The following is a 71,596-nucleotide window of genomic DNA, read 5'->3' as shown; positions in this document are numbered from 1 at the left end:
TAAATCCACGTTCAGAACGCCTTGTGCTTCTGATGCTTGGCCGTTGAAGTCGTTCAATGTGACGTTGGTCTTCATCAGGTCTGCACTAGACCGTCCCAAATGACGTAGCATGGAGTATGGCATTATATTGACTGCTGCTCCCATGTCGACCAACATCTTGTTGACAGGCTGCCCATTGATATAACCTCTCAAGTACAGGGCCTTCAGATGCATGTAGCTCCTTTCTCGTGGTTTCTCAAAGATCACTGGCCGTGGGCCACAGTCGAGCTGAGCTATAGGTGCCTCTTCTATTCCTGGAGCACAAAACTCCGATGGAAGGATGAACACCATGTTCGTGCCAGCCGATGTCGTATCATCGGCTTTCTTTGGTTTGGGGCGCCACTCTTTCTTCTGTGGACGACCCTCCTCGTCCAGAGTTTGCTGAATTTTCGCGGCCAGATCAGGCCGCGCTTTCCTTAACGCGTGTAGGTATCGTCTCTCGGCTTCCTCTACGCTACGTAGTCGCTGAACCCTACGCTTTTGAGAATGACTGAGTCCGTCAGGGCACCACCTTGGCCGGTGGTATCTATCTTCTTCTTCATCGTCATCCTCTAACTCCTTGAGATCTTCTACCCGAGAGGACTCAGCTTGCTTGTTCCGAGATGGGAGAGGCCCTAGACGCTTGAACACTGACACATCTCCTGTGCCCCTCTTCTTCTGTCTACACTCTGGGCAGTTGCCGATTGTAGGCAATCGGCTCATCCCTGAATCCCAGCAATGTTTGAAGAAAGGACAATCCCAGTGTCTGTCAACGTCGTCTTGCTCTCTTGACTTTTCCTTGACGCGGCGCTCATATCTTTTGTCGTCTCGATCGTACCGACGATATTTCCTGTGATCCACGCTAGACCGACGATCTTTCTCGTCGTCGCTGTCGTATCGCCGGCGCTGGTCGTACTGACGCTCATATTTGTTGAGGAGGTGCTCGGAGAGAGGTCGCTGGTATCGCACGTTCCTCACTTCCTCTTCTGTGATGTAGCGCTTGTCAGTACGTTGGGGCCGGTCACGTGGAACGGCCTCTTCCTTGTCCTTGCTACGAGAGTGGCTGCTCTCGCCTTTGTCCTTACCAGGGTGGTACACATGTCCTACCATGTTGATGTTGAACGAGAAACCTGGCTGGCACCTCCCAGGGTAAGTGCACTCTACCATGTTAACGACAGGGAAGGGGTGCGTGTCAACTTTCATGGCGTACTGGCTGAAAATTAGACGGCCTTGTTCTATCGCCATTTGGATCTGCTGACGCCACACCCTGCAGTCGCTGGTGGTATGGGTGAACGTGTTATGCCATTTGCAGTATGGCCTTCCGTTCATCTCTTGCACCGTAGGGATTTTATGGCCTTCGGGCAACTTCAGCTGCTTCTCCTTGAGTAAGAGATCGAAAATCTGTTCAGCTTTGCTTACGTCGAAGTCAAACCCTTTTGTAGGACCTTGTGGTTTAACCCATTTGCAGGACACGGGGTTTGCCCCCCGAGTCCATTCAGCCACGGCTACCTCCTGCTCTCCCGCAGAGTCTTCATCTTCTTGCGTCTCCACCAGGACTACCGCGCGCTTGAACTTGTCCTGGTACAACTCTGGGTGGCGCTGTTCATATAACGATAATTTCTGAACCATGTGCGCCAGTGAAGTGTACTCTGCTTGGGAAGCCATATCCTTGATCGGCGATGCAAGACCCACCACTGCCAGATCGACTGCCTCTTTTTCATTCATACGAGCCGAATAACATCGGTTCCTGACGGCCCTGAAGCGCTGAATGTATTCAGATACCGTTTCTCCGCGCTTCTGTCGTACTTGTGCTAGATCGGCAATGCCAGCCTCGGAACTTTCTGAGTGATATTGCATGTGGAACTGTTCTTCCATTTGCTTCCAAGTCTGGATCGAATCTGGTGGCAGCTAGGTGTACCACCCGAAAGCCGATCCTGGAGAGATTGTGCGAAAAACCTCACACGTAAAGCGTCTGATGCTGAGATCATGCCCAGCTGCGCCAAATATCGGCTCACATGCTCAACTGAACTAGAGCCTTCCGATCCACTAAATTTGGAGAATTCAGGGAGCCGATATTTGGGTGGTAGTGGGATCAAATCGTACTCGTTGGGGTACGGCTTGGAGTAGCTCATTGCCCTCCTCTTCGGCACCATGCCGAATTGGTCCCTCAAGATTGCACTGATCTGATCCGCGGTGCTAGCTGCAGGAGTTGAGCTTTGATGATTCGTGGGAGTGGCATACTTAGCTAGCCACGCCTGCTTCTCAGGATCTGGTCCAGAAGTCCCTCCTGCTGCTGCAGAAACCCCTACTGTTGCAACCTGGTTCGTGCGCGCCCAGTTATTGCAGTCTGGCACATACGTGCACATGTATCCGTGCGGGATCTCCTTAGGTGGTTCATACAAGAACTGGTAATCACTAGGATCGCCACCGATCTTGTAGACAACGTATGCCGGTGAACTCGGCACTTCTGGTGCTGCTAGCGCGAACGGCAGCGGCGGTCGGGTCTGGAACTGTTTCTCTCCTTGGTGAGTCCCTAGAGCAGGTCCTGACGGAGAGTACTGATGCTTCATGATTTCCTGGACCACGCGCAGCGCAACACGCTCTAAAGCGTTCACGAGGCTCTCAGAATGGCGGTGCAGCGAGTGCGCTACCATGTGATTAACCTCCTGACGTAGAGACCTGGTGCGTTCTTCTGAAGGAGTAGACAGATCCACTCCATCGAGAGCGCCTTCAGCTGAGAACCCTTTCCACCTGATGCCGTGTGAGCGGGTCCTCTGGAAAGAGCCGATGAGGTCGGTTTCAAAGAGAGCTTTGATCTCGTCGTACTTCTTCTTGTACTCCTCAGACAGCTCCTCGTACTTGACTGGATCTTCCGCCATATCTGATGCAGATGTTGATGCAGTTGTTGTAGAAGAAGGTCCCACCGGGCGTGCCAGAATGTGTTGACCACCAAAACCCACCGACGAGTAGCGACGGGCAACACGAAGAGCCGAGAGGCTCCCAGGACTGCTGGAGGGCCCTGGTCCCTCGAGATCGACGGCCCGCAAAGCTCCGGCACGCACGTCCGATGCTGGTGCAAGGGCGTGCCACCTGACCTATACCTGGTCAGGAAGGTGATGGATTGCTTCGCTTAGTTTCCTGCATGGCATACACGTAAACATTAAATACGAGCCTCGATCGGCTCTCAGGTTGTCCCGTGGATCGGCTCAAGGAGCCGATCCACCCATGATTCGTATGAGATCTACGATAACATGGTGGTCCTGCTTGATCAAAATTAGGTTAAAACGATCTACGACGATCTAGGGTTTTCACCACATAACCGGAACGTCCTATACGTGATTGAGCCTGGCAGACACGGAAGGTGATAATAAATTAGCTCTAGACAAGGCCTAAAAACCAACGCGGAGTTGATTCCCGGAACATCTTATTTAGGGCTAGCAAACTATACCTTACGTGCTACTGGATCCTTCAACCCATTTATAAGGCCTAACTATGCAGATATTAAACGAAACCTTGATGATCAAGGATCAATCTGATCGTATCTAATATACTAAACCCTGACTAAGCAAGGTGCCACCCTTGCACCTGAGATCGGTACAAGGGTGGCTAGATATCCAGGAGTAGCATGACTAATCATATACATCGAGAAAGTATCGATGCTAACCCTAACATATCCATGATAACGGTGTTGCTCGCCATCAAAAAGGCTTCAGTACGAGCAACACATGAACAACAGATAAACAAGATTCTGCCTAGATCGCAAGATGCGATCTAGGCAGCATAGCGCTTACCCGGAAGAAACCCTCGAAACAAGGGGTGGCGATGCGCCTAGATTGGTTTTGTTGTGAACGTGATTGTCCTCTTTCTCAATAACCCTGGATACATATTTATAGTCCGTAGACTCTCTAACGTGGGAATAATCCCAACCGTGCACGAGCTAAACTCCTTTAACCCTAACCGACACGTATCCTACTATATTTACAGATACACGGGCAATTTAGCCCAAACTCTTGTACAAGGACGATTCATGCATATTTCCCGTGTATATTCTCCAAGCCCATCTTAATCACGGCCCACCTCTGATCCGGTTAAATTCTGGTGATAACAGAAACTAAGGGGCGAAAAAGAGCCCTGTTGGAAAGAGAAAACTAAATACTATCCGTCCGCTTTAAACAAGAGGAGGGTTCTTCTTATCTTCTAGTTTGTCTGTCGCGTCAGCGATTTTGGAAGCGTCGTTGATTTCGCCAGGGGTCCCGGCGGTGATCGCCAGTGTCTTGTTTTCTTCTATGACTGTTGTGCCATCAACTGCCGAAGCTTTTACTGTCGAAACTTCTAGGGCAAGATCGGCTGGCTTCTTCTTCGTCTTCCTGACGCGTTCATCTTCCTTATTATCGTGTGCCGATGACTTGGAAGGGAGATCGATGATTTCCTGTTTTATCCCAAACTTCGCAGCGATCCTCTGAAAGTCGCGATCACAATTGTCCGAGCGTGAGAAACTTCCATAGACTGTGATGTTTGTCCCATTGATCCCAGGCATTTTCAGCTTGAGGTATGCGTAATGCGGCACAACCATGAACTTGGCATAAGCTGGTTTTCTGAGTATAGCGTGGTACTGCGATTCCCAGTTCACGACTTCAAACTCGATCTTTTCCTTCCTGAAGTTGTCGGGTTTGCCAAAGACGATATTCAGGTAAACTTTGCCAAGGGAGTACCCCGGTGAAGTGGGGAGAATCCCATGGAAACAGGTGTCTGTCTCTTCTAGCATCCTCATAGTGATCCCCATACTTCTGATTGTGTCGACGAATATCAGGTTTAGTCCACTTCCGCCATCCATGAAGACTTTGCTCATCTTGAACCTTCCAATTTGCGCCTCAACTACTAAGGCAGCGTGTCCTGGTTTCGGGATTGTCATCGGGTGATCAGCTCTGCTAAACGTAATGCTCTGAGATGACCACTCGACATACTCAGGGATGTTGGTCATGATGCTTTCTGCCAGATTAATTTCTCGGGTGAGCTTCTTCATTTCCCTTCTTGAAACACATGTCATGTGGATCATGCTCATTTGCCCACGTGGTGGTGGAAACGACTCGTTGGGGTTATGAGGCTGAGCCTGCTAGACCTGGTGCTGAGGTGGAGGTGGCGGTGGTGTTGGCTGTTGCTGCTGCTGGATGAGCTTCTGCATTTCGATGAACTGCTGACAATCCCTAAGCAGGTGACTTGACTTCGTCTTGTTGTCTTTAGAGTCGACGTACGAGTGCAGGTAGCAGGGAGCGTTTATTTGTTCAGCAAAGAGTTGCTCGGGAGTCCTCTGTGGTCGTGGTTTGTAATTGCCACGATTTCCAGAGTTGTTCCGGTTGCCGTCCTGTCGATCGTCTCGTCTGTTGTCGTACCGATCGTCCTGTCGATCGGAATATCCCGCAGCTACCAGGTTACTGTCGTCGTAACTACGGTCTTTTCTTTTCTTACGGTGATCCTTTCGTCCACCCGAGTCATGCTTCGGTTGATCGTCGTCTTCGTCGTGACTGCGCTGTCGTGGCCTTCGTACATTGTCCTCGCCATCAGTCCAGCTGTTGGCGATTTCCATTAACTTGGTTATAGTTTTCGGCTTCTTGCGCCCGAGTTCCTCTATGTAGGTTTCACGTCGGATGCCATCGCTGAAGGCATCAATTTCTCTGCCGACAGAAACATCTTCGACAACGTTTAGGAGCTTGGTGAATCTCCCGATGTATGCGCGCATCGACTCCTTCTGCTTCTGTTGGCAATGCCGTAATTCCTCAATCCTGACGGGCCTTTTGTATGTCGCTTGGAAATTCGCAACGAAAGCGTCCACTAGGTCATCCCATGATTTGATGGAACCTTTTGGCAGGCCTCTCAACCAAGCTCGTGCTGAATCCTTCAGGTAAAGCTGCAAGCACTGCATTGCTGCTATCTAATTTCCCTTGTGTAGGATCACAGTCTGTAAATAATCGTCTATCCAAGACCTCGGCTCCTGCTGTCCATCGTACTTGGCGGCGTCAGTGTGGGTGGGTTTGAACTTTTTGGGCGGCATCGCCTCACGGATCTTGTAGCTTAAGCAATCGGCCCCACTTAGCTCGCCGTCGTTCTCTTGGCTTTCGTCCGAGGTGTCACTGTCGTATTCCTCTCTGGCGGCGCGTCGTCGCCTTGCTTTATCGATTCTACTCTGGGTGATTTCATCTTGAGCATCCCTCGAGCGATGCTTTGAGCCATTGGCCTGTAACGTGGTCATTTCCTTCCGTGGGACCAAGTTGTCTCCTAATATTACGAGACTTTCTAGGGCGCCCCGGTGAGCTTGAGCCCTAGGACCTTCAGGTCGTTGATTGATGAGGTACGCTGCGAGGTTGGCAGTTGCTACCTCGACGGTTTTTGACCGTAGCATGCCCGTGGTGTCCGTGGTCATGAAGGACTTGGTCAGATTCGACGTGATTTCTCTAGCATCATCTTCCGAAAGCCTGGATCGGTGCTTGCCTATGCCTTGACTGGTTCGGGAGGCGCTTCCTCGCGAGCCCCTCCGTCGCTCGCTAGATTGTTCTGCAGCGGATAGGCGTCTCTCGAGGGTGGCTTGCTCTTTTGATAAGCGCTCCCGGTTTTTCTCCAATATAGAGCGATAGGTGTTGAGGGTTCCAACCGAGGTTCCTGCGGGGAGCGATGTGTTATTGAGCACGGCTGCCCTGGCTGCTGCCCACTCTTCCTCTGCGATGGTGTAATCACTGTTGTTGTTACTGGCGCTGTTTTCAAAACTTATCCATCTGCTGGATCGGGGAGTGTGATCTCCATCTCCCCTATTTCTTGTGTTTCCTGTGTTATTGGCGGCATAAACTTGGTGGCGCGCTGCTTTCCAGGTGGCCTTCTTGGCGACGCTGCCAACGCTGTCCTCTCCCGACGAATACTGGGCGCTGCAGATGAACGGTGTGTCGCTTGATCCCAACCCGTGCCTAGTGTCGCAGTTTAAACAGTAGTATGAGGTCATCTCTGAAGACACGAGATTATCAGATCCAACCTACATTGAAGACGTCGACCGAGGGGTTGATGACGAGGATGAGTTCGTCGAGTTGGCCAGGCCAGCCGAAAGGTCGACTGATGATGACAGGCTCGGTCTTGCGGCCGGTGGTGGTGATTTCCTTGCTGACCTGGGGGTTGATACGTCCAAAACGTATCTACTTTCCCGAACACTTTTGCTATTGTTTTGCCTCTAATTTGTGTATTTTGGATGCAACTAACACGGACTAACGCTGTTTTCAGCAGAACCGCTCTGGTGTCTCGTTTTTGTGTAGAAATCCAACTTTCGGGAAAATCCTCGGAATTTATGCAGAAGGCCCTATTTTCCCAGAGAACTAACGGAGCCAGAAGGACAAACCAGGTGGAGGCCCGAGGGCCCCACACCATAGGGCGGCGCGGCCCAGGGGGGGCCCGCGCGGCCCTGTGGTGTGGCCCCCTCGGCCGGCCTCCGACGCCCTCCTTCGGACTATTTATCGGCCTCGACCTAAAAACGCATGGAGAGAAGTCGAAGTCGCCAGAAACCCTCCAGAACGCCGCCACATCGCGAAACTCCGTCGCGGGAGCCAGAAGTCTCCGTTCTGGCACTCCGCCGGGATGGGGAATTGGAGGAGATCATCGCCGCCATCACCGCCAACGCCTCTACATCAACCAGCCATGTTTCCCCCATCCATGTGTGAGTAATTCCCCCGCTGTAGGCCGAAGGGGATGGTAGGGATTGGATGAGATTGGTCATGTAATAGCATAAGATTGTTAGGGCATAGTGCCTAGTGTCCGTAATTGGTACTTTGATGATATTGTTGCAACTTGTTATGCTTAATGCTTGTCACTAGGGCCCGAGTGCCATGATCTCAGATCTGAACATGTTATTGTTTCATCATGATATTCATTGTTTATGGTCTTACCTATAAGTTGTATACACATGTCGCTGTCCGGAACCGATGGCCCCGAAGTGACAGAAATCGGGACAACCGGAGGGAATGGTAGTGATGTGAGGATCACATGTGTTCACGGAGTGTTAATGCTTTGCTCCGGTACTCTATTAAAAGGAGTACCTTAATATCCAGTAGTTTCCCTTGAGGCCCGGCTGCCACCGGCTGGTAGGACAAAAGATGTTGTGCAAGTTTCTCATTGCGAGCACGCACGACTATATATGGAACACATGCCTATTGATTTCTTTGTACTTGGACACCGTTTTATTATTATCTGCAAATGCCCTGCTATGATTGTTACATGAGTTTCTCTCATCCATGCAACGCCCGTTCATCCGTCCCCGTGCCTACAGTATTTTAATCCTGCTGTTTACTAAAATCACTACTACTGTCTTTGTTACTCTGCTGCTGTTATTTCACTATCAACTCTTTGCTATAAAACTGTTACTACTGATAAACTCTTGCGAGCAAGTCTGTTTCCAGGTGCAGCTGAATTGACAACTCCGCTGTTAAGGCTTCCAAGTGTTCTTTGTCTCCCCTTGTGTCGAATCAATAAATTGGGTTTTACTTCCCTCGAAGACTGTTGCGATCCCCTATACTTGTGGGTCATCAGGGGTGTATGGTTCTAGCAGTCGAAGGAATCCTTCTGCGTTGACGTTGTAGTGGACGCTGCCGAACGTCATGTCCATGTTTCCTTGTAGATCTGAGAAAGTCGAGCGCGAGGAGTCACTGTGCGGGGTGAATTTGTAGGAGCCAAATCGAATCGGACTTCCTAGGCTTGGTGATGATGACGATGATGGTGTCGACGAAGCTACCGACGACATGACTGGATCTGCCGATGTCGGATCTTGTGCCGACAGGTTTCCCACAGACGGCGCCAATTGTCGAGGGTACTCCTCGGCAATGCCCTCCGATTGGGGCTTAGGGTTGATGGAATCCTGTAGGCTGACACGAGACATCGGTGAACAGACAAGCGAGGAGAGCAATTTACCCAGGTTCGGGGCCCTCGATGAGGTAAAACCCTTACGTCCTGCCTGTCTGATCTTGATTATGAGAATATTGGGTTACAATGGGGTGCCAAAGGTTTCGGTTGTGATCTCGTCGAGAGGCTAAGTGTTGCGGCGACCTAGCTCTAGACTTCTGGTGGCTAAAGTTACTAAGATTGATTCCGTCCCTCGGCAGTCCCTCTCCTAGCCTTTATATAGGAGGCCAGGTCTCAAGAGATCTGTCCGGGTACGACTAGGTTTACAATAGTCCTAGCCCTAAACTTTCCTTGTTCGGCTCCTTTCTTGCCTTGTTCGTCAAGGAATCCTCTCCTGTACCGTCCTAGTGGCCCGCCTTGCCATTGAGTACCTTCATGGGCCTTCAGTTGGGTCGCACAGGATAGGGCAATGTCGGTTACCCGAAGGGTAATGCCCACGTCAGTGCAAATCTGACGTGGTCCTCAAGGCCAAGCAGATTTGCAAAACTAAGATGCCGGCGGACTGGAAGTGGGGCCTCCAACCTCTCAGCCGCAAATGCTCTCCCCCGACCCAAGTAAGAGCTTGGGGAATCCAGAATGATCTTTCCGGTATGCTTTTAAACTGCAATCTGATTTGCTTTTTCTCAGGTACTTGAACGCTTCCCTCGCATCCTTGCCAAGGTTCCGGCATCTTTTGAGCCCAAGCACTTGTTCCTGGACGACGTGGATCCGGATCCCTACGTCGTTGGGAACGTACACAAGATGGGCCCGATGCACTCCTGGCGCCCCAGTAACTCTTCTGCTCAGAACCCGAATAATGCTTCCGACAGTGACGACGACATAATTTTCCTTGAGGTACTTTATCTGTTTCCCTTATCTCATATTTTTTCTTTGCTAGGCCAGCTTCAGCTGACCGGAACCCTCGGGTGTTGGAACATGTGACTCCCCTTGCTGCGGAAGTGGGCAAGCCTCCGGCTCCCAGAGTTCGGAAGACCCCGGCTACGGATGCTGGTCCCAGCGAGGCTCCACCGTCCAAACGCCAGAAGAAGGGGAGCACCAGGCCTGCTGGGTGGAAGCGCAAGCACGACATTCTGGTCGCCTCTGGGTAAATTCTATCACCATATCTTTGCGGTTTACCTCTCGCTTTTCCATCTTCGCGACTAACTCTCGTTTTTTTCTTTTTACAGACCGCCCCTGCAACTTTCCAGGAGCGCGTCCGGCATGAGGCCGGAGACCTCTGAGGATGCTGGACGGGCTACACCTCCTCCTCCTCACCAAAGTCCGGCACCATCTGGTGCCGGCAAAGCTCCATCCTCCCCTCGGGGAGGTAAGACAAGTTCGGGGCGCGCGGCCCCTAAAAAGAGGCATCTCCGCGTGGAGGAGGACACTTCTTCCCCTCCAGAACATGAAGACACCGGCGCCAGCAACATGGGCGCCGGCTCAGACGAAACCGGGCCGCCGGAACCTTTTGTTCCATCCACCCCCGAGAAGACCCAAGAAACAACTGCCGCTTCCCCCTCCAAGACTTCATCACCCGCTGCACCGCCAACCTCCTCACCAGCAAAGGACGCTCCCGCGCCCCCGCCGGTCTCTACCAGCAAGCCTCCACCAGCTCCTCGGAAGAACTCCCGAAAGGGCGCCGAGGTCACCGCTGAGCAGCTTGCCGGCGCTGTCACGGCCGCATCAGCTCCAGCCAGCGGCTCTCAGCCCCAAGCTCTCGTCTTGCATACCGGGCGCGCCGCCGTCGCCACCAGCGAGAAGGTCTCTGCCCAGCTGGGCCGGATCATCGAGCTAAACCGCGGCGAGGCCAACTTGGGCTCGCTCCTGGAGTATGTTGACAAGTGGAACCTGGCGGACCTTTCCGCTGCCACCCTTGGCGTTGGTAAGGACAAGAAGCTGGTGCTCGACACTCAGGGGCCGCGGAGCACGGTGCAGCACTTTGGGCGACTCAAACGCGCTGTGAGGGAGTTCGATAACGCTTGGCACGATGCCAACAACAATGTGCTGGTAAGCTTCTCAGTTGAACTTCAATACTTTTCTTTATACCGATGCCGGTTTCTATAGATATATCCTCATAGTCCCCGAGTTTCGGGTTAAGCACGTAGTACTTAGCGCGAAACTGCAAAAAACTGGCATAGCTTGTCCCCGAGTTTCGGGTTAAGCACATAGTACTTAGCGTGAAACTGCAAAAAACCGGCATAGCTAGTCTCCGAGTTGGGTTAGGCACATAGTACTTAGCGCGAAACTGCAAAAAATCGGCATTGCTAGTCCCCGAGTTGCGGGTTAAGCATATAGTTCTTAGCGTGAAACTGCAAAAAAATGGCATAGCTTATTGCTTCCTTTGATTTGTACAGGGCACGTTGGACTCCCGGAAGCAGCTGTTCGAGGAGCTGCTGTGGGAGCATCAGGACCTTACCGAGGCCTTCGCTGCCCTCAAGCTGACCCACAGCAAGTGCCAAGGTTTGTTCCGGTCTTCCGGCTTCTTTTGAACCAGCTTTTTTCCTTGATGAATATTGTTAACAGGATTCTCTTTGCGCAGCCGCCCTGCCGGAAGCCTCCTTCAATGACCTTACCGGTCACATCGCCGCGCTTAAGGGTAAGCTACATCTGTCGGTTTGTTTTCCCTTTGTTTGAGCCCACTAGCTTCTTTCTATTAACTCTTTGCCATTCCGGATTGTAGCTGAAAAGGATGAGCTGGTTGTCCAGCAGCAACGCGAGCTGCGAGCCCAGTGGGATGAATCCGCTAAACTTAAGGACCAATTGGTTCAAGCTGGGCTGCAACATGTGAGGGCGCTGAAGGAGGCCATTGCCGCTGGCGACGCCAAGGTGGAGGAGGCCCGGAAGCAATTCGCCGAGGCTGAGGGGCAACTGTGGGCTGAGCACGAGGAGGAAACCAAGATGCTACAGAAGGAGCAAAACTGGAACGCCGAGCTTGTGGTGGATCAAGCCTCGCTTAATCAAATGATCATTGATACCGATGCCCAAGTGCTCAGTAAGTGTCCCTTTCCCATGCTCGCCAGCTTGCAGGTTTTAGCGGTGTATCTTTATACCGTTCTTTTTTTCTTTTCTTCTAGGGCTGTTCCCGGAATCCCAAGCGCATGCGCATACAAGGGTCACCAAGCTGCGGGCTAAGAATGCTGTTCCCGACCCCGATGCTCCCTAGAATGCATATGACCACCTTGTTGTGTTGCACGCCAGGATCACACACATGACGGTCGTCGACCGACATCTTTACGAGCTGCCGGAAGCCGCCCTCAAGATATTCAAGCGCTTGTGGCCCGGGCAGGTCGTGCTAGATAACCTCACTCTCCTCTCCCAGAAGCTCCAAGATGCCGGCAGAAGGCTCAGCGAATGCCATCACTCTGCTGCGCGCGCTGGCGCTGATGCGGCGCTTCGGTTTGCTTGCTCGTGGTACAAGGAACTGCACCTTGACGCCCTGCATAGCATGCGCAGGAATGCTCCCACGAACACTGTCCCGGAGAAGACCGCCAAGCGCCGCAACCGCGCGTACCGGATTGCCCACTACGCCTCCACCAGCACCTTCATCCCTTCTCCCGCCGACATCGTGGAAGAATTCACTGATGACGAGGAGGAAGAAGAAGAAGAAGCCGGAGAGGACCAAACTGAAGCCGAGGTGGAGGTTCCTGAGGAACCGGCTGCCAGCATTCCGGAACCAGCTTCCGAAGCGCCAACTGCCCCTGAAGTGCCTGTGCAAGCCCAAGCCCCCCAAGCATCTGTGAACCCCGAACAAGCTCCGGAGAGCTCATCTCCGCTTTACCTGTGAACTTCAGTCCTGTATCACCAGATACAATATCGTTAAATTCCGCCGGTATGCTGGGGTGGGAAGATGTAAAACATTAAGTCCTTTTGGTTGTGTAAGACTTCAAGTAGCAGTTAGGTTTGCATGCTTGACTCTTTAAGCATATATGCATTCCGGTATTGTGTGCGGTTTAAACTTGCTTGTTTGTTTTTCTTTGATCTTGCACGGTGAAGATTTCGTATTCGTTCCCGAATTCAATCCGATGTGCTCTTGGTTCTTTTGCTTTGGCTCTGTCTACCTCTTTTGGGTGTTTGACGTATGAGACTCAAAGTTCTTTTGCCAAGCAAGCATTTTCTTGAACTTAGAGAAAAAAATTCAAAATTTTCCACAAAAAACGGTTTGACCGGGGTTAGTTAAATTTTCTTAGGTTTGTTTGTTTTCAGTTTCTTTTCATTTTTCACGTGCTTAGAACCTTCCGGTTTATCGTGCTTGCCATGAAGACGGGTTGCGGACAACAGCTAAGTTGAAGTCTCCTTTAGGTTTAGCACGTTACTAAACCGAAAAGGAAAATTTCCAACAAACATATCGGTATACAGAAAAAACAAACATGTTGCATGCGATTCCGGTAGAGGCAGTCCCCGAGATTCATTCGAGGTGTCGGTATCTTTATTCATAGTGAATAAGGTACAAAAAGGAACTCCTTACATCACATCTTTAGGAATAGAAAGGACGAAGCAATGTTATGTTCCACGGGCGCTTGGTTTCCTCTCCTCTCCTGACCTGTCCTTCTTTCCTTTCTTGTATTCCTGCGCATCAATTAGGTAGTAGGCATCATTGTGCAGAGCCTTGCTCACAATGAAAGGCCCTTCCCACGGAGGTGAGAGTTTGTGCTGTTCTTCAGTGCGCTGCACTAGGTAGCACCAGGTCCCCTTCCTGGAATACCCTCGGGTTTACCTTCCGGCTATGATAGCGTCTGATATTTTGTTGGTATATGGCCGATCTTGCTAAAGCCAGCTCTCTTTGTTCCTCGAGCAAATCAACATCGTTTTCTCAAGCCTCTTTTACCTCTTCTTCGGTATAGAGTTGGACTCGCGGTGAGTCATGGATGATGTCGGTTGGTATGACCGCTTCTTCTCCATATACCATGAAAAATGGTGTGTATCCGGTTGACCGGTTTGGTTTGGTTCTTATACTCCACAACACTGATGGTAGTTCATCAAGCCAACATCCTGGTGTTTTCTCAAGCGGCTCGATCAGCCTCGGTTTGATACCGGAAAGCACGAGTGCATTTGTTCTTTCCACTTGCCCATTTGCCTGTGGGTGTGCTACTGAGGATACATCCAAGCGGATATTGTTATCGTCACAGAACCACTTAAACTCTCCTTGAGCAAAGTTCGTTCTGTTGTCAGTGATGATGCTGTGCGGGTATCCATACCGCAAGATGACATCTTTTAAGAATTTCACAGCGGTGTGTCCATCACATTTTGCGATTGGCTTAACCGCCAACAACTTGGTAAACTTATCCACCATCACCAAGATATGAGTCATGCTTCCTCTTGCCGTTTTGAATGGGCCAACCATGTCTAGGAACCATACAACAAATGACCAAGTTATCGGTATCGTTTTTAAACCGGGTGCTGGGGTATGATTCTGCTTGGCGTACCTCTGGCACCCATTGCACTTCCGGACTAAGTCCTGAGCATCCTCCAAAGCAGTGGGCCAATAGAACCCATGCCGGAACACTTTTGCCAGCAGCGCCCTGGACAAGGCATGGTGCCCGCACTCTCCTTGGTGAATTTCCAGGAGCATCTCTTTTCCTTCTTCCGGTTCCACACATCGTTGGAGGACACTGGTAACACTTCTTTTGTACATCTCACCATTGATGATGGTGTACTCCTTGGACCTTCTTTGGATCCTCCTCAATTCGTTTTCTTCTGCCGGTAAACCACCGTTGATTCGGAACTCCTTAATAGGTTTTACCCAAGTTGGTGCTTCCCGAACCATAAAAACTGGCACGTCAACCTCCATGTGATCCACCATCATGGTTTCCTCCGGTTTCGATCCTGAAGTCCCCGGGTTGGATGAGGCAGTCCCCGGGTTTCCTTCATCAATGTCCATTGGCACAATATGTGATTCCGTACAAAAATTGACTCGGATTCTGGACTCGGTTTGATTGACGGTTTCCTTAGGTGAGCCAAGGCTATTCCGGAAGGAATTTCTTGCCTGGACGAGCCCAGCTTGGAGAGTGTGTCCGCGGCTTCATTTTCTGCTCGCGGTACATGGTGAAATTCGCACCCTTCGAAGAATCCGGCAATCTTATGCACATGGAACCGGTATGCGGCCATGTTGGCATATTTTGCATCCCAATCTCCGGAACACTGATGTACCACTAGATCTGAATCGCCGTAGCAAATGATCGGGTGAATGCCGATTTATTTTGCGACTTTGAACCCATGGACCAGAGCTTCATATTCAACGGCATTGTTTGATGCCCTGAAGTGTATCTGTAGCACATATCTCAGGTGATCCCGTTTTGGTGAGGTGAGAACCACTCCTGCACCGAGACCCTCCTTGAGTTTGGATCCGTCAAAGTGCATCTTCCAGTAATCCACTTCCGGTTTAGGCGGCTTGTATTGCATCTCAGCCCAATCAACCAGGAAATCTGCCAAAGCTTGTGATTTTATGGCATCTCTTCTTTCATAGGCCGGTATGTAGGGTGACAGCTGAATCGCCCATTTGGCAATCCGGCCGTTGGCATCTTTGTTGCCAATGATTTCAGAGATAGGTGCGTCACTCACCACTTTCATCGGATGCTCCTCGAAGTAGTGCTTGAGCTTCGTAGCGGCCATGAACACTCCATACGTAATTTTTTGGAAGTGCGGGTAGTTTTCTTTTGAGAGGGAGAGCACCTCGCTCAGGTAGTATACCGGCCTCTGCACGGTTTTTCCTTCCCCCTCTCTTTCTACCACAACCACAACCCGGTTTATTGCTTCTATGTAAAGCAACATGGGTTCCCTTTCCAAAGGTGAAGCCAATACCGGTGCTGTGGCCAGCATCTTCTTTAGTTCTTTGAACGCTGCATCTTCCTGCGGGGTCCAGATGACGGTATCCGATTTTTTCATCAATGCATACAGCGGCAAAGCTTTTTCTCCCAACCGGCTTATAAACCGGCTTAGCGATGCCAAGCTTCCGGTAAACTTTTTCACGTCCTTAAGATCTTGAGGTATAGTCATTCTTTTGATGCCTCGAATTTTTACCGGGTTCACTTCTATACCGCGGTTCGATACTAGGAAACCGAGTAGCTTTCCGGAAGGAACACCGAAAGTACATTTTGCCGGATTAAGTTTCATCCGGAACCTTCGCAAGTTGTCGAACGTTTTCCTCAGATCATCGATTAAGGTGTCTTTCACCTTCGATTTTATCACAACATCGTCCACATAGACTTGCATGTTTTTACCGATTTGATCGCGAAGGCATTTTTGCATACAACGCGGGTATGTTGCGCCAGCATTTTTCAAACCAAAAGGCATAGTGACATAGCAATAAGCTCCATCCGGGGTAATGAACACAGTCTATTATTTGATCTTCCTTTTTCAAGAGAATTTGGTGGAAACCGTAATAAGCATCCAGAAAAGACAACAGTTCACAACCAGCAGTGGAATCGATCACCTGATCAATCCGGGGTAGCGGGAACGGATCCTGGGGACAAGCCTTGTTCAGGTTGGTGTAGTCAATAACATGCGCCATGCTTCCAGAGCCTTGGGGTCTTCTTCTTTTTTCTTCTCGACCAGCACCGGATTGGCCAGCCACTCAGTGTACAGTACTTCCACGATGAAACCAGAAACAAGCAACTTTGTTACCTCTTCTCCAATGATCTTCCTCCTATCTTCAGCAAACCAGTGTAAAGGTTGTCTGACCGGCTTCGCATCCTTCCGGACATTCAGAGAGTGCTCAGCCAACTCCCTCGACACACCTACCAAGTCATCAGTAGATCAGGTGAAGATGTTCCGATTCTGACGGAGGAAGTTGACGAGTGCTCTTTCCTATGCCTCACTCAGGCCGGCACCGATACGAACGGTGCGCTCTGGGTAAGCCGGATCCAGCATGATGTCCTTTGTTTCTTTTGTCGGCTTGAAAGCCGGTGTGCCAAGCTGGCCGTTCATTGCCGCTAAGTTAAGCTGGGAGGATTGAGCCAGTGCAATAGCGGTTTGAATTCTCCTTTTTTCTTCCGCTATCACCAGTGATTCGGCCAGATTTGATCCGGCGGACGCGGTTTCGAGTGACACTTTGTAGTTTCCCACCACAGTTAAGGGTCCTTTGGGTGCCGGCATCTTCATCTTGAGGTATGCGGTATGAGTTGTGGCCATGAATCTTGCCAGTGCCGGCCTCCCCAACAGTGCATGGTAAGGGCTATCGAGATCTACCACTTCGAAGAGAATATTTTCAATGCAACAATTGTCACGCCCCTCGAATAACACATCAACCCAGACTTTGCCCATTGGCGAACAGGACAGTCCCGGAACAATGCCGTGGAAAGTCGTGTGGCTTGGCTCCAGCATGTTTGGAGTTATGCCAAGCGACTGCATGGTGTGCTGGTACATGATGTTTATGCTGCTCCCATTGTCCACCAGCACTTTGCTGAACCGGACTCGTGGCGATGGCCCGTGCATGATCAGATCCACCACCAGAGCATATCTCATGGATAATTGTCAACACAAAGTAATATGATGAGTGCAAATAAGCAAGTATGTAAGAATCAATGCACACAGTTGACACAAGTGTTTGCTTCTAAGATATAAAGAAGTAGGTATACTGACTCAACATAAAGTAAAAGAAAGGCCCTTCGCAGAGGAAAGCAGGGATTACTCATGTGCTAGAGCTTTTTATTTTGAAAACATGGAAACAAGTTTGTCAACGGTAGTAATAATTCATATGTGTTATGCATAAAAACTCCTATAAGTTGCAAGCCTCATGCATCGAATACTAATAGTGCCCGCTCCTTGTCCTAATTAGCTCGGATTTCCATGGATTATCATTGCATTACATATGTTTCAACCAAGTGTCACAAAGGGGTACCTCTATGCCACCTGTACAAAGGTCCAAGGAGATAGATCGCATTTGATCTCTCAATTTTGATAGATCTCAACTTGAGGACATCCATACCGAGACAACATAGAAAACTGATAATGGACTCCTCTTTTATGCTTAAAGCATTCAACAACAGATAATATTCTCATAAGAGATTTGAGGATTAATTTCCAAGCTGAAACTTCCACCATGATACATGGATTTGGTTGGCGGCCCGTTCTTCTCTAACAATATGCATACTCAAACCATTTAACTCATGGCAAATCTCCCTTACTTCAGACAAGACGAACATGCATAGCAACTCACATGATATTCAACAAAGGTGTGACAGGTTGATGGCGTCCCCAGATAACATGGTTACCGCTCAACAAGCAACTTATAAGAACTAAGATACATAAGCGACATATTCTTTACTACAATAGTTTTTTAGGCTACTTTCCCATGAGCTATGTATTGCAAAGACAAGGAATGATTTTTTTTAAAGGTAGCACGCAAGCAATTTACTTTGGAATGGCAGAAAAATACCACATAGTAGGTAGTTATGGTGGACACAAATGGCATATGTTTTGGCTCAAGGTTTTGGATGCACGAGAAGCATTCCCTCTCAGTACATGGCTTTGGCTAGCAAGGTTGTTTGAAGCAAACACAAGTATGAACCGGTACAGCAAAACTTACATAAGAACATATTGCAAGCATTATAAGACTCTACACTGTCTTCCTTGTTGCTCAAACACTTTTACCAGAAAATATCTAGACTTTAGAGAGACCAATCATGCAAACCAAATTTCAACAAGCTCTACGGTAGTTCTCCACTAATAGGTTTAAACCACATGATGCAAGAGCTTAAACATGATCTACTTGAGAGCTCAAAACAATTGCCAAGTATCAAATTATTCAAGACAATATACCAATTACCACATGAAGCATTTTCTGTTTCCAACCAAATAGCAATAAATGAAGCGGCTTTCAACTTTCGCCATGAACATTAAAAGTAAAACTAAGAACACCAGTGTTCAATATGAAAAAGCGGAGCGTGTCTCTCTCCCACACAAGGAATGCTAGGATTCAAATTTATTCAAACATAAACAAAAATAAAAGCACACAGACGCTCCAAGTAAAGCACATAAGATGTGACGGAATAAAAATATAGTTTCACTAGAGGTGACCTGATAAGTGGTTGATGAAGAAGGGGAAGCCTTGGGCATCCCCAAGCTTAGATGCTTGAGTATTCTTAAAATATGCAGGGATGAACCACGGGGGCATCCCCAAGCTTAGACTTTTCACTCTTCTTGATCATATTATATAATCCTCCTCTCTTGATCCTTGAAAACTTTCTTCACACCAGACTCAAAACAATCTCATTAGAGGGTTAGTTCATAATCCAAAATTCACATGTTCAGTGAGGAAACAATCATTACCAACACTTCTGGACATTACCCAAGGCTACTGAAATTTAATGGAGCAAAGAAATCCACTCAAACACAGTAAAAGAGGTAATGCGAAATAAAAGGCAGAATCTGTCAAAACAGAACAGTCCGTAAAGACGAATTTTTTCGAGGCACTTAACATGCTCAGATGAAGAAGCTCAAATTTAATGAAAGTTGCGTACATATCTGAGGATTACTCATGAAGTTTTACAGAATTTTTAGATTCTCCTACAGAGATAACAGCTCAAATTCGTGACAGCTAAAAATCTGTTTCTGCGCAGAAATCCAAATCTAGTATCAACTCTCTATCAAAGACTTTAGTTGGCACAACAATGCAATAAAGTAAAGATACAAAGGTATTGCTACAGTATTAACAAGCACCTTGACTCAAATATAAAACAAAAATTGCAGAAATAAAATAATGGGTTGTCTCCCATAAGCGTTTTTCTTTAACGCCTTTCAGCTAGGCTCAGAAAGTGAAAATCAAGTAACATCAAGAGAAGAAGCATCAACATCATAATTTTCCTTAAAACACAACTTGTCGCAACAGGTATCTTAGATGCTCCATTATCTAAATTTCCCATAGTGGTACTAAGGGTTTTATCAATTTTAAGCTCATAATGATTCTTTGGCTTAGGCATCTTAGGGACATACATGAACTTTTGCTCCTTACCCACATAAGCTTTCTCCTTAAACTTAAGAGAAGAAAAAGTTGAACCCAAGGTTCCCATAGCTTCTTCAAGTTCACCAATCCTATGGGTTTGATTATCATGGATAGCACAAGTTTCTAAAACAGCAATTCTTTCATTAATTCCTCCTAGAGATTTATCATGTTTATCAGTATTATCAAGTAATATTCCCAATTTAGTCTCAACACTTGGAAGATTTTTCTCTATGGCCTCCAACTTTTTCATGACATCCTCAAGAGAGATTTCAATTTTAGCTTCATTAACAGGTGGTATTCCAACTAGACTCTCAATAATGCAACTAGCTTCTAAAGCAGGAGTGCCTAGGAAATTACCCCCGTAAGAGTATCAAGAACATACCTATTCCAGCTAGAGATATCAACATAAAAGTTCCTAAGGAGGATAATAGTGGAGTGTTTCTTAGTGCACCTATGATGAGCATCACTAATTCTATACCAAGCATCTTTAAAACTTTCTCCCCCTTGTTGCTTAAACGAACGAACTTCAACTTCAGGATTACTCATTTTAGCAATAATAAAAATAAATCAAGCAAATCTAAATAAGTAAAGTAAAAGAAGTAACTAATTTTTTTGTGTTTTTTGATAAAAAGAAAGCAAATAAGACAGAAAATAAAGCAAGAAAATAAACAAAGTAAAGAGATTGGGTGTGAGAGACTCCCCTTGCAGCGCGTCTTGATATCCCCAGCAACGGCGCCAGAAAAATAGCTTGATGACGCGTGAAGCACACGTCCGTTGGGAACCCCAAGAGGAAGGTGTGATGCGTACAGCAGCAAGTTTTCCCTCAGTAAGAAACCAAGGTTATCGAAGCAGTAGGAGATGAAGGTCACATGAAGGTTGTTGGTGAAGGAGTGTAGTGCGGCGCAACACCAGGGATTTCGGCGCCAACGTGGAACCTGCACAACACAATCTAAATACTTTGCCCCAACTTGACAGTGAGGTTGTCAATCTCACCGGCTTGCTATAAACAAAGGATTAAACGTATGGTGTGGAGAATAATGTTTGCTTGCAAAGAACAACAGAGAACAATGATTACAGTAGGTTGTATTTCAGATGTAAAAGAATGGACCGGGGTCCACAGTTCACTAGTGGTGTCTCTCCAATAAGTTAAATAACATGTTGGGTGAACAAATTACAGTTGGGCAATTGACAAATAGAGAGGGCATAACAATGCACATACATATCATGATAACTACTATGAGATTTACTTAGGGCATTACGACAAAGAACATAGACCGCTATCCAGCATGCATCAATGCCTAAAAAGTCCACCTTCGGGTTAGCATCCGCACCCCTTCCAGTATTAAGTTGCAAACAACATACAATTGCATTAAGTACTGTGCGTAATGTAAACAATACAAATATCCTTAGACAAAGCATTGATGTTTTATCCCTAGTGGCAACAGCACATCCACAACCTTAGAACTTTCTGTCACTGTCCCAAATTCAGTGGAGGCATGAACTCACTATCGAGCATAAATACTCCCTCTTGGAGTTACAACTATCAACTTGGCCAGAGCCTCTACTAGCAACGGAGAGCATGCAAGATCATAAACAACACATATATGATAGATTGATAATCAACTTGACATAGTATTCAATATTCATCGGATCCCAACAAACACAACATCTAGCATTACAAATAGGTGATCTTGATCATGATAGGCAGCTCACAAGATCTAAACATGATAGCACAAGAGGAGAAGACAACCATCTAGCTACTACTATGGACCCATAGTCCAAGGATGAACTACTCACGCATCAGTCCGGAGGCGGGCATGGTGATGTAGAGCCCTCCGGTGATGATTCCCCTCTCCGGCAGGGTGCCGGAGGCGATCTTCAGAACCCGACGAGATGGGGTTGATGGCGGAGGCGTCTCAGTAACTTTTCTCGTATCGTGGCTCTCGGTACTAGGGTTTTCATGACGGAAGGATTATATAGGCGAAGGGGCAGAGTCGGGGGACGCCCGAGGGGCCCACCCCATATGGCGGCGCGGCCAGGGGTGGGGCCGCGCCCCCCTATGGTGTGGCCGCCTTGTGGCCCCTCTTCGTCTCCTCTTCGGTGTTCTAGAAGACTCCGTGGAAAATAAGACCGTGGGCTTTTGTTTCGTCCAATTCCGAGAATATTTCCTGTGTAGGGTTTCTGAAACAAAAAACAGCAGAAAACAGGAACTGGCGCTTCGGCATCTTGTTAATAGGTTAGTGTCGGAAAATTCATAAAAATGATATAAAGTGTATATAAAACATGTGAGTATTGTCATAAAACTAGCATGGAACATAAGAAATTATGGATACGTTTGAGATGTATCACCCCCTGTTGGCCGTCTCCGACTCTTCTTCGATGTTCTGGAACACTCCGTGGAAAATAGGGCCGTGGGCTTTTATTTCGTCCAATTCCGAGAATATTTCATGTGTAGGATTTCTGAAACCAAAAACAGCAGAAAACAGGAACTGGCGCTTCGGCATCTTGTTAAGAGGTTAGTACCGGAAAATGCATAAAAATGATATAAAGTATGAATAAAACATGTAGGTATTGTCATAAAACTAGCATGGAACATAAGAAATTATAGATACGCTGGAGACATATCACCGTCCTCCCGTAAAGTGTGTGGCAGCCTTCCCGAGGTCAAACCCTTTAAGTTTTGTGAAGGTACCGACGCTAAAGAGAGAGTAATTCATCGCCAAACAGAGCCGCCATCCATCAGATCCATCTACACCACACCGAAAGAGATCCACCACCATAGTTCATCCATTTCATCTCCGATCTCCTCCATAGCCATTGTCATCATCATTGTAATAGAGATCTCCTTGATAATTGGCAACCATTGTAAGAATATTGTGATTTCAATTGAAGTATTTGCAACAATGATTTCTATCTTTGATCTTGATATTATGTATGTGTAGTCCTGATGGGCCGCGGGTTGGGGTTTATCCTCGTAGCATTTATATGCATGTAATCTCATAAATATGTGTAAGGATTGAATAAGATCTTTGCAATTTTGTATCCTTGTCTCTTTGCCTCGATTTCATGATCTGCAGATACCCATGTCTATCAGATCGATCAAGGGAAGAGATGGGATGAGAGGAGAATGATGTGCAATCGCGAAACCTCATTAACAGAAAGGGGGAAGTTACAGTACATGTTTAGTGATTCACTCGGGATCAATGGCACAATCATCTAGCTTTATGCTTTGGTCTATATTCATTTACTTGATAATTGTTGTTACTCGCGGCTGTGGGAACAATGGTTGAAACAAGAGGCTCTTGTTACCTCTGGCTTTAGGGGCGAGAGTATTTACGGATGTACTGCATGCTCACAAATCTATTATCACTATTTTATTTACTAAACATTTGCAATTCATTTTTATATGTATGCATACCTGCAGGAGAATCCATAACCCTGGCCTATTTCCATCCATTGAACACAACCCAGTCAAAGTAAGCTAGATAGGTCGGTAAACATAAAATCAAATCAACTAGCAAAATCTTGTAGACGTATCATTTACACCGTTTTAGCAGTGCTTCCTAAGGTTCGATTAAATCTAGGTCTTCTAGGAAAAAAGCTTATCATACTAGAATCCATATCCGGATCAAAGGTATCAACAACATTTGTGAAGACCATCAAAAACCCCAACATTTGTGAAACAAGCTCACTTTGTCAAGGCACACGTAGCATGTTGGAAGGACATTGAAAGAGCTTTTGGTGTTTTCCAAGCTCGGTTTGTATATTTCCGGGGTCCAGCTCATTTTGGGGACAAAAACCCCTCAACAACATCATGCCATGTTGTGTGATTATTGACAACGTGGTAATCGAAGATGAGAGAGGGTTAGACTTGGAGTTCTTCTATGACAATGTTGGTAGCCGTGTGCATACACAAAGAAAGCCCGATCACATTCAAGCATTTCTTGAGACGCACCGACAAATTGAAGATTCAGCAACACATACGCACACACACACAAAACCTTGATCTCATAGAGCACCATGGCAACTACAAGGCAAGAATTGATGCCTTTCATTTTATTCCATTAAATTTATTTCCTATGAGTTTGTGTGAGGAGAACAATTATTTACCCGGAACCATTCATTTTTTTCGAAATAGGGTACCCGGCCTATGCATCAATTGATGCACACAACCCTCTTTATTACCCAAAGTATCAAAATATCAAGTATCAAGTTTTACAACTCAAAGATCATACAATGTGTACACGTGAACTAGCCAACGAAATAGTAAAGAGACATGTTTATACATCTTGAAGTCGTTTAGTAGGCCACCAACCAGCCTGCCTATAAACATCTTGTGCCACCGCTTCCAGCCGGCGGCATCCAGCATGCATAGGATCTCGTTACGAAAAAATACCATTGTATGTGGTCTACACTGGAGTAAGAGCGACCGGTCGTGGATCCAGTGTGATACCATACGGATAACCTATAAAAATTAATATTTGTATTCATGTTAAAGACAATATCATTACGGATATTCCATATAGCCCACATCAACGTGCTAAAACCAATTCTAATTCTAACTTTAGTCGTCTTACCCACCCCATTTAACCCGTTCCCGAGCATATTTGTGACATTAGTCGGTGGGGGTATATTAGCGAAGGGACAATCAAAGAACAAATGGGTTTTTGATTTCGATGAATCACCAGAACACACATTTCTTACAACCATTCCAATTTCTGCGAGCTATTTTTTTTTGTGAGGATGACTTTTTTTATAAAGAAGACACATAAAAATCCAAACTTTTAGTGGTATATTAAGCTTCCAAATATATTTACGAAGAAAAATCGTATGACCATTCATATAATCCGGGTACATTGACTTAACCAAAAAAGATCCAAAAGTTGTTAACCTCCACACAAAAGCATCATTCTCGTCAGACAAGGAAATAAACATAAGTCATTGGACCAAGTAGATCCAAACAGCCCACTTATTTCCCACTTATTTCCTGTAAATGTCTTTCTAAATTCTAAATTCAAAGGTCTATTTGTCAGAACATCAGCGACTAAAGCGTTCTTTTGTCAGACGATATTATATAACAAAGGATACTGACTCGTGAGAGGAGCATCTCCCAACCAAGTGTCTTCCTAGAAGCGTACTTGATGGCCATTACCTACTGAAAAAGTACCCCGTAAAAAGAAATCGTCTTTCACTCCCATGAGTCCTTCCAAAATGGAGAGTCGGATTGTTTCGCAGTCACTTGGGACAAGGTCTTGGTTTTAAGATATTTATTATACAATAGTTCCTGCCACACTCCATGTTCGTTAAGGAGTTTATATAGCCATATACTTAACAAGCATCTATTTTTTAATTCCAAGACTTCCACCCCTATCCCTCCTTGCTCTTGAGCCTACAAATAATGTTCCATTTAGTCAATCTATATTTTCGTTTTAGCTGATCGTTCCGCCAGAAAAAACGATACCGATAAAAATCTAATCTTTTCCTTACCCCTTTAGGTATTTCAAAAAAAAAAAAGATAGCATAAACATCGGTAAACTTGATAGTACAGAGTTTATCAAAACAAGCCTATCTCCGTATGAAAGAAGCTTACTTTGCCAACATCCCAGTTTTGGCTCAAAGCGAGTTTCGACAGGATTCTATTCCTTATTCAAAATCCATCTATGATGAATTGATATACCGGGATATCTGAGCGGAAGTGACCCAGCTTCACAACCAAAGATCTGTGTATACTGTATACTGATCTTCCACCTCTTTGGCTTTACCAAAATAAAAATAAAATCACTTTTGTGAAAGTTTATTTTTAGCCCAGACAATTGCTCAAAGGTACAAAGTATTAACTTCGTGTTTACTGCCTCCTCTAGGTCATGTAGCATGAATAAAATTGTATCATCAGCGTACTATAGCAATGAAACTCCTCCCTCAGTTAGATGAGGTATAAGTCCCCATACTTGGCCATCGTCTTTTGCTCGGGCTATTAAAATGGCCAACATGTCTGTGACTAAATTAAAAAGAAGCGGAGACAGGGGATTTGAATAATATTGTAACCTGGATGATTACTGCATCTTCTCATGTTGAAAACATTCATTTGTTTTGTTGAGTTTGCTGTCATATTTGGAAATTAGATGTATGCGGTTTTTCTTTTCTGGGGGACAATCAGATTCCTTAAAGTGGAATTGTAATACAGAATGTTTTACGGGATCTGATCGGCCGCAGCCCCCACATGCGCAGAATTCACGTTTACTACGCTCTCTCTGCTCACGCGTTTACATGTTCAAATTTACGGGATCTGGTAGAGAAGCTCTGATTATCCCAAAAACAGCTTTTTCTTGCGAAACAGAGAAGGTTTGACCCCCCTCATTGCTATGGTACTACGAACTTGAGAATTCATGGAATTCATTTATTGTCAGGCTGACAACGGGGCGATCGACCAATATTTTCTCCGGAGCATATCCTTCCATTGACACGCAAGAATTAAGCCGACCGAGATGGGCGGCACAGCTAAGCAAATCAAATCTATCCATGGCCGACGAGCAAGGCAAGGAGTGGGCGGGAGCAATCTCCTGCCCGTTTCCCGGGGGTGTCTCTAAAGCTAAACAAGGCAAGGCAACGCCGACCACCCGGGCCAGAAATTTAACGGCGCACGCCAAGGATTTAATCGTCGTCTCGCCCTGCCCCTCCGCCCCCGTCGACATGCACCCCACGTTCGCGTCCTGCTTAAATTAGGCAGGCGCCGGCGACCCCGAGCCCCCATTTTTTTTATTTTCTCGGGGCCGGATCAGCCTTCTCCTCCCCGCCTTGCCTCCCTCCGATCCTCCACGTACCATGCCGGCCGTAGCGGTAGTCGTAGTAGTGCGCGACATGTCCCCGCCCCTCTCCCTTGTTTCTTGACTCTTCGCTTCCTGTTGTTTTCTTCCTTCTGGCCGGGTCTGATCGGAGATCGGTCGACGAACGCTGCCTACGTGTGCCTTCCGGTGCAGCTACCGTGTTTTGCTGCCTTCCTGCCTGCCGGTGATCTTTGTCTTCGCCACGGCGGCGGCGTAGCTGCTCCGGCGTCCGGGAAGCCGCGGCGGTGCAAGACCGCCGGGTCCAGCGAAGCCACGCCTTGCGCGTCAAGCTTGAGGCGGTGGGCTGGGTGATGGTGCGGTTCCTCCGGCGGCATAGCCTTGACAAGAGCAACTCGCAGAGCCACCTGCGGCAGCAGCACGAGAGCGGCAGCGGCACACACAGCAACGACACGGAGATGGCCGAGCCCGCGGGCAATGGCCGGGCGCCGCCTCGCTCCCGTCTCGCACGAGACGGGCCACCCTCGGGTACATACATCGCGCGCGCTAATCCTGAATGTGCTCAAATTCTCGTTTCTTCATATGTGATATGTGCCCATTTTGATCGATCGATATATGCCTTCTTGTTTGTTTTTGTCAGATTTGGACATCATGAAGGAGAAGTTCGCCAAGCTTCTGCTTGGAGAGGACATGTCCGGCACAGGGAAAGGCGTGTCGTCCGCGCTGGCGCTGTCGAACGCCGTCACCAACCTGGCAGCGTCCGTCTTCGGCGAGCACCGCAAGCTGGAGCCCATGGCGCCGGACACCAAGGAGCGGTGGAAGAAGGAGGTGGGCTGGCTGCTGTCCGTCTCCGACCACATCGTCGAGTTCGTCCCGACGCGGCAGACCGCCGAGAACGGCACGACCATGGAGGTACGTAAACAATCTCGATCGTGATCTCTCTCTCTCCTTTATGTCCATTGAACTGCGCGTAATCGTTCGTTCGTACCCACTATTCCTGTTGGCAGATCATGTCGACGGCGCAGCGTCGCGACCTGCAGATGAACATCCCCGCGCTGCGCAAGCTCGACAACATGCTCATCGTGAGTGCCACTACATACTACTACAAAAGATAATCATTGGAGGTTGGAGCTGGATACGCGACGGACGCTAGCTATAGTTCAATGATTGATTGTCGAGTTAAATGATGGTTGCAGGGTTACATGGACAACTTCGTGGACCAGACCGAGTTCTGGTACGAGAAGGGCGGCGACAACAAGCGCGACGACGACAAGTGGTGGATGCCGACGGTGAAGGTGCCGGCGGAGGGCCTGTCCGATGTGACGCGCAGGTGGCTGCAGTACCAGAAGGAGTGCGTGAACCAGGTGCTCAAGGCGGCCATGGCCATCAACGCGCAGGTGCTGGTGGAGATGGAGGTGCCCGAGATCTACATCGAGTCGCTCCCCAAGAAGGGGAAGACGAGCCTGGGCGACACCATCTACCGGAACATCACCGACGAGGAGTTCGACCCGGTGGAGTTCCTGGAATCGGTGGACCTATCGACGGAGCACAAGGTGCTGGACCTCAAGAACCGCATCGAGGCGTCCACCATCATCTGGAAGCGCAAGATGCAGACCAAGGACACCAAGTCCTCCTGGGGCTCCATCATCAGCTTCGAGAAGCGGGAGCAGTTCGAGGAGCGCGCCGAGACCATACTCCACCTCCTCAAGCTACAGTTCCCCGGAACGCCTCAGTCGCAGCTCGACATCTCCAAGATCCAATACAACAGGGTTCGTATTATCAATGATATAGTGTGCATGTTGCTAATGGCGTGCTCTCAGATGCATGACGCATAACTTGCACGATGGATCCATCTTTCAGGACGTCGGCTACGCGCTCCTGGAGAGCTACTCGCGTGTGCTGGAGAGCCTGGCTTACAGCGTGATGTCGAGGATCGAGGACGTGCTGGGCGCGGACGCGGCGGCGACGAACCTGACGGCAAGCGAGGTGGCACGGCGGCAGATGGAGATGAACATGCCCAGGAAGCTGGACGCCAGGGAGGAGCTGGAGAAGCTCAACGAGGCGCCGGCGTCTATGACGCTCTACGACTTCATGGGGTGGCACTTCGACCAGGACGAGCTGATGAAGAAGAAGGAGGAGGGCACGCTGGACGAGGCCGGCGAGGCCATGCTGCTCAAGAAGGCGCCAAGCCTCGCCCCAAAGAAATTCTCCTACGTCGACAGCCTCGCCGGCGGCATGAGGAGCCCCTCCGCGCGCCACTGATCATCATTGTCGTGGTACGAGAGGAAGAGCAAACACGATTAATCGATCAAGACAGCAACGGGGACAGATCCGCCCAATTAAGAATCCAAGATGGCTTGGCTATGTACATATGAGACACAGACACACACACAGACGCTGCGTACGTACTGCTAGAGATCGACACTGGAGTGCAGAGATCATCATCAGCTCGATCCGATCAGCCTCGTTCTTCCCTCTCGTATAGACTGATTAATTCTAGACAACGGGAAGAGGAAGAACGGACTGGATGATCTGATCAGCTATAACTTTTTTTTTTCTCTGTCCGATATGCAAGAACCTGCTTCGCCGGTTGGGGCTGCTGTTGTACGTACGTAGCTACTGATTTTCACACACACAAAAAAAAAACTAGTATGTAATTTTTGTACGTAGTTCTGAACTACTCTCCGGAAGAGGAGACGCTAAACTCTGGGGAATATGTATGCGACTTACTACCAGGCGGGCAAACACATTGTATTCATTGATTTGATTTAAGCTCATCTTTTCTAGACCTGGCTCCCCTGTTTGAATGCATATTTCCTGCCAGGTTGATGTAAGAAACTCAAAGCACGCCTGCTTTGCTCAATGGACTAGTAATAGTGCATAAACTGTACATTAGTCAGAATCAGGCCTCGGTGCTTTTCCAACACACGATAGTTCAGACACAGCACCAGTGGCGGACCCAGCAAAAAAAATGCAGGAAACGACAGGCACGAATAGAACCTGGGTGTTCCCAAAAAATGAAAAAAAAAACACTATTTAAAAGTTTCAGAAAAATGTGAATTAAATTTTTGCGCGTACATATTATGTTGATACTTATTCGTGTGCGTTTTCACGAAAAAATACCATTGTATGTGGTCTACACAAAAATGATAAAATGTCCAAATGAGACTTGAATAGGAATTTGTACTATTCACAGGAATAGGAATTTACATTTTTTATTATTTTTGTGTAGGTCACATACAATGATATTTTTTCGTGAAAACGCACACGAGTAAGTATCAACATAATATGTACATGCAAAAATTTACTTCAAATTTTTTTTAAACTTTTAAATAGCGTTTTTTTAAATTTTCCATAACTGGGTGCACGCGCACCCAAGTTCCATTCGGTATTTTCGGGGTGGACACCTCAAAAAAGTTCCATGTTTTCAGAAGAAAAAAAGGCAACTAGGCTAAATTTTTAACAGCAAATTAGAGGTAATAGTAAAGAATTCTCAAATTAGGGATCAGCAACAGCCCACCCAACCCACACTCTGCTTCCGCTACTGACAGCACACACATGTAAGCAGAGTAGAAGAAAAACTACAGGAAGGATGCATAATTTGACTCCTCGCAATATAACTAGAAAACGGTCCTCAGCTCGGGCTTGTACACAGTAATATAATTTGCTTAAGCAATTTCAATTGATCTCAACAAGCACGTGCCTCAAGACCAGCCAAAGTCCAACACTGTCGTGCTGACTACAAAGTATAAAAAACAGTGGATTAGAAGGAGGCAGCTTTTCAATTTACTCTTCACCCCCAGATAATGATAAATGATCTCTAGTGATAGAAAGAAGAATTCCTGTATAAGAACCTGACTTTCTAACTAACCACCCTTTTTCATTCCCCTCTAGACTCTAGTGGAAAAAAGAACGAAACAACAAACTTACAGCCATAGGACCCGAGCCAAGCATTTACAACATCATCAAACCTCAACATACAAGTGTAGGCACTATGTACATTGTTTTTACATCAGTCAGCTCTCCAAATCATCTTCTTTCCTGTGCTGGACGGAAGCTCTTGGACTAGGAGCATTATGCTCTATATAATCATCAGAAGCTTCCTCGTCATCGTCTGAAGATAGAAGAGATGAACCCATCCATGTTTTGAAGCCATCATTTACACGCCTCTGCATCTCTGGGGTCACTTCCACTTTGGTCTCCAGCATCTCAAGACCCACGCTGTGCGTAGCATAATTGCCCTCATCAAGTACAGCTGCCGCTTTCCTTCTCAAGAAGAAGGCTGTGCCACCATATAGAATTACCAGGCCCCATGCAGCAATTTCATAGCACCAGAAGAGAGGAACTGAACAAGTACTTCCAAGTGCGAGAAGCGTTGATCCAAGGATAATTGCCATCAGACCAAATATGACAGCAAAAACTGCATTCAGAATAGATAGGCACCGCACACCACCTGCAGTTCCAAGTTGGTATTAATAACTGAACATGTAAATAATTATGTCTACACACGTAATAGGTTCCACACACATACACTAAAGAGAACAAAGACTGGCAACACCAGTAACAGCCAACAAGCTACATCAGAAAAAGAGTAAAATATTCTAAAAGATGAGAGACAATATCTAATGCATTAGCTATATGGAATCATGTCTATTTACAACTGATGTCATGACAAGTTATTATCTTTCTGCAACACAATCGTGGCATTTAGACGCTAAAAAGATTCACGAGACAAAGGAATCCAAAGTAGTAGGATCCCCATTTATCACCCATGCTTAAGACATGTTAATGCAATTTGGTAATGTAATTAATAATTAGTATCATTATATGCTTATATGTTCACTCAAGCCCCTCTTTGTCTCGTGGAATCGGTAACTTCAAAAACCAATGGAGTAACTGATACAAACTATTAGCAACAACCAGTAGGTGCAAATCAAGATTGACATATAGATTTTCACACTTAAAAGTGTGCTTAATCCTTAATACCACTATAAAGCAGCCAGACTAAACAGGGTTACCAAAATACGAGTTTACAGAAACCTAGCAGAATAGAGTACCTACAAGGCTAACTCAAAAACAAATGACAGTCGTAGCATCTTACTTTCTCAATACCACTATGCATCTAAGAAAGCCAGAAACAAGACATGTCATTTGTACAGATATCTAAGAAAGATGATTGTTTTAACTTGATTCACCTCTTCTAGAAGCACAGAAGTTATTCTCGACAATGCAGATGAACGGATGCCTTCTTGGAGCAGTATATGCAACAGATACTCCTGAAAGTACATATTGATTTAATATTAAAGAACAAGAATACACAATTATACTTGACTGCAAAGAAAAATGGGAACAGATCAAAGGAAGATAGATTGTCTAGTCCAAAATATACATAGCGTATAAATTTGAGGGGAAAACTGAAGGAAAATGTAAACATGAATCATCTACAGATACTGAAGGAATATGATCGCGGGCCTCGAAAGGATAAGGCAATCCTCTTTGGCTTTTTTTCAAGAAAACGCAAAAGACTTTTGCGTTTCATTTCATTGAAAAGATGGAGAGTTTTACAATCTTCGGCTTTGACTTCCTTTCCGGGGAAGTGGATCAGGCGGGCGTAATGCTCGCCGTTGTCGTCATGCTTGTGTCGTCTCAAGGTGCTCCGTACCTAGTTCAGCTAAGTAGTGAGGCCTCTGTGGTTTTTCGCTGGTTTTTCCTGAATAATTATGCCGTGTGTGGTTTTCGTCTGGTTTTCCTCATAAACCAGACATGTAACAGTTTTAGATCAATTTCCCTTATAAACTGGTCAATTCTCTTCTTAACGAAAAGGCGGAGCTCCTGCCAGTTGCTCTAAAAAGATCTACAGGTTCTATGGACTATCTCTCTTTCTGTGTAGGATATGCTACAACTGAACTGTATAAATAGTTATACTGCAAGGATTCTTCATATTACTTTCAAAGGACTTATGAAGCATATCCCCTCAGTAATAGGAGATAAGGTCATTTGCGAGAGGATTTCAAGCTGTGGAGTTAATACGGTTTGAAAATTTTACTGCAGATATATATATATATATAAATTATTTCTTCTATTAGAAGGTACAGAACATGAGTGAAAAGATATAAAACAATCAGGTCTAAATGTCATCAGCTTTAAGTGTGCATAGTCTGAGCAGCGCAGATCTTATCAAATGGTCATAATAACTTGTTCATATTATCCAATGTAAAGGCTGGTGTTCATTGATAAATGTTCCCTAACCTCATTACTTTGAGGGGCTGAGAATCCTGAAGCTAAGGAATACCACTCGGAAAATGAATTATATACTCCCTCCGTTCACTAGTATAAGATGTTTTAGCTTTTAGTAGATTCATCTATTTTGGTTTGTATCTAGTATACTTTTAGTGTGTAGATTCACTCATTATGGTGTGTATCTAGTTCACTTTGAAGTGTCTAAACATCCTATATTTGTGAACGGAGAGAGTATAAATTAAGAGCCTAGACTCCAAACTTCGTAAGATAACTAGTTGCCTCTCTCCATGTAACTGGTTTTCATTGTGTGCAATACAGGCAGATACAATCAAATTAAGAGTTATGAAGTGCCACTGTTCTAAAAAATGGCCACCTAACACGCACTAGGTCACCACCTGCCGCCTGCCTGCCTAGTGCTTATGCATTTTAGGACACTGGGAAGGAACTTCAAAAACAGGGCGTATGAAACAAAAAAGATAACCACGTTGCAATGTGTTGAAATTGAAGGAAAATTCATAAGAACTTGAACCAAAAGCACGTCAAAAAAGCATACAAGTATGCTACAAACTATACAGTGACAGAGGTTACCACAACTTTGACTGTGTGCATATATATCTTTTTTGCCATAACTATAATTGCAGAATTAAGGACTATGGTTTACTAGTGAGGTGACTTCAAATGACTGCGAAATGCAATTTGAGAGACTAAACGGAAGAGTGATAAAGCTTCACATCTACTATGAATAAAACAAGCATGGTTTAAAAAAAATCGACAATTAGAACCGGATTATACAACAGTAATGCTCTGGAGCCTCTTCTAAATCATGTCCTAAAATTAACTGCATCATCCAATTTCATCATTTTTGGGGCAAGTCAGTCCCTACGGAGGCCAGAATATTCATCCTCGCGAAGAAGGGTATCCATGATCTTGTTAATTGTTATGATGTTCGCTTGAACGATTTGGAAAGAATGTAAGAGCAGGGTATTCGACAGGCCTTTGCAGGGTATCCAAACTGGGAGGTGATTCGTGATTTTTGGTATTCATATGGAGCGGTGAATCCGTTAATTGCCCAATACAGATATAAGTAGATAAACAAACTATAACATTGCTAGCTGAATCAGAGCATTAGCACAGGTAGGTCGGGGGCGGACTCACCTGCTACGAGGTAGGAGGCGGATACGGCGAAGAGGACGGCGGACGGCACGAATACGACCATCCAGTAGAAGTCTGCGGCCTCGGCCGTGGTCATGTAGAAGGCCCCGCCCCGGTAGCGGTACGCCTCGGGCTCCTCCTCCCGGCTGCTGGCCGCCGCCGGGAGCGCCTCGAGCATGCGGCGCTCGCGGCAGAAGGGGCGCTCGGCCGGCTCGGCGGGGAAGACGATCCCGAGGCTGACCCCCACGGCGGCGGCGGCGGCGAGGGCGACGCAGGCGGCGGCGGCGACGGCGAGCGGGCGGCGGAGGCGCGGCAGCGCGCGGTCCTCGTCCCGCAGCGCCTCGTAGGCGCCCCGCGGCATGATGGCCTGCCGCAGCGCGTCGCCGAGGAGGGCCATCGGCGGCGGCGGCGGGCGGCGGGCTGGGTGGGGTGGGTGGAGGGCTACAACCCTAGACGGGGGCTGTGTTGGCAGTAGGTGCGGGAATTCGGGGGCACACGGGAGAGGGGGAGATGAGAATGGGGGAGAGAGGGCTTTTCGGTTGCCTTGCTTGCTTGCAGGAGAGGAGAGAGCACCAATATGGTGCGATGGTCGCTTTTTCTGGCAAAGTCCAACTTTGATCACCGTGTTTTCCTTTTAAGACCAAACTTCGGTCAACCCCTGATTTCATCATCGGTATGATTGATGATTCGGGGTGAACGTCCAAGACTAACATGGAAATTATACACTGCCTCCACTCCAATAAGTAAGTCTTATATTTTTTTAGAAAAAACTATGTACAATTTGATCAAGTTTTAGGAAAAAAACATTAACATATACAATACAAAATCAATATTGTCAGATACATCATATATACACTCTGGTGCTTTGGTCCTACGAGGTTTTAGCACTACGACTTTATATATCTACTACATCAACCTCTACTATAATGATTTGCTCGATTCTAACGAGCGCGCCTTCAACTCGCTCTAGCACTTATAGTTGTCGCTAAGTGGTCCAAGGTTCTATTGGTAATTGTATTACGATTCGTAGTTGATGATTATGGAATCACAATGCAGAATATTTTACCTCAAATGTAGGAAGCTAGATGTTTTGTGTTGACATCCATTCTACCTTTACTCCCAATAGGACATGACGCAAGCAGATTTTTTTCTGCAGCCCAAACGTCTTCTGCACTAAACTTGTCTTTCTTTACTCAAGCTCACGCAATATTAGGAAATTAAATTAATTTGTTTATTTGCCAGCGAAGAAGCCTTGCGCTACTCGGAAAGTACTGACTAGAGGGGAAAGTTCTTCAACCACGTGCTTGTTCCCGAGCGAGTCAGTCCCATTTCAGTGACGAGGGACACGATGTGTGCCACCATAGAGCTTCCCATTTGACATTTCTCCATCGCTGGTACAATGATGTAGTATTCCTTTGCTTGCTACAATATCCCTATTTAGTTTGAGATGATTCCGACACAGATCCACAAAGATCTGTACAGAGATATTCCTTGTAAAATTAGTTGTGGTAGCCATTCAACATGTGCAACGGTTATGTTGATGGTTCGGCATCGTCGATGACAGCCATTAGTTTTGCTCGTGAACATCCGTAGGTGGAAACAACATGCTCATAAGAAGAAAATGTCGCCAACAAGACCAATATACCGGTGACCAAACCAACCTCGCACAAAGCTGAGCACAAGCCTGAAGATGAAACATACACAATGGCTCCTCAACATAGTTAACCTCGTCATCGAGATGAGGTTGATGCTAAGGTTCCATTATTCGATGTAGCGTCGCCGTATTTGAGATGTAACCACCCTAAAACCACGAAACCTCAACTTTAGGGACATAGTTATAACATTGAGCGAAGGTCCGTGGACCCCATCTCCTCCAGCAGCCCGAGCAACAATTAGAGAAAGACGTGAATCCTTTGATTGTCAGCCGAAACAGAGGAGAAGCGATCAACATGGTTTAGTGAAGAGGCGATGGCCACGATGGGTATTAGTCACATAAGTTAGATCAGGTAAATCTAATGGTTATAATTTAATCATTCCTTCTGAAGAATTGAAGATTTTTTTGGAAAGAAAAGGACGCTATAAGGACGAAACGCTTCCTACCATGTGACCAGCCCTGATAGTTTTTATCCACCACCGATTTAAAAAAAAATCCAACAACTCCGTTAAAAATATCCGATAGTTGGTGACTTATTGGTTAAATTGTTCTAAAATACTCCTTCCAATTTATATTATTTATCTCTAATATGGATGTATGTAGAACTAAAATATATCTAAATACATTCATTATTAGCGGTAATTAATAAGAATGGGAGGAAATACAAAAATTCGCTACTCATAATCTCTACCATCTAAAAAGGAAGAACTTCCTCTGTTTCCTCCGGTCGGAGGTTTCATCACACATATTTTCAACATGACCAATCTGCCCTCCCACCTTGCCTCAAACAATTCAGCACGGCAACATCATTTCAGTGCAACAAAATAGGAAAGTCCAGCGCATAATCAGCGTGGCACAGCATCTCTACAGACAACCAAATCGCAGCATTATAATTCATGGCTACATGAAAGGAAAGTACACACTAATTTATCAACACACCATTATGTCAGGGCTATAGGAAAGGAAACCGCCCAGCCATTTCAAAGGAAACTGCAACATTTCAACGGAAACTCCAGCATTTTAGGGATCTCTCACATTTTAAAGGAAACTCCATCATTGCGGATCAACAATATCGTTAGAATCCTACTCGCCCAGCCATGCTTTCTGGTGCGTGCATATAAAGGGTACCAGAACTCCTGGAATCATCAGGGAGAGTAAAGGTACATAACCACACCACACCTCTAGGTTGTATGCACTTTTCAAATTGCTGAGGAAACTTGACGTGCACTTTGTTTGAAGAACTTCCCCATCAGGGAAATAGCGGATCACCAGAAAAGGTAACAAATTGTATGTATTTTACTCTCATGCGGATCACCAGCTGTATGCACTTTGTTTGAAGAACTTCCCCATCATGTGAGAATCTGCAGTAATCATGGTTTGAACAAATACCAATCTGTCAGATCATAATGTTTTAATAGTTCACTAATACCAATCTGATAGGATACTTGAGATTTCATGCTTTGAGATCTATTTACCTTGCCTCATATCAGATTCCCTAGGAGGCCTTGTGTGTCCGGTCATAATGCGTCTAGCCTAATCTTTTGCAGCTCCTGCATCTCCCTTGACCCAAAGTAGATGATGTTGACTTTTGTCTCAAATGTGCTAACTCACTGGCTTATTTCATTTGCCATACATGTGCTAAATTTGTGGTACATAAAAACATCAAAGGAAATTCCATGTTAGTTGCCACTGCCGTATAGATAGTGTAGCATGTAGGTGAATTCAGATAATGGAATATTAGGGTGGATCCTATAATGGTTGTCTCCCCTGTAAACTGGTTTGAAAGTAGATGCCTGTGTATTGAAAATAAAGATATACCTTTCATGGAATTGCAAAATCTTTTATAGCTCCTGCATCTCCCTTGACCCAAAGTAGATGATGTTGACTTTTGCCTCAAATGTGCTAAATTCCATGTTAGTTGCCACTGCCGTATAAATAGTGTAGCATGTAGGTGAATTCCATGTTAGGGTGGATTTTATACTAAGGCTGATTATAACATAGTCCCACAGCAAGTGAAATCTCCCTAGAAAGCAGTCCTATCCTAAGGCTGATTATTTCCCTGTAAAATCTGTCATAATACTCTGGATGCAACTAATATGTTGCCCATAATAAAAATCTGGGGGTGTCCCTTTCCACTGCTGAACAGTTGAAACCATGGGCTTATTTTCTTCTTGAGATCATAATATATGCAGTAATTTGTAGTTTCCTAATGCCAAAGTTATTTCAGTGATTAAATGCAATTATCAGAGAACAAACCAATTATATTGGAACCTATCTAGGAAGAACAAATTTGAACAACAAGGGCTAATAACTTAATTTTTTGAATCATGAAAAGCTTTACGAATTAATTCTCAAATGAAGAAAATGTACATCTCTTTGTGGTTCCTTTCACTATCGACCATCTCTTGTGTTTTTTCAATGTCTACTGTAACCTCACATCACACATACAAATGAACACTCGTCGTATTTAAAAATCAACATTCCATGTCGGATCTGAACCGTATTTAAAACAACATTACAAGAAGGACCTAAGTAAAAATCCCAGATCTAAAAATTCTCTTAGATGAATATCCATTACACAACAGAATTTGACTTGCTATATGATGTACCCTACAGCGTCGCAACCAGGAATACTGTGCAATCAATGCATATAGAAACATCACAAGCTTCAATACAATAGAAGTAACAACACAAGATTCATTTACCTTGGAGAAAAAGTTAATATTAAGATTCCAATGGAGGACATGGAAGTCTACATTGCTATAAATATACAAGGAAGAAGAAATGCATTGGAAGGACGAATTTGAATGACATACCGAGAAAATGTTGCTCTTACTTTTGGTCCAGTGCTAGCCGCTAGAAGACTCTGTAAGAGCTTGAGTGTTGAAGGATATGCATTGGGGAATTTTTCGAATCTGCTTGTTTCCTCCTCATGCTGATCCGCAATCTCCTTGCCTTCTTATTTCAAATCTGCAGTAATCAAAGGATTGGAAACTGGAAACATCAGATCAGTGTTCATTCCAAGTTAAATCTTAAGGTGAAAGACAGAGTGTGAAAGATCATGTACAGATTATTCTTTAATAGTTCTTTCTCTTGACTGCTCATACTTCCTATATCAAAAATGTGTTGATATGCTTGTTTCTATAGCAAACTATAGCCTTGTTACTGTCTCCATAATATTTATGCCATGCATCTCATGGTCTATTGTACAGCTAGCTAGGCGCATGTACCCAATGCTTGTGTGTTCAGTAAGCTGTTGTTCAGCGCATCAAATTGAGGTGGGGATTTCCCATTTTTTCCCCAGCCTAGGTAACCTCATACTGCTAAACTATCCAGTAATTGTTCGGGTGATTATGATGAGCCCAACTCATCGTTGAATGCCAATTAGTCTAATTGGTCTTTCTTGTTACAAGTGTCATCTTCACAGGTCATTCATCATTTCATATTCAAATGCATTTCGGCGACCTGATTCGACGAAGGCGGGGAAGAGCAGGGCGTGCGATTCCTGCACCTCCACCTTCATAACGCTTGGCTTATTCCTTTTATAAAAATTATGATGCGGAAAATATCGGTTTTAGCGAAAAGGCATTAAAGGCATTAAGCATTATGTACGGAACACTTGTACAGTACAACGAATGCCATTTTTCTGTTCTTGTCAACGTACTATGGACTACTTGTAATTAGTTTTCGAGTATAATCATTTTCAGATGCACTGACATTAACTACAATTATTGTTAGCAACAGACCATGACGATCTCTACCCTCTATGTACCATGATGACAGGACAAAATCAAGTTGTATGTCATGTACTGGAGGTCCAAAGCAAACCTAAGGTGTATGCTAAGTACTGAACCCAACTCAATCAATTTCGTAGCTGCAAGTAATTTCTACCTATTATAAGTTTGTAACTTCTGGGTATGTAACATGGACTGAATCAGCCTCAGCATGTCCATCGAATTAGCTCAATATCCACAAAGCATACTTCGTGCTCCTACTCAACAAGAAAGAAATCGAATCTCTTTACATGAAGAAAGCAAGAGCAGAAATTAAAGAAATTGTGTACACATGTGGAGGTGGAGCCGAGTATACGAACTGCAGGCATCACACCGAGCAACTCACTTGTGGTCGGAGGAGGACGCGTGACATATCGATTCGCGACCGCTGCGTCAAGCGTAGCTAGCTCCAGCCTGCCGCCGTCGAGACGGTCGAAGTGGCTGCGCTACACGAGATCTGTAGCCTCCAGCTACGTGTTGCCCCTCTCGACCGAGTTGAAGAAGCTGCGCCACCTAGGAACCACCTCCTCCAGGTCCTGGCTTCAATGCTCGAGCCGGTCGCAGCAGATGCACCCACACGAGATTCACCTCCTCTAGGTCCGACCTGCCTCACTCGATTCGGACCAGCCTTGCGTCCGGCGAGAGACGAAAGTGGCCAACGGCGGGTGGATTCGCCGTGCGTGGGAGCGAGGAAGGGGACAGGGGCGAACGGGGTTGCAGAGGCCATCGCGGTGACCTCATCCTCTACGCCCTCCATGGCTCCATCGCACTTACTGTAGCTCCAAGTTCGGACAGAACAAAGGCAGTCGATGTGGAGAAATTAGCTGATGCTCTACGCATGTCCCCCGCGGGGCGCAGATGCAATCTCCCATCTTTTGGAAGCCACTTTTTTTTTACAATGTTACTGTAAAAAATCACTGATGGGTCACTTGATAATAAAATTTGGAACTTCAATGTATAGCAAGATCCAAACACATGTCAAATTATTAAATTTTGGCTTGTTAAAATGTGGCTCGAAACCAAACACCACCTACGTATCTGAGCCCATTAACAAGGTCACACTATGACATATGCAAAATAGCTACAACGACAACACAAATTGGTGGAGCCCATCAACATACCGATGGGTAAGTTTGATGAATCTTTCATGTTACCATCTATTTAGCCTCCGACATGCACACTCGGGTTGGGAGTGGTAATCATACTATGGTAACACTTGGGGTGAGCACGTCTCCTTGTTTGTGCAGTGCGGGGGAGAGGCTAGCAACCCCGCGCCGAAAAGAGGAGGTTTCGAATGACACCGTCATGTGGAGGGGAATCGGGACAAATGTACCATGGTGGGAGGAGGGAGCAACGGGGAGAACTAGATGTGGCAGCTATGTGGTCACTCACGTGGACCGAGCGGCACAGAAGCGGAGGAGGTGATGTCGCTCTGGACTGAAGGCTGCCATGTGCCAGGCTATGTAGAGGGGGCACTTATATTGTTTAAATTGTGCTTATGTTGTTCGGTAGCATGGAAGCACCACAAGAGCAGAAACCACTCGATATGTCCTTGGTCGTGATAGAAGGGGTGGGCCAGGGTGGGAAAATGCATTGCGACCATCATTTGATAGATGGATCCATATGTGCTTGTTACTCCGTAGCAGCGTTCAAGTTTTACATCTTTGGATATTGCTAGGAAGTCTTTTTGATCTATGAATATGATGATGTCGCTGCTCCGATTATTGCTCCATCCCATGACATAACTATGTGAAATTTGTATTTTAATCATGTTATTAAATTATTTACCCGTAGCGTACGCACGGGCATTTGTACTAGTAATTATTTAAAGAAAAAAAATGGTAGGAGTCGTAGTAATTCAACAACAGCCCTTCGGTAAAGTAAGATGGACTTCTCTCATCTCCGCGTGAGGCCCCACTCCTGACCGGAATTTACCTCTCCTCCCTCCCCTGAATCGCCGGAGGCAGGACCCGCGGCGGCAGGAGATGACGGTGGCGGCGGGGGCGGGGTATGCGCTGATCGCGCTGGGACCAGCCTTCTCCCTCTTCGCCGGCGTCATCGCCAGGAAGCCCTTCCTCGTCCTCACCCTCCTCTCCAGGTCTCCCCCCTAAAACCTCATCTGCTGCGTTTCGGTCGAATCGTTCCTTCCAATTCTGTTGTAATCGCACAGTAGCGCGGTTGTCGGGGGTTTTTATTTGCTTGCGGTGAGCACGGTTATCGGGTCAGCGTGAGAGCATGGGGTGAAATTCGGCTGGTGTATTTGGCTGCTTCGTGGTTTTGCTTGTGCTAGGGTTTGCAGCTCCTTGCGGATTCCACTCTTCTCACCCGGCTTGCGTCTTTGCGAGACCGACGATACGCTGCTGATTTTAGGTTCTATGGTGTGGATGCTTTGGAATCAATCATCCATGTACATTGCCTGTGAGCATAACCTGTGGATCTGGTTTAGAACGAGCTTGTCAAATTCACTCCTAGGGCGTTTTCTTGAAAGTATTGCGCATGTTTCTCATAGTTATAGCTTGCGTTGGTGTGTACAGTAGGATCCACAGGATGTGCATTAGTGCTTTACATACTTTGTCACTTGCTAGTTCTGACGCTACGGGAGATTTAGGAAGTGATACACTGTTTTGTAGCTGTGTAGCAGGGTGAACTGTACAGAATGATGAACGGTCTATGATGAAATTCATTAAAAAATAGGTGATTTTGTAGTTGAAACAAAACTCAGTTGTCATTTGGTCTGCCATGTATTATAGTCATATACCTCTGAGACATGAGTCTGTGTGTTCATCGATGGAACTGAAATCTTAAAAATTATTTCAATATTATTCTCAGTTATGTGTGGGGTCATGAGCTTATTCTAGTAATATATAGACATAAGAATGATTTCGTGCTGCAACCGACACCATTAATTTCATGTCTGTGGCTTCGCTCCAAGCCTTAATCTATGGATTGTTTTTGAAACATGCAAACACGTTTAGGATAGGACCATAGCGTGATGTTTAAAAACTATTAACCTGACCACATGAAACTAATTTACAATATTTCAATGTGCTCTTGGTTTGGAGACGTAGAATACACAAAGGCTCAGCGCATGCTGGTGTTGCTAACTGGCTAACATTCTTTTGAGAAATCTAAGGTCCTAAGGCTATATATGTGATACTCCCTCTGTTCCAAAAAAGACTTCCCAACTTTATCTAGATATGGAGGTATATAGACATGTTCTAGCTATAGATTCATCCGTTTCTAGAAAAAGTTGCGAAGCTTTTTTAGGAACGGAGGGAGTATATGATTTGTTGAACTGCTTGGTACGGCAATATGACTTAATAGAGCGTACCGATGGCCTTACTTGATTGGAACATCTTTTGCAATCGATAGAGAACTCTTGTAGGTGAAATAGGAAACACTTAATTGAAATATCTGAATGATCCTCTCAAAAAGAAGTTAGTGACTTGGTCATCCCAATGTAGGAGTTCCAATATCATCCCTTTCTAAGTTCCGTTGTTTCAAAATAATAACTAAAATGCCCAGTATTAGTATTGTACAAATTTTGACACGCTAAATAATGTAAAACCCTTCTCTATCTGTATCAACATTGTCTTCAGATCCTTGGTTGTCCCAAAAAGCAACAAGCCCTGTTTGTAGCAGGAGGACAAGCACACAATTCCCCGTAGTCGCTATCTTGTTCTGCCCAAACGTCACTACTGAGTTGTTTGACTCTTTAGCCCTAAAATTATGTGTTCTTTTATAACCATTGAAATGGAAATCCATTATTTTGTTTTAAATATTAACTTTTGCCAAAATTTATTCGTGCAGCACATTGTTTTGGCTTGTAAGTTTGATTGTTCTCTCGGGAATATGGAGGGGGTTTCTTCCTCTAAAATCAGGAGCGTGGTGGCCTTATGTAATTTTGATCCTTACATCTGTTGCATTTCAAGAAGGTGTCCGTCTTGTCTTCTGGAGGCTTTACAAGTAGGTGAAAAAAATGTTGAAGTTATGTTCCCTCAGTTTTGTCTTCTTAAGCTCCAAGACACTGTAAATATGGAATATGTGGTTGATTTCTTTCATAGTGATATATGGTGGTAACTGTTTTTCCAGGAAAGTGGAAGAGATGCTAGATGCCTTTGCTGACCGAATTGCTAAACCACGTCTCTGTTTGACAGACAAGATGCTAATCTCTTTGGGTAAGTTGTTGAGGTGATACTTAAAAATGTTCCAAAGTTTTGTCATTTTACATGAATTTTTAGCTATCAGTGTCTAGTGTTAGTCCCAAGATTTTAGTTGGAACTAGACACCTGTAGATATCACTACCATCATTTTTTTCTTCAAATTAATCATGCGCATATCGTAATTGGGTATGTGATGAATCATACTATCTCGATTTTTAGAGGGCCATGTATTGCAAAAGAAAAAAAAAAGGCATGCCACCAAGTGCACGCCATATTGTTTACAAGCATCCACTAGAACAGTATTTTGTGGGCTAATAATTCCTCTAGGCATGATAGACCAAGCGCAGCATATATGGCTGATGGCTCTTCAAATTTTATCTGGAACTATATAATCATGGACCCCACTGGTAACTCGAGTCAATATTAAATCCAAGGATGTGCAGTCAGTTGCTCATTGGGAGCATTTGTTCTTCCTTATTTCCAGGATATCACAAGCTATAAACTGAAACTGTTTGGTCATTTAAGTGTTGATATGTTCGTGCAGCTGGTGGTTTAGGTCATGGACTGGCTCATGCAGTCTTTTTCTGCCTCAGCCTCTTAACTCCAGCATTTGGTCAAGCAACATTTTATGTCGAAAGGTGCTCAAGGATGCCATTTTTCCTTGTGTCAGGTAAGTCTATTTTTTATTACTCCCTAATATGTGTCAGCAAGGAAGTGAAGAAGCCTTCCTTTTAATTGGATGGCTGGTAGACTAATTTGTAAGATAACTCTGTTGGTTATAGTTATAATGCACTTAATGTTATGTTGTCACATAGTTTGTTTCCCCAAGACCCCCACTTGTACTGTATGCACAAATTTATTCTCTTGTTTTTTTTCCTCTGCTAAATCCTATGTGCTATTGGCAGCAATTATCTCACTTGGATTCTTGGTCATCCATACTTTCTCAATGATTATTGCTTTTAATGGATATGGAGAGAGAAAGAAGAGCGACCAAATTTTCGTTCCAGTGGTTCATCTGATTGCTGCTGTAATGGTAAGTGCTTGGTGTTCTTAAAATTTCTATGTTGGGTGAAGTGTCTAGCTGTCTCTTAACAACATACATGACAATGCTTTAACAGATCTATGTTTGTCTCTTTTATGATCTTGTACAACAGCACTGATATATCAAACAATGAATGTTTCTTTGTATAAATGTGAACAGATGATGACTGAATGGTTGAAGCATTTTCATATTTACATTATTACATTTATTTTGGCATCGTTCTAAAAATATATCACATGACTTGGTTATGGTAGTAATATATTTTATATCTCAATTAGGTATATTTATGTTATCAAGTAGCATATGGTATGACATTGTGAATGCTGCTATCATATCTTGTGCTGTTTAGCCGGGTATACGATTCAGAAACTGCAGTATGTACAGCTGAATTTGTGCCTAACATGATTGTGTGATCTGTTCATTTCAGACACTAATTAACCTTGCGCCAGGAGGCTGCCTCATTGGTACACCTTTATTATGTGTGATGGCTGCGCTGACCTTGCAGTACTCGTGGCGAATGGTAGGACAGAGATTAACTGAGCACGAGCATTGACAGTTTTAACAGCTAGTGCTTGCCATGCACGTTCATGGTAATTCCTTATCAGCTTGTTTGTATCTTTGTACTAGGACAACAATATGTATAGATTTGGTGATTTTGCCAGTAGTGGCTTATAAAAACGCGTGCAAAACTGTGGGTGTGAGAAATCGAGGTATGTTGGGTTGTTCCACTGCGATGGTTTCAGTTTTATCTGCAGTAGTTAATAATCTCTTCATCGGAGAAAGGTAAATAGTTAATAATCTCTGCTTCAGAGTATTTCACACTTTTCACCAAGATCTTCCTCGCCAAATACTAGCACTTTGTGACCCAACAAACTATCCTATAACTCAAACCATTGCATTGCCTTCACCCTTTGTGAGATATTTTTAAAGAACATTTCAGCCACCTTTTATTTGAATGTAATCATGTTGATTGCATGATTTGGTTAAAAGTGCCAGTGCCAACTATTTGAAAACTTGGTTAAAAGTGCCACCGCCAACTTCTCTGTCCGTTCTTGTGACGTGCATCCTCTTGTGGACTGAATGATACTGTTGCGGAGGGATACTCTCCATCTTTTCTTCGCTTATAAATCGTGTACCAATGCAGTGGACGAAGTTCTCTCTTTTCTTTCCCACATCTTTCTTTGCGGGGTGTAATTATTACTGGGTCTCAGCCTGTCATATATGGTGACCTAGCCAGAATCATGTATTGATTTGATGCCACGTAAACAGATTATGGGTATATACCTTGGAAGAACTTTGACAAAATCAATAGAAACTTTAATGAAATTCTGCAAGTTATTTTTAGCACAAACTAAATGTTTTTTAAGAATGCCTGGTGGATTTTATTGATTAGACAAGATTGTTACATCATAAATAACATACGGTAGAATAAAATATGAGGGATCACCATCCCACATTAAAATTTTCTTTGAACTCTATGCATTTCTTGCCAAATGACGAGTAACCTCGTTCGCATACCTCAAACAATGTTGAAACGAAATGTCTTTCATAGCACTAGCCTTAACCTAAGCGCACCCCATTTGTCCCAGAAGTTCCAAGCAATTTAGAAGAGCTAAGACTTCAGTGGTCGTTGCACTTAGAATGTTCTCCATAGGCCAAGGCAGGCAAACCTGTCACCGCTTCACCTCGGAAATTACGAAGAACAGCTCCCACCAAACCTGAGGCATCCACAGAAAATGATGCGTCCATGTTCAGTTTGTCGATCCATTCACCGACATAGTCTGCTACATCTTTCTGTTTTGATGTTTGCTCGACCACATGAAAATTTGATGTTAAAGCAGTAATAGCAAAAGCTGAATTTGACGGGTCGCTACCTAGATCCCTTTAACTTTATCTCGTCTTTGCCACCAGATATACTAACTGCCAAGCGCGATCGATTCTTGCAAACCCAAACTGTCAAGAACTGGTGATTTTCTTTGCGGGTTACACAAGAGGTATTATAGAACAACCGAACCTGATCTATCAACAGCCAAAGCTTGATGATTAATAATGTCACCAACTAGCTCTTCCCAAACTCCACAAATCTAAGTGTAAGTGCAGTTTAAAGAAAGTGTAACTCGCTTCAGTTGCAATTTTCAGGCAAAAAAGTGCAATTACAGTTTTCGGCTGAAAAGTGTGATTCAGGGATTTTTCTTCAGATAACTGAGGCTTAACGAATTCATCAACTGAGACATAGCAAATCTGAATAACTTATTTTCTTCAGGTCCAAGCCAACAAGCCGAGCATTGAGGAGGAACTTTCATATGTAATTCAATGTCACTTTTAGTGAAAATTGGAATTTGGAAGTCCCCTGAATGTTTAGTTGTTGCGATCTGGTAAGAAAAGAGCACAGTCAAAATTTACATTCAGATGTTGATAGAGAAACATATCAACGGAAGAGGGTGATGAACTGTGAGAATGTACCATTTGTGACAATAGCGTACTTAGGGCCACTTCTTTTGGGCTTATGGAGGTGCTTCTAGGTTCCAAACAGGTGAAGCCCAAAAGAACTCTCAGGCTTATGATCAGCTTAATTCCACCGAGAAGTAACGCCGTAGTGCAAATCTAGAAACTGCCCAGACCCAGTTTCCCGAGCTTCTCCTTTAGTTAGCCGAATCGGTATGTCAACTTGGCCCCAGAATTGAGAGCATTTTACAGGAGATGCCACCGAGAAGTGCTGGTCACCGAATAACAAAAAGAAAAAAGCAAAAGAAAACGAAAACAGATCTCTCCCCATCGTCCCGAGCAAAAATCAGGAGAAGCCCGCGTTCGCTAGGGTTCCGCCGCCGGACCCGCAGCTCCACCGCCGCCGGACCCGCCGCTCCACCGCCAGCCTCTCCGCTCGCATCCGCCCCGTCCATCGCCGCTACCGGACCTGCCCCTCCGTCGCCACCACTGCTGGCCCGCCGTCGCCATCGTAGCTGGCCCCGCCGCTCCACCGCCGCCGGCCCCGCCGCCGGCCTCTCCGCTCGCATCCGCCCCGTACATCGCCGCTACCGGACCTGCCCCTCCGTCGCCACCACTGCTGGCCCGCCGTCGCCATCGTAGCCGGCCCCGCCCCCGCGCCCCCGCAAGCCCGGCAAGCAAGGTCGTCGATCCACCTCCGCCGGTGACACCTTCGGCCAGTCCATGACGACCCCTGTGCCCACGGTAACTACCACTTTCCTTCCAATTTCGGACATCTTTTTGCACCATGAACTGATTCTATTTTGTGGATTGATGTCAGTTTGTTGCTGCTACTGTGTATGTGTAGTTGTTCATGGCTGTGAGCTAATATATGTCCATGTGAACTATGATTTAAATTCTGGGCACTTGTGATCTATGCTATGGTTTATTGATGTTGGCATTTACATGTGCGAATAAAAATCTGGGCACTTTTGATGTAAAATCTGTCCATGTACATTGGTTTACTGATGTTGTTATGTTGTTATGCATGTACATTCACGAATATAAATTCTGCCATTCTGGTCTGCTACGGTTGACTGATGTTGTTATGCATCTAGATTGGAAAGCCGAAACATGTGAAAGCAAGTTGGGATCCCGTTGCTCACCGTGTTTTTCTTGATTGCTGCATCGAAGAAGTGAACAAAAATAATCGTCCGGTGCAAGTTTTGAATGCAAATGGTTACGCCAATTTGGTTTCAAACTTCAACACGCGCACAAAGAGACAGTATGATAAAAAGCAAATGAAAAATAGATGGGAAACACTTAAAAAAGATTACACTATTTGGAAGGGTTTGCTCCAACATGCATCTGGTCTAGGAAGGGATCCTGTCACTCGTACCATTGATGCTAGCGATGATTGCGTGAGAAGTTCTTGTATTGTAGTTATGAATACACTATGACATTTTGTTTTATTTTGGATTGTACTAAATTATACTACGACACCGTATTCTAATTATTATTAGACTTTCTTTAATTTTCTTCATTCATTTATAGCTAATTTTTCACTAACACGACCATATCTATGGTATTATAAGTTATTTTGAACACATATCCAATTTAGGGACATTACAGGCATTTCACAACTCAACACCTCAAATAAGCAAAATTCCTAGAAGCCCAAAAAAATAGGAGGAACTTGCTTCTAGGAGCTTCTTCCCACCACAGTTTCTCCCCACCATTTCCTATAAGCTGGCTTCTGCATAAGCAGGAGCCCAAAAGAAGTCGCCCTACATAGTAGGGTCGGTAGCCAATTCATATCTATGTACTAGGCTGTCAGCCTGCAAAAAAACAGAAATTCGGACAAGGTTTGGTTAATTCTATGATTTACTCCCTCCGTTCCTATTTAATCGACGCAGGGGAGAGAAGGCTAATGAACAAATAACGTATTGATTGGCGTCAATTAAATCCGGACAGAGGTAGTATATACGGACAGAACATTATGTTACTCTTCTCCTTAATGCAACAATCATGTTTGGAGTTTACACGCTTAACCAATATATACCTCTATTCATGTCGGTTTTGGGTCATCCGATCCAATTCAAATTGGTGGCTCAAATGTACCAGAACGGGAGATGTTTCAAAGCAAGGAATCTTCTCCATATAAGCAGCGACGCAGAGCACACCATGCAATGGCAAGATGAATCTCCGGCGATGGATGAGATTATCTTGAAGCCATAAAGCCAATCTCGGGGACGGCGTGCAGGGTTACAACCTGGTGTTTGATCTGGATCAGCACTCATGGAAGGAAGTAGAGAAGACCTGTGGAGTAAATACTTTATGACGGTGTCGTCTACTTGGCTTCTCCAGTTTGTTTGCTAACTTACAGGAGGCAAAGGGGCTCGGGTGTTCCACAAGTGTTACACATAAATTAAGTACTCCCTCCATACCGGATTAATGGGCAAATACGTACTTCGAGAAACAAGTTTAACTACTAATTTGGTAAACAAAATATAAGATATATATCACAAAAATTATATTATTGGAAATATTTTTTAAATACGAGTCCAATGGTATAATTTTTGTGGCATATATCTCATCTTTTGTTGACCAAATTTGTAGTCAAACATGACTCTCGAAGTGCGTAATTGCCCATTAATCCGGTACGGAGGGAGTATCGAAACAGATGATGGAATTCTTTGGTATCCTGGCGTCAATGGAAAGGAATAATACGTTACAATAACTAGCATGTAATGGCGCGCCGGCACGCCGCGCCCAGGTGGTATCCGCGAGTTGAAAAGGTGGTAAATTGTACTTGTGAGGCGAGTATAAGGAATTTACTCTAACATGGAGAAACTGAACATAGGAGGGAAATCTTTTCTTGGCTGACCGAGTAGCCGAATCTTGCCATTTCCTCTTTTTTGCTCACGGTTGTCGAGCTCGTATCAGGATATGGTGGATATAATTGTTGCAAAAAGATCCCAAAAGTTTAGTGGTTGTGTGTTTGCTTACCTCTCCTGACCTGTATCCGTTGCTTCTTTGGTGTCCTTGGTGGGCCTACTCTCAGGGTTTTCGTTGCCAGCTAGTACATCATAGCTTAGCCGCATGGATCATGAATCACTACATCTATGAACGAAAGCACACCATAGTAATGGGGCAATAGAAAAGCTAATAGTCAATCTCTTTCCATGGCCATGAGAGTAATGTTATGTGCATACACACGAATAAAATCGGAAAAAGCAAGGCAAGAGGTAAATATACATAGACCATGGGTCATTACTAAGTGAACTGGTTAAAACGATAAGAAATAATTTAACGATAGATGAGACAAAGGATAGTCTTCACTACATTGGTTACAGCCACAGGGCAACACGATGTACAAATACAAAACTATTGACCGATGCCATAACATGGAATCAATTGTTGGTAAGAAACACATAATGTAGCAGTTGTCTGATCTAAGCTGAATAGATCTTGTCTGGAAATACACCTGCCGTAGGTAGCTTAAGTACCAAACGGTTTGCAACTGTCATTTGCAGCAATCTGCAACTGGTTTCCTGAGCATGACCCCCGCTCCTGCAATGGATTCCAAATTATCAGTCTTTGGTCTATGCATTCCCTTTAAGACTGCATCAGCACGCACAAATGCATCATGAAAACAAAGGAGCAGCAAACTAATTGTTTGACTACATAGCATACATATATTAGAAAGCATAACTCAAATGAACATACATGTATGTGCACGGTGCAGTAAGTCAAGTAAAGGACATGTATGTGCAGGGTGCAGGCAGTCTAGTACTTCTTGATATATAACTTTTCCTGTCTTCAGGTCGGTGCAACCATCCCCATCTATTACATCAAGGCTGATTGCTTATGCAGGCTGTTGCTACCAAGTTGAAAATATCTCCAGCTACCCTCTCTAAGATGCAGCCAACGCTGTATGACCAAGAGAGTATGAGGAACGGCGAAACCCGGCAGTGAATCCGTGATACAAATTAGTTTAAGAGTTGGTCACAAAGTTCAACTTTTATATGAGCGGGTATAGAGGAAAAGATATTACTTACTGATACTTGTGCTTTGTGTATTGCCAATCAACTATTTCCGTGAAACCAATAACCCAAGTATTGCAGCATTTTCATTCGCTTGGCCAGGCTGGTAAATTGATAACTCTTCCATCATTCAAATTCGACTGAAAAAAATCAAGATTACTCAACCGAGCTTATTGCAGGTAAGCAAGACCAAAAATAATCCTGTCTAAATGGTACAAATACTCCTTACCTGTTCCATCTATACAGGCATATATTGGAGTATTGGTCATGCTCATGTAGTATCAATGCATAAATTTCTTATACCTTTTCCAAATATATTTAACTAAGAGAACAGAAAATAACAATCCAACAATAAAAACCCCTCAATATAGCTATCAGTCCTAAATGCTTATGCTAGTATCAAAAAGACAGTCAGAAGTTCCAAGTGTATCTAACCCTATTGAAAGACAGGTTTGTGTTATGATGTACACTTATAAAAAATAATCTGTAGTATGATAAACTTGCTTCTTCTATATCAATCCATGTTTGCATAATGCATACCAACAATATTGTACTGCAATCATGTTGATGTGACTGACCCATAGCTTTCTTGAATTTTAGCATTTGTGTCCTCTAGGTTACTACTGATTTTTATTAATAGTGGCATGAATGGAAATTGGACAGACCTTGCTTCTTCTATATCAATCCATGTTTGCATAATGCATACCAACAATATTGTACTACAATCATGTTGATGTGACTGACCCATAGCTTTCTTGAATTTTAGCATTTGTGTCCTCTAGGTTACTACTGATTTGTTATTAATAGTGGCATGAATGGAAATTGGACAGACCTTTTGTTCTGTAAATGATGGGCATATCCTGTTACTAAAATTTGATGTGTCCAGTTGGGTCATTAGACTCCGAACTTTCCGTGGCTGCCTTAAATGCACCGGCAGTACTGAGAATTGTTAGGTTCAAGCTCTTCATGTTGTCTCCCAATGATTAAAAAATTGTTCAACAACTTCGGTTCATGTCGCCGTGGAGCTTAGTAGTCTGGTTTCATGTTGTCGTAGGATGATAAAGATTGCTGGTAAAGGTTCAGGTCAAGTCCATCAACGTTTGTGCCCGCGCGTGCTTGTAGAATTGCCTGCCAGAAATGGAAAATGAAATTAATGTATCATTATTCCAATGGTACCAGACAAACCGATTGAGAAAAGATGAAGAGGGAGGATTGCCAATGAACTGGTATGGAAACTGGTGTCTCTTAGGTGTTGAGTGCCGACCTCGGCCTCGCTATGCCATCTAACGACAACCGCAAAGTCGAGATCATTTATACAAAATATATAGAAAATAAAACAATCACAAGATCCTAGCCATGTTTATGCTAAGCAGAGGAACTATAAACCTTTGAGAAGTACGTTTTCAGGTAGAAGAGGTAGCATATGTAACTAAATAATCAATTTCTCTCAAGATATATGTATTTCAGTACTTAAACCATGTGACATCCCCTTTTTATTGGCTTCAAAACTCCAAGCTATATATTCCTCGCACGTCTATGTTATTCCGCAGACTAAACTACGGGGAGAATGTCTGTATCACTTTTATTCTTGCTGGACAGAGAAAACTTTTATAATAGGAAGGCAAGATCAAATAAAGTTATTACAAAACTAAATCTATATCTGCAATACCTATCTAGATGACCCGGTCATATAGCTGCAGTTTCTAAATAGAAATCATTACATGCAGCTTGGTGTAACACATGCAGAATAATAGATGACTTAATTACAGCTAAATGGTATCACACTGTTAACTTACTATCCATGTCCATGTACATTTCCCAAAGAGGTGTTTGCTTCTAAAATAAAGAAAAGCGGGAAATTATGTGTAGTATTTAGTATTTACTTACATGTCATTTTCCAAAAAAATAAACTGCTGAAACAAAAAAAAGCAAAAAAATTCAAGCAGAAATTTCCTTAGAGGAATATTGGAAAACAGTAGTAAGAACATGACAATGAACGAATACCTTGAGAACATAAATTCAGTTGTTACTCTTACCGGATCATCACACCACCTTGAAAAAAATTATGTAATACACACAAGGAATCTTTGCATAACAGAAAGATCGAATGGGCCTCAGAGGTGAAAATTTTGTAATCAGGATGACTAAACATGCCAAAAGACAGTACCTTTGAGTTATAACATGAATAAAATAATAAATATTTTCATTCCCAAAGAATGACCTGATTTATAATAAAATAAACTAAATCTAATATGCATTAGAACGCCCTTACATACTCTTGTTCATGCTTGCAACCAATTACTTATGGGTAAACACTTCGAAGAAGCATAAACTCTATTTCTGGAGGAGCATGTAACTCCATTTCTTGTATTATAAAAACAAATTTTCAATTCCAAATAAATATTCGAAATACAAGAATCTCCTTAGAACTCCCAACACCATTGGAAATATGAAGCCAAGTAGTTTATATAAATACGGAAGCAGGCATGTGAGTACTGTCAATTCACCAAAAGGTGAGACCAGCCAGTTAGATTGCAGATTGACAAATTGCTCTAACTCTTAATAGTGTGCATACTTGCATACATACGAAATTAATCCGAATGAAATCGACCATCCAACCAATAAAAAGAGTCGAAACTATAGCCAACCAGCATCATATTAACATGTCTGAATCATGGAACGAAGAAGTACATATATTGGCAATGCCTAATCCAACAGACCAATAACACAATGAGGTGCATGTCAAAAACACGCAGCACATAAGTTCCATTCTACATCTAGAAAGCAAGAAATGATGATCAAACAATAATAACACCTAGTGCACACTGTCATCTCTTTGTTCAACCAATTTGGTCACACCACCAACGTGATCTCTCATTATATCACAAAGTCAACCAATAATATCCCAACCCCGAACATGTACAATGATAACATTTCAATTCATACCGATAAAATCTAAAGGCTTTGGCATTCATCTAAATCTGAATTTATACTTCCTCCAAGCACAAGATCAAAATTAAATTTCCATCTTTGGCCCGTATTTTCCCCCCTCAATGCAACTATGGACAACCTGTAAGGGCTGAAGTTGGAGCAACTCACCTTAGTCCATGACAGCAAATGTAGTGCGGCGGCCTCTGATGGCAAGGTGACCTATGTATGCAAAGGCACCTCAATCGTAGGCGAACATGAGGAACTACAAACTGTACAGAACGACCACGGCCCCGCCGACAACCTGGAGGCCTATCATGCTGATTGCTGAACAGGCACTTCTGAGAGGGCTGGACATCACGAACGTGAGACACGACAACAGCATCATCTTGCAATGGATGGGCACGGCGGCACGCCGTGCCAACTGTGTTCTACAATTTTTAAAACGCTCTTGAAATGGTAGAAGTAGTGAGGCTTTTGTTGTTCAAACAATGCGCTTTAACATAGTTGGTAAGAAAATCTCATAGTGCATGTATAGGTGTGGTTTGTACAATTTATCAAATAATCCACAGTGAACAAAAATGTTCCATTATGTAAATTCGGATATGTGGTTGTAGTTAGAGTGGAAGCAGAAGGAATTTAATTTCCGAACACACAAAACTGCTGAAATTAGCTAGTAGAACAGTACACCTTAATTACTTGTACCTACCGACACTTTCTACTTGGAAGTCATAAGAAACAGAGTACGATAAAGAACATAGTAGCATGACAAAGTAATTTATTTTCCTGGTGGACACTTAATACTACAGTATAATAGAAGTCTATTCCTAGAGACTGAAGGTAGATTAGCAGCTCTAAACATGACATTTCTGAGGACTAACGTCGGCAGATTCGTGGTTTTCTTCCTTGTCTTCGATCCTTAGGTTGAGATGACTTGACTGGACATGCGAAAACCTAATGACAATGGAAAACTTGAAGATATGAAACTCACTTCAAATTAGACTAATAACCTTATAGAAACAATAGTGCAAACATGAAATATTCACAAGATGCATCAGGATTCTTAGTTTAGATCTTATTACCTTGTAGTAAGTGCGGAAGTTTGGGTAGATGTTCCGCAAATAATTGTTTGTGTGCATTGATAGAACCATTTGAAGCATGGTTAATTGTTGAAGCTGCTGCTCTATCACTTGCGACAGATTATGCTTGAAGCTCTGGAGTGTCTTACCATCATATCCTACATCATGCATCCACTCTTCATATGCTTTCTTTACCAATATGTCAGCACAAGCCTGCATTCAAGTTGAGCAAGGTCATTGTATGCAATAGATTATTAGTGTTTAGGTATGATGATTTGAGTGAAAAGGCAATGTATGTATGGAAAATAGTTAGATAAGGTATTTGGGCATATGGATTTCAGAATCAAAACTTTACAGTAGCAGCAGATAATCTGGAATATATAGCACCCAAAGTATCAGTAGATAGTTTTATTTAGTTATTGTTGTCAACTTTACACTGGCAACACAAAATTTCAGAACTAAAAGAAGTATCTTGAAGTTAAACTTCCATTTTTTTGTTGAAAATGAGAACGGTAATAATTTGCTGTAGACACGGTGCTGTAGACACGGTAACTCTATTAGCAACGGTGCTGCAGCTCTTTGAATTGTATTGAGGTCTGGTGTTTGGTGTAGTAACCAATGCTTTGACCTTCCTTTTTTTCAGAGGTGGAGCTGGCATCCATAACTGAGTATAGACATGTCTTGTGGAGATATGGAAGTTGGTCAAGTAACTTATATGCTTTCTTTGCTTCAGCATCCATTCTCTTCCTCACAATTTCAAACTCGTGTTGCAACCCATGGGCAGACGAACATACTGAATCTCCTCATCAACCATAGAACTTGCCTGACAACAAAGAAATGAAGCAATTTGGAAGACGGTAAACATGACAGACACAAAGAACAGTAATTTAAAAAGCTAAAACATGTAACTAAAGATGGGGCAAGAGCCGAACTCCATTAGGCAGTTAAATAAACCGCTCATGACACTGCATTCTAGTAAAAAGTAAAAACATGCAATTCTTGGATAATAGCTATAGTAAGTGATTACTAATTTGTCAGACACAATGTTCCTGAGAAAGTGCTTCAAAAGTACAATATATGCGCTTCTTAAATCTTATGCATGAAAAATATACAGTAGCTTGTCAAAAAATTGGAAGAAATATTCACAGTTCTCTAGTGTGTGTGGCTATGTGCCCATGCACATAGCATGTCAATCCAAACTCACACATTAATCATTTTGATGTTTCAGATGGTAACGTCCTCTACACCTCAGAGGCAGAATTTTCAAACTGTACAATCTACAAATTAATCATTTGATCTTTCAGACAATCAGACTTATAAGGTCATTTTCAACTTTCTGCTCCCACGCCTGGAAGAGATTATTTCTCAAGCAATCTTATACCAACAATTCCTTTTGGATATGTATATGTTATCTAATTGCAGATATCACCTTTCTGAAGCAATCATATGCTCTTAATAGATCAGTGGAAGTGGCCTGTATCTCGACGAATTGATCCAGATCCGGATGGTCCTGATGCCACAGGCGCCGCCTCGCCTACAGTGGGAGTAGAACAACATTGAGCGCACCATCAGGCGGCGGTGGTCGATTCGCCAGTATCCATCACGGCCAACCTGGCTGCGGGAATTGCGGGCAACGACGGTGGCCAGCGAGACCCTGATGAGGCTCCACATGACAAATACATCAACGGAAAGTATTTCAAGAAATTCGAACTATATTCGAAAAAAAATAGTAAATCATAGAGGCAGTCACTCATCTTGCATGCAGAGAAGGTCGAATGAGTTATTTTCAGTTATGTGTAGATAATTATATTCTCATATGACAACCTAGATAACAAATGATTCTTCTAAGCACCTATATTTACATGTATTACCTATATTCGGTGCTGGAGGGGCTGCTGGTGGTGGTCTCGGCGGGGGCCCTGGACGCCGGAGCGGCGGCTCCGGATGGTGGCAGCGGTGCCGTCTTCTTCGCGGCGAGCGGTGGCCCGTGGCCCTGGCCGTGTGGGCGGCAGGGTGGCGGTGAGATCTAGTCCGGGGTGTCATGGCGGCCGGTGAAAACCGAGCCTCGACCTCGGTCTTGGCGGATGATGGCGGCGTCGGGCGACGTCGTTACCTTGTCGAAGGCGTCATCTTTGCCCGTCTTGGTACTACACTCGGCGGGTTCGGGATGCACGGCTGCTGGTGAAAACCGTGCTCCGACCTCGGTTGGCGGACGATGGCGACGTGTCACGCCGCTACCTTCTTGAAGGCATCGTCGTCGCAGTCTGCGGTCTCTCACTCGTGCTGCTCCGGGGGAAACCCTAGGTCCGGGTCTCCCGGATCGGACGATGGCGGCGCGCTCTGCGTCGTTCTACCTCTTGGGGCATCGTTTTTGGAGCAGCTGCTGGATGTTGGCGGATGTTGGAGGAGTGGATGGTGGAGCCGTCTGGCGTCATGGTGGCATCGACGGCAGGTCTTGCAAGGTTAATGCGATTATCTCTCTTGAAGATGGAGTCGAGGAAGACGGCGGAAGCAACTCCTGTGGCGTGGGTGTTGGCGTGCGCTGAGAGTCTGCTTGACTGGATGTGTTTCTCACCTGCTATTGGGCGGTTTAGGAAGGCATTTAGTTTGGATGATGTGAGTTGGTGTATTGTCACCCTATACATCCCACTGTAGGTATAGTTAGGTTGCTTCGAGAGTGATCTTTTGTATTGTTTCTTGTAAGGCTTCATGAATAATCTAATAAAAAGCCGTGTGCATCCTTTGGATGCAGAAGCTGGGGCGATTTTTCCCCCTTTTCGAAAAAAACCTATATTTTTGATCGTTTCAATTTGGTCATTTAATAATAAATGGATATATTTGATTGTTTCAATTTGGTCATTTAATAATAAATGGAGGCACCCGTTGAACAAAAAATGAGTTGCCCTTGTAAGAATATGGAACAGCAAGAAGAAAAATTGCAACAATCTGAAACTGATTATTATAAACTTTTACAGTGTTGTACAGAGATGAGAAACATAATCATTACTGCAAACGCTGAATTTTGATGGAGCTGTCACCGTAACAGTACCAGAATAGGTCATGTAGAGAATCTTAAATTGGTTCTGATGACTGAATTACTATAAGATACCTACTGAACTAAGACTCATCAAAGAATCACAAAATATATATTGCATACATGAATTTTTGACACAGGACTCTGCATACCTGGCATTTCTCGGCTGCAGCTCTGCAGATGAGGTGCATACGCACGGCACAAATAGCGTCCATCCTATCCAGCTAGGCTCTTTTCGGGTCTGCAAAGCAAATTCATGGAGTGGAATTTGGCATGAAAATAGGGCGTTCTATAGAAGAGACCCAAGACGGTTGGTACTGACTACATTTCGGATCTGCTCACCTTTGAGTCAAATTTAAAAGAAATCATCCAGATTCATCTCGCAGTCTGCATCGAAAAGGAAAAATTAACACTACACAAACTAAATCTTGGATCGGCACCTCCCAGCAAACCTGTGACATCGGTGGATGGCCAAGCCAGCGACGGGCACATCTTTATTGGAGAAGACTAAAATTGAGGCGATGCCTCTTCTTGTCGCCATCATCCTTGCATGGCGAGCCTCACTGGGACTCGAGGGCAGGGCACGACGCTAGGGCAAGGCGAGACAGAGGGGAAGCTCCGTGTGGTGGTGTCGTTTGGTCCTGGAGAGTCACCGGTCAAGACGGAGCTCAACAAAAGGAAGAGGAAAAAAGGAGAACATGGGAAGGAGCGGGAGGAACGGACGAACCATGGTCGCACCGATGCATCAGACAATGGCGGCCGTCCGCGAGGTGATGGCCTCGGCGCTGCTCCTCTCGGTGCGGCCTCCCGACGCGCGGCCCATTGCATCTGCGGCCAACGGCCGACCCGGTGGAACCTGCTGGTACGAAGGCGAAGGGCCCCACACGTCGCGGCCATCCCTCCCGCTTCCAAATACGGCAGATCCCGAATTCCCCACGGCAACGCCCTCTGTGCTAGACCTCCGCCGTTGGTCGCAGGTCCGACCGCTGACTTGAACCACCGGGCAGTGGGTGGAGCAGCCTCTGACCTCGGGGCGAGGCAGACACCGGCTGGGTACGGCGACCTCGAGGCGGGGCATGTGAGGGCCGCGACGACCTCGGGCAGGGCAGACGTTGGCTAGGTACGGCGACCTCGAGGCGGAGCAGCTGCGGGCCGCGATGACCTCGGGGCGAGACGCCGGCCGGGTACGGCGACCTCGAGGCGAAGCAGCTGCGGGCCGTGACGACCTCGGGGCGGGGCAGACGGTGGCCGGGTACGGCAACCTCGAGGCAGAGCAGGTGCGGGCCGCGACGACCTCGGGGATCCGGCGAGCGACCGGCGACGACGACCTAGGGACGGACCAGGAGGAGGCCGGCGACCGAGGCAGACGCCCGCCGGGGCCGGTGACCTCGGGGAGGGGCAGGCGCCCGCCGAGGACGACGACCTGAGGGCGGGCAGCAATGGGGCTTGGAAGCGGCTTAATAGTGGCGGAGCATGGAACCTTGCCAGAACTTTACCAATGGAGACAGCGGTGGGATTTTGTTTTGCTCTCCTTGGTCAAAGCGGTGTGAGTTGAATCAAGTAGGACCAGAACATAAGAAATGCTATATCCACCCACGTCAAAACAAAGTGCACCACAGACCAAAGGAAAGGAGCAAAAACAAGTGCAAGAGGGCACCAGATATGCACACAGAGAAATGACTACGAAAATCAACCAGAAAACTACCTACGTGTCAGCTGCAGGTTACTCCGAAAAAAATTTCAAAATTAGGAGAAAAATCGAACCTGTTCAGCTTTAGTATAGTAGTTATTTTCCATGCAGATAAAAGAAGAAACTAATCATGTGGTTGGCTTAGATGACGTGGAAGGCCGTGAGCTTAAAATCGGACGGTTGTGAATATGTAATGATGTAGATAGCCCGTATGTTAAGATAGACAACTTAAATGAACCTCTAATGAAATTTTGATTTATAAGAGATGTAGATAGGATTGTGAGGTAAAAACGAGTTCTAGATGAAGTTTAGATCATAATTTTTTATTGACGAATCTGATGTGATTTATGCTGTGAAACATATTTGTGCACTGTTTTTCTTTTTTTCGTAACGAACTTATCTAAATATTTCTAGAGTCTTATGACTATCTAAAGAATAACTCAGTTTATCATAGCTTAAATTCACAGAATAAAATTTCTCGGTATCAAAAAGTAAAATCGAACATTTTTTTGAAATACTACGGCTCTTTATTTTTACATATAAACTTCCGTGTTTAAGTTTGCATGCACGTTAAGAAAAAAGATTTAGAGGACCCGTGGCAGCGTGCATGCATTTGACTAGTTTAGGATAATTGTTTGATCGATTTGTCAGTACAAATTTCTTTGTTATTTTAAAGAACATCACCTAACAAACTAACCAACCATGGCATTATTTTAGTGCATGCGAGATGAGGGAGAGGATTTTGTTCGGTGTGTGAGATGGTTGGTTGTGCGGTAACATTTTATTTGTAATTTCTTTGATGTGTAACACCATCAAACATTCGTAGTGTAGTCCCTGCTTGAATACTATAGAACACATACCCAAGTTCAATATAAAGTCGTTGCAAAATATTATTTTCCCAGTTGATTTATTACTGGAACCGATTGTGAACAAAATGAGGGCCAGTTATTTTTAGGCAACTACAATAATTATGTTATGCATGCCGTCAGGTAGAAAAAGAAATCAAAACCGCCGAGTTGGTTTCTAGGTAAAACATAAGGGATAATATATTTATATATATATATATTTCTTTATTTGGGGTCCTACGGGAAATCAGCTGTGGTGACTGTGTATAGAATCAGGTTAAATTTTAATTGAGAGACCAACTTTAGAAACCATATACAATTCATACTAATATCAATTGGTGTAGCTCATTATGTATAGGAACAACCATGAAACTGTGTTTAGAATCGGGTTAAAATTTGATTAGAGGGACCAGATTTTAGAAACCATTTCCAATTCATATTATTGTTAGTTGGTAGGTCATTTTGTATAGGAACAATCATGAAATTTTATTGGAGTTTTCGAAAAACTTTCCTGGACTACAATTGGATCACATTGTTGCTATGTGTAGAATCAGGTTAAAATTTGACTAGAGAGACCAAACTTTAGGAACCATCTCCAATTCATACTAGTGTCAGTTGGTAGCTCATTTCGAATAGGAACAATCATGAAATTTGTTGGAGTTTTCCAAAAACTAACCTGAAGTACAACTAGACCCTAGACCCCTAGACCTCGACCTAGACCTGATTAGACTCTGCTATACACCTATACCTATACCTATACCTATACCTATACCTATACCTATACCTATACCTCATACACTGGCTCACAGACACACCTAGGCAGCTCTAAGAGCACACACGCGCAGGCGGGAAGGAGCAGCAGCATGGGTATTATTAGAGCAAGTTCAATAGTAGAGCCAACTGTCGGCTATAAGCCAAGTGCCATGTCATTTATAGTCATCTTAGAGCCAACATGTGCAATAGTGAGCTATAAAATTGTACTACTTTATTAGTGCATGGCCCACCATTCACTCTCACATGGTGCCTAGGAGCACGTGCTAGAGCTGGCTCTTGCATAAGAGCCCACTCCTCTTCTCTCTCATCTCCTCTCTCCTCCAACTCAGCAACAATATACTATTTTAATCCTTATAGCCAGCTGACTAGGACTTATTGTACTTGCTCTTATTGGTAGCTCACTTGGATCAGGCGATAGCATGAATGTGGGCCCAGCGAAAGCTTCTTCTTCCACGTCATCATCGTCTTCCACGTCCTCATCGTCTTCAAGCTTCAGCTTCATCTTGGTCTTCTCGTCATGGTCTTCTGCGGCTGAGGAGCCGGAGCTGCCACCACGTCGGAGCTTGTGGGCATCCCAGCGCTCGTCGGCCGAGGAGCCGGCGGAGCTGCCAGTGCCACGTCCGAGCTTGTGGGCGTCCCAGCGGTCTCCGGCGGAGGAGCCGGAGCAGCTGGAGCTGCCACCACGTCGGAGCTTGTAGGCGTCCCAGCGCTCGCCGGCGGAGCTACCGGAGCTGCCACGTCCGAGCTTGTGGGCGTCCCAGCGCTCGTCGGCGGAGGAGCCGGAGCAGCTGGGACTCTTGTCCTTGTGAGCGTCCCACCGGTGGTCGTCAGGGGAGCCGCTGCCGAGGTGGCGCGAGAACCCCCAGCGCGTCTTCATCTTCTCCTCGTCCCGTGCGTCGTCTTCTCTCCACCTCTTGTTCTCCATGGGAAGAACCTGCATCACAGATCACTTGGAAGGTTGCGTTAGCAAAGGCTTGGAAAAAGTTAATGGAATTGTTTGGCCGGAGCCGATAGTCTATGCAGCTTCCGCATACTTATGCTGGTCACATTCTTCCAAGCTCCCCGATGTGGGACTAAACATAGGCGCGGGTTCCGGCGTTCCGCGCGCCCGGCGGCGATACGGTAATTTTCCGATTAGGCCCCTGGAATATATCAGTATTAACCCGCAGTAATGGGTACTTCCTCCCGGCGCGGCGCCCTCCTTCTCCCCCGATCTGCCGCCGCCGCTCGTCGGAACGCCTCCTCTGCCGCCACCCGCCGGGACCCCCTTCCCCGCTTCTCTCCTCCCTCCAGGTAAACCCATCCTCCTCTTCCCTTCTCGCCGCCGCCGAGCAGGAGCGCGAGCACCTTCGTTCCAGGAGGCCCCCGATCTGGTGAGGGGATCCTGTTGGGCGTGTGCCGCGCGGGCGGACGGCGCCGCCGCGATTCCTTTCGAAGAATCCCTCTGCTGGATGGTAGCATGCCAGGTTCTCCGGTGCGCGCAATCGCGCGGTCCTCCGTTGCTGACGTGTTGTCCTGCCGGACGCGGCCGAGAGGGGCGGGCGAGAGGTGCTGGACATGGTGCGGCCGGCGCTGGGGCTCTCGATCGGCCAAGATGCAAGGTAATGTGGTAATTGGGCAACCCTGTGATCGGAATGTTGCAGTACAACCAGTGTGCTCTTTTGCTAGTTGATCTGCAGTCCACGAAAAAAGTGGGAGCCATGGAGAATCAGCGGTGTCATTGGCGTATCGGAACACCGGAAGTGATGCTCCTTGATAGGTCCGGTGTATGAGAAATCCATTTCCGTAGGCCTGCTAACCTGCTTTGTGTGATGAATTGCTGGCACTCCATGTGCACCGCCGCAGCCCCAGCCTCCTCCTCTGAACACGCAATCGGGGACACCGAGCATTTGGCGAAGTTGGTGCGTATGCGTAAGCCGGAGGCCTGTCCGAACAGCTCCAGGATGCCGCGGACCGCACTCAACTCTGACTCGTCTGGGTGACAGAAGATCACCACATCATCCGCATAGAGCGACACAGAGGTCGCCAGGTCCCGCCGCGCCAACCGTCGCAGCACACCCAGCTCATATGCCTTGGCGAGCACCTTGTTGAGCGAGTTCATCACTAGGACAAACAATGATGGCGACAGGGGTCCCCCCGTCTTAGTCCCCTCCGATGCCAGATCGGGGGTCCTGGCTCGCCATTGAGCAGCACCCGAGTACTAGCCGTGGCCAGCAGCAGAGAGACAAGCTCTCGGAACCTCGGGCCAAACCCTATCTTCTGGAGGACCTCCATGAGGAAACCCCAGGACACCGAGTCAAAGGCCCGAGCAATATCCAGCTTCAGCATCACCCTCGGCTCCTTCTCCCTGTGCAGGAAGCGGGCTGTTTGCTGGACCAACATGAAGTTGTCGTGGATGCATCTTTTGCGAATGAAGGCGCATTGGTTGCGGTCCACTAGCGACTCCATCCGAGGTGCCAGCCTAGTAGCCAAGATCTTCGCCACCAGCTTGGCAAAGATGTAGCAAAATGTTCATGTCACTTTGACTAGAAACTGCAGCTGGAGATTTTCGCACCATCCTGTATCTGTGTATATAAGCTTGCACGTCCTGTAGCTATGTATATATGTTGATGTCCATGGTTTGGTGCCGGTTCGAGGATGGAGCTGGTTGAGCTTAGCTATTACATCCATATGTGGTTATGTACAAATATGCTGCGGATATTTTTCCTGTAACTCATCATCTCCTGCTGCATGTACCTAATGGATGTTATGTTGTTTAATGTCATGAGAGAAATATGTGTCATTTGCTAACATTCTTTTGTGCCCATCTTGATGCCTAGCCTAGCCTATTCTATCTTGTTTGTGTGTCGAGAGTTATGGTATGCAATTTTCCAGTATCTGGACATAATTGTAGTACTGGCCCTGGGAGCTTTTGGTGCATGATATTTTGTCTTAACATAGGACCTCTGTAGCTAGCTATCTACATAGACTGAACCATCTTCCCCTGTCTGCTGCTTTGGGCTCTGAGCTCTGGGTATTGGGGTCATTCGGTGTTGAGAAAATTGCTCTGTTCTTCACTACTATTGCCGTTGCATTACAGATTTTGTGAATAAATATCATGAAGTAAACATGCTATCTTTTAACAGTTTGTGATGAAGTAAAGCTACTCAGCAGTTTGTGATGCTCATTGTCAGATATTTGCCTGTTAATCCTGCTGTTTTCCTGAAGAAATTAATTGTAAAATAATTAATTTAACTTTGATTCAACTTCATGCTATTCCCTCCGATCCAAATTAATTCACTCAACTTTATCTAGATATGGATGTATCTAGATGTCTTTTAACTCTAGATACATGCATATTTAGGAAAATTGAACAATTAATTTGGATCGGAGGTAGTAGTATATTGTTATGAATGAAATATTCATATTAAGTGCATGGTCACGAACTGAGCCTCCCATTCTCTCTTGTTTGATTTTGTGCTTACGTTTTCTTTGTTTTCATACTTGTACAGGTTCCAGTTTCTAAAGGTGAGGAGGAGGACGGACTTTTGCTTGAACCGATAGTTCGAAGACAACTTGTGCTTGAAACTCAACATACTAGTTAGCGATAATTCTTTCAACTATTAACTTAATTAACTGAAGTTACTTGTTTTATCTGAAATATTGGGTAAAGCAATATGTTTTGAGACATGGGAAGCGATTATTTTCCGTATATTTTGAATTTCTCCTATGCACTTCTCAAGTGTAAATTCTCTACAGAAGATGGCATATTCTTTTTTCCTTTTTACCTGGAGATGGTCTGTTCTCCTTATACTATGTGTGTTGAATTCTGGAAGCTAATCAGTTTGCATACTTTATTGTTTGCTTATCACTGCCTATGCTAATTCTGTCTGGTGCCATGGTTGTCTATCCTATTTGAGTAGTTTTTTCTGTTACCAGGTTTATTACTAGTTTTCATAATGAGACCCTGTTTACTAGTAGTAGTGAAGTTATAAATTATTAGTTGTTTATTCATCTACCATGAATTCATGATTTGGGTGTTGGCATGCTATTCATGCTAGTCGCTGAACAATAATATGACAAGTTAATTATGACGTTCAATTGTGATGTTTCATCAATTTTTCACTTTATAAATACTCCCTCCGTCCCACGAAACATGTCGAAGGTTTGTCAAAATTTGGATGTATCTATTACTTGGTGTCTAGATACATTCAAATTTTGACAAATCTTTGACATGTTTCGTGAGACAGAGGGAGTATGAGATTACTTGGCACGTGATTAAGGAAAATGTTAATGGTTATTCTCTCTTTTTCTAATGTATCAGCAGAACCCTTGTGGAATTGTTATTCATCAGGCTTACTGATTTGTGTATTGATGTGGTTGGTTCTGCAGGACAGTACCATTATCTGGCGATGGCGGGCCAGGCTATTCAACCATCCATTGTTCAGAAGTTTGGTGGACAGTTCCACCTTGGCTCCAGCTTCTCTGGAGTTGTACATGTACCCTTATGTATCAGCATATGAAAGGTGCGTCACCACAAGCAGTTACATGACTTGGAGCCTTTATACTCCAGCAATGTATTTCAATGGCGGCACCCAGCAGCCATGACAGCGTGGCTGTCCATCTTGCATTTCCGTGAGGCCGGAGGCAGCTGCTGCAAGCGGCAAGGATACGCTGGCCACCATTGCACGGCATCAGCGATGCATGCCGCGGAGGGTCGTCATCTGCCATGCGTAGCTCCAGATCATTATCCTCATTCTTCCCTGCCAGTACTGAAGCAGGGGGATGGCGGTCAGGGGAGTGCTGCACCCTGGCCACCAGGACGCGCAGGCGCAGCTCCAGGCCCTTATTGACATCGCCGCCGGTGACCTCATCTGCGACATCATCGCAACCACAGCCCAACTTGCCGTTCAGGTGAGGACCCTCGATTCTATCACTTATGATTCCAGATTTGGTTCGCTTTGGACATGCCAAGACCTGTAGATAATTTTAGCTGGCAAGTTCAGGTTTTTGACTGTCCATTTTTTTGAGCTAGGTGTAGAAATAGCGAAGTAAATGCTTAGGTTTGTTCTAAACATTGTCGTGATGTGCAAAACACAGAGTACTGCCCATTTCGTCCTCATTGAAGATTTGAGATTAATTCTTTGGAAATATTGGTCTTTTTTTTTTTACTTTTTATGAATCTGGTGAATCAAGATTTGAGATTCATTGCTATTTTATTCCTATTGGGGAAGTGTAGTGGGCTGTTCACTATTGTACTGCCCATTTCATCCTCAACGCAACCACCAACCTGTTCCTCCCACCGTTGCTGATTCCTCCGTCCCTCCCCTTCCGGTGACCCCGTCGCGCTGAATCCTGCCGCCCATGCTGCGTCGAGGTCAAATCGCCGCCGCCCATGCCGCGCCAAGGTCAAATCGCTGCCATCGCCGCTCCCCCATTTCAAGTGGAGCCCGTCATCACGGAGGTCGATTCGCTGCCGCCGATGTCTCCTCCCCCGCACAAGGTGTCCACATCGCCGCCGACGCTACGCTCGCAAGGTGCTCGAAAGTATGACGTGCGGTCAACCTGCCCTTTAATTTTTAGCATTCTCGTTTGCTCGTTGAATGTAGTCTGATTTTTCATTATTTGTAGATGAGTTTGGCGTACGATTTTGGGATCAAGAGATCCTTTGCATGATAATCGAGAATGAGCGAGGGCAAAACAATGGCTAATTGCACTATGAGTTGATGGGATGTCTTGTGCAAGTGTATAGGAGAGAAGAGAGGGTAGCCCGCTTCATTGGCTCGTATAAAGCTATTTGAGACGATGATGTGCATGATCAGCTTTAAGAAGATCTCATCGAGAAATGATGTACGTGGAATGGCCAACTGAAAGTATGTTTCATCTCATATGTATGTTTGTTGTAGTGTTGAAAAACTATATATTGTACTCGGAGTATTGTTGTTTATCTATTTGTTGTATTAACAATAAACTATTTCTTTGTGTTGTAATAATAATTGAAGTATTTTTTTAACGGGCATGATACCTCTCTCACAAAAAAGTAAATTAGACAATGTAAAATTGTTTTAACGGGCTGTTTTAGACGCCCCCTTGAAGATAGCTTAATATATTGTGTTTACCTATCAAAAAAAGACGCCCCGTTGAAGATGTTCTTGGAGTAGGACCATTGCCGGCAAACCCTATTCTCCGCTCATTGCGGAGGAAACCTAGATCGCCGCTTAGAGCAAGCAGCTCTAGCCGGGCCCATTTAACGAAGGACTGCATTTCGTTCCCTTTGGGTTGTGGTTTTTTTCTTCTGATTTTCAGGTTTTTCAAACGGGTTTCTGTTCAGTTTATTTCGAACCTTTTCAATTCCAATTTTTTTCAAAATTTGTGTGTAAAAATCGTGGTTACCGGGAGGCTTCCGGTTATTCCATGCAGATGCATCCGGTCATCTTGATTGTTTATTTATTTTTCGGTCTGTTGTACCAGTGATTTCCGGTCTCCGTTGGTCAAAGCGGTAAAGCGGTGCCCAGACTGAGCTCTCTTCTTTCCAATCTCAAGTGTTGCCCACTCCGTCTTCCTCCTCCAATCCCCGTCGGCCAGGCCAGAAAAGATATCTCCATCATCTGCGCCATCCTCTCCCTCCAAGGCCGGTACTTCTCAGTCCTTTCAACCTCGCCGCCGGTCTAGGAAGAAATCCTAGCCGCCACACCCGCTATAACATGAAGCTACCGTATGTCAGATACTCTGTAACTGTCAAGCTCCTGCCATATTCTTCAGTTGACAGGTTATAATGAACGAACGGTCCGGATTGATGAGGAGAAGATCTACGGTCCAGATGAAGCCTGCCCTGTTACTTTTCAACAAGCTCTGGCTTATCTGTAATTTACTGTTTACCTTCTTGCTGGACTGTAATAAGTGAACCGGCTATACATAGCCACCCTCATGGGGACGACAGGGCTATCGGAAAATAAATGAAACCTAAGAACTACTTTCCTCTCGTTTATAGTTCTAGGAATTAGCTTGTAGAAATCCCCAGTCATAGAGGGTACTCCACATCGGGAGTTTTATCTGTCCGATTCCTTCTGGGATCTGACAATTGGTATCAGGAGCGAGTCCATCCTCGGACGAAATTTTTTTCGAGCTCAAGAAGATTCCGCGAGAGGAGCTCGAGATTCCGGCAGCGGTTCGGATTGGCGAGACGGGGTGGTTGGGGTCTCTCATAATCCCACCCTCCTCTCCCTTTTCGCGACGGCGGGGTGCGTGTCGACGGCGGCGCTGGTGTGGTGACGTCCTCTATGACGTGGTCGACGGCGGCGGCTGGGAGGTAGCACTGTTCGGACGCAAATCGAGCGAAGCAGCGCGGTTGCTGGGGATCATCTCCCCTGGCGGTCAAATTCCGGTGCTGCTCTCGATTCGTGCGTCTTGGAGGCGGGCGTTGGCAGCGGTAGAGCGAGCACAAGGTGTTCGACGGAATGACCAAGTCAAAGCCATCGGAAGCGGCTGCGCAGGAGATTGAGGCACTCAAGTTGGACTTGGAGAGTGTCAATAATCGCGCAGAAGAAATCGGTGGCAAGGTCGATGGGGTGCAGACACGAATGGAAGAACTTTCAGCCAAATTCTCTCGGCTGGAAGCACTTCTCACTGCGAGCCTGGAGAAGCAATCTGCGGGGAAGGAAGTAGAACCAACAAAGCAACAACCTTCCTCCTCTGGTGAAAAAGATGAGCACGTTTGGCATGAAGGTCCTCCCCACTGGCGCAGGACGAATGTCACCAATGATACACGCCAAGAGCAACCACAACCTGACGCCGATCCTCACGAGCACTCAAGGTATGATCCACATTACCAGCAGTACCGGGAGCATGATCATGCACCTCATGAGTACAAGCAACCATATCATGAGACATAGTACTATGAAAACCTACACCCCAACCCAGACACTCAACACTATACACAACAACCGTACCAGCCTAGGTATCCATACCATGAACCATACCGGCATCAATACCCACAACACCACACCCACCCAACCTACCAATACCCAATACACCCAGACCCATACAACCCTCCCAATCCCCAGTACTACCCTCATACTATCCCTGACTGGCAGCACTACTACAACCACCAGCCAACACACCACCACAACAACCAGCAGCACGAACCACCTGATGCTCAGCAGCACCCTAGACGCAACCATTACAATCAGGACCAAGGGCATAACAACAGAGGAGACAAGCATTATAATAATGACATAGATGCTCAGTTTTATAGATCAATTGCCAAGGCACCAAAGATGGATTTTCCAAGATTTGATGGAACAAATCCACAGGAGTGGCTATGGACAACGGAAAAATATTTTGCTATGGTTTATGTTCCTGATGACGCCAAATTTGATTATGCTCAAATGTATGTCACTGGTAAAGCAGACACCTGGTTGAGAAACTCTGGAGTTCTAGAAGAAGAACTGACATGGGCTCGGTTCTGCAAGGTGCTTCTCAAGAGATTTACTGAAATTAGTGCCTATGATGTAGTGAATGAATTCAATACCATCAAACAAGGCACAAGCACAGTCTCTGAGTATACAAACCGATTTGAAGACAAAATGGCAAAATACAGAAAAGAAAATCCTGATGTGAAGGAAGGCTACTATGTCAAGTGCTACATTAATGGATTGAGGCCAGAAATCAAACATTATATGAAGCCACTAAAGCCTGGAAATTTGTATGATGCAGTAGAACATGCGAGGGACATGGAACTAGCAGTAAATGCTCAGCAAGGAAATTCACTTCCAATAATACTATTTCCAGAGGCAATTACAGCAACACTGTTCAATACAAACAAAGACTTTCTGCGGAGCATGTACCAAAGAAAGATCAAGAAAAACCAGTGGCAAAACCAGAAGCAAAATTCAAGGAACCAAACTTGTGCAGATACTGTGGCCAGAAATAGTTTTTCGGCCATAGATGCCAGCAATACAAATCTGTCAACTTGATGACTACTGAAGAAAGTAGTGAAAATGCTGAAGAAGAGTTTTTATCCACACAACAAGATGAAGACCAAGCTCCTCCTGCCACTAGTCCCACAGAATTAGAACAGCTAATGCATATCTCTCTCCAAGCCGTTCAAGGAAAAAACATTGGCGGCAAAAAGGCTACAGCACTAGTAGACACTGGAAGTACCCACACATTAATCGACTTGAAGTTTACCACCAAGATAAACTGCAAGACAACTAGCAATACTTTGGAAACAGTGCTAGTAGCAGGTGGAGGTGAACTTAAAACCGGAGCTCATGTAAATGAATTGCAGTACACTATTCAAGCCACACCTTCCAAAATTCCTTCAAGGTTCTCCCTCTCAAAGGATATGACATAATTCTGGGAGGGGACTGGATGTTAACACACAGCCCAGTTAAATTTGATTACAACTCCAGACAGCTCAAAATAAAATTTGAAGGCAAGAGGAAAGTGATTCTCAAGGATGATTCACTTAAAAAGGGAGTGCAACTAATGTCTATCCACAAACTGGAAAAGGCATTATCAAAAGGAGCTACTGGCTATTATGTGTTCCCTATTACATCTGATACCCCAGTAATAGACCAAACAGATGAAGACCTTCAAGAATTGCTCGCTGAATTTGCAGATGTCTTTGAGGCACCAAAAGAATTACCTCCATCAAGAGAATGTGATCACTCCATTCCCCTCAAACAAGGAGCTGAGCCACCAAGAGTCAGACCTTACAAAGTTCCACACAAACAAAAGGCAGAAATGGAACAACAGATCAAGGAGTTACTAGAGAACTCAGTAATTCCAAAGAGCAACAGTCCATATGCATCACCTGCTATTCTAGTAAGGAAAAAAGATGGGACTTGGAGACTATGTAATGATTACAGGAAACTGAACTCTTTGACAATTAAAGACAAGTTTCCTATACTAGTAATTGAAGACCTCCTTGATGAACTCAATGGTGCAAGGTATTTCACTAAATTGGACCTTCGCTCCGGCTACCACCAAATCAAAATGAGACAGGAAGATGTCCACAAAACTGCATTCAGAACATACTTTGGCTATTTTGAGTACCTGGTGACATAGGCATCCCCAATGGGCCTGCCGATGATGGTACCCGGGGTTTACTGAAGACCCACTAC

The 71,596-nt window shown here is 45.0% G+C and overlaps 3 protein-coding genes and 2 long non-coding RNA genes across 5 annotated transcripts; 2 read left to right on the top strand and 3 right to left on the bottom strand.

Moving 5' to 3' along the window:
- The first annotated feature begins 26,503 nt into the window (after window positions 1-26,503).
- LOC127344909 (rop guanine nucleotide exchange factor 11) lies at window positions 26,504-29,432 on the top strand. Its single transcript, XM_051371267.2, has 5 exons — window positions 26,504-27,174; window positions 27,287-27,558; window positions 27,654-27,728; window positions 27,843-28,415; window positions 28,507-29,432. The coding sequence occupies exons 1-5, from the start codon at window positions 27,000-27,002 to the stop codon at window positions 28,906-28,908; spliced, it is 1,497 nt and encodes a 498-aa protein (XP_051227227.1). The 5' UTR covers window positions 26,504-26,999; the 3' UTR covers window positions 28,909-29,432.
- A 977-nt stretch (window positions 29,433-30,409) lies between these two features.
- On the bottom strand, window positions 30,410-34,593 carry LOC127344908 (uncharacterized). The gene is made up of 3 exons (XM_051371265.2): window positions 34,042-34,593; window positions 31,842-31,922; window positions 30,410-31,099 (listed from the first exon to the last, which is right to left on the bottom strand). The coding sequence occupies exons 1-3, from the start codon at window positions 34,433-34,435 to the stop codon at window positions 30,663-30,665; spliced, it is 912 nt and encodes a 303-aa protein (XP_051227225.1). The 5' UTR covers window positions 34,436-34,593; the 3' UTR covers window positions 30,410-30,662.
- A 1,964-nt stretch (window positions 34,594-36,557) lies between these two features.
- LOC127338759 (uncharacterized) lies at window positions 36,558-37,460 on the bottom strand. Its single transcript, XR_011746394.1, has 2 exons — window positions 37,168-37,460; window positions 36,558-37,053 (listed from the first exon to the last, which is right to left on the bottom strand). It is a non-coding gene; the product is annotated as an uncharacterized lncRNA (long non-coding RNA).
- Window positions 37,461-41,355: 3,895 nt separating this feature from the next.
- On the top strand, window positions 41,356-45,404 carry LOC127344907 (gamma-secretase subunit APH1-like). The gene is made up of 6 exons (XM_051371264.2): window positions 41,356-41,563; window positions 43,276-43,431; window positions 43,558-43,643; window positions 44,173-44,298; window positions 44,534-44,661; window positions 45,098-45,404. Exons 1-6 carry the CDS (start codon window positions 41,451-41,453, stop codon window positions 45,221-45,223), a joined length of 735 nt encoding a protein of 244 aa, XP_051227224.1. The 5' UTR covers window positions 41,356-41,450; the 3' UTR covers window positions 45,224-45,404.
- A 4,963-nt stretch (window positions 45,405-50,367) lies between these two features.
- On the bottom strand, window positions 50,368-51,800 carry LOC127344906 (uncharacterized). The gene is made up of 2 exons (XR_007878299.2): window positions 51,156-51,800; window positions 50,368-51,027 (listed from the first exon to the last, which is right to left on the bottom strand). It is a non-coding gene; the product is annotated as an uncharacterized lncRNA (long non-coding RNA).
- Window positions 51,801-71,596: the final 19,796 nt, after the last annotated feature.

This window comes from Lolium perenne, chromosome 6, assembly GCF_019359855.2.
Source record: "Lolium perenne isolate Kyuss_39 chromosome 6, Kyuss_2.0, whole genome shotgun sequence".
NCBI lineage: Eukaryota > Viridiplantae > Streptophyta > Magnoliopsida > Poales > Poaceae > Lolium > Lolium perenne.
This window is presented reverse-complemented; position numbering and strand designations above follow the sequence as displayed.

Excerpts from the sequence above, each read along its gene's own strand:
- LOC127344908 (XM_051371265.2), bottom strand. The coding sequence starts at position 34,435 with ATGGCCCTCCTCGGCGACGCGCTGCGGCAGGCCATCATGCCGCGGGGC. Across the intron at positions 31,923-34,041 it reads CGCCTCCTACCTCGTAGCAG|GAGTATCTGTTGCATATACT; the intron begins GTGAGTCCGCCC and ends ATGTACTTTCAG. Across the intron at positions 31,100-31,841 it reads CTTCTGTGCTTCTAGAAGAG|GTGGTGTGCGGTGCCTATCT; the intron begins GTGAATCAAGTT and ends TTGGAACTGCAG.
- LOC127344907 (XM_051371264.2), top strand. The coding sequence starts at position 41,451 with ATGACGGTGGCGGCGGGGGCGGGGTATGCGCTGATCGCGCTGGGACCA. Across the intron at positions 41,564-43,275 it reads GTCCTCACCCTCCTCTCCAG|CACATTGTTTTGGCTTGTAA; the intron begins GTCTCCCCCCTA and ends TTATTCGTGCAG. Across the intron at positions 44,299-44,533 it reads GCCATTTTTCCTTGTGTCAG|CAATTATCTCACTTGGATTC; the intron begins GTAAGTCTATTT and ends TGCTATTGGCAG.
- LOC127344909 (XM_051371267.2), top strand. The coding sequence starts at position 27,000 with ATGGTGCGGTTCCTCCGGCGGCATAGCCTTGACAAGAGCAACTCGCAG. Across the intron at positions 27,559-27,653 it reads AGAACGGCACGACCATGGAG|ATCATGTCGACGGCGCAGCG; the intron begins GTACGTAAACAA and ends TCCTGTTGGCAG. Across the intron at positions 28,416-28,506 it reads CCAAGATCCAATACAACAGG|GACGTCGGCTACGCGCTCCT; the intron begins GTTCGTATTATC and ends TCCATCTTTCAG.